The 72,089-nt window shown below is 42.8% G+C and overlaps 2 long non-coding RNA genes across 4 annotated transcripts; one reads left to right on the forward strand and one right to left on the reverse strand.

Moving 5' to 3' along the window:
* Positions 1–2,308: 2,308 nt before the first annotated feature.
* Positions 2,309–20,160, reverse strand: LOC110133626 (uncharacterized). Of its 3 annotated transcripts, XR_011484357.1 has the most exons (6): positions 19,931–20,160; positions 17,219–17,375; positions 7,847–7,984; positions 7,198–7,358; positions 6,396–6,545; positions 2,309–2,694 (listed from the first exon to the last, which is right to left on the reverse strand). It is a non-coding gene; the product is annotated as an uncharacterized lncRNA (long non-coding RNA). The 3 variants fall into 3 exon arrangements; XR_011484358.1 differs by lacking the exon at positions 7,847–7,984; XR_002312824.2 differs by lacking the exons at positions 7,198–7,358; positions 7,847–7,984.
* A 352-nt stretch (positions 20,161–20,512) lies between these two features.
* LOC110133639 (uncharacterized) lies at positions 20,513–42,031 on the forward strand. Its single transcript, XR_002312832.2, has 2 exons — positions 20,513–20,601; positions 41,718–42,031. It is a non-coding gene; the product is annotated as an uncharacterized lncRNA (long non-coding RNA).
* The last annotated feature ends 30,058 nt before the right edge of the window (positions 42,032–72,089 follow it).

Below are 72,089 nucleotides of genomic sequence, written 5' to 3' on the forward strand. Positions count from 1 at the left end.
TACAAATGTCAAGGCAAAATTTGAAAACTTTCAGAAGAACTAGTGAGTATCTTAATAACATTGGGATAGGAATTTCTTAGTCAAGACACAAACATTTCTAGTTATACAAGAAAAGATACATAAGTTTGACTATATTTTTACTGAGAATTTCTGTTTGTCCAAAGAGTCTCCAATGGAAGGGAACCCTCCTACACTGTGGATGGGAATGTAAACTGGTATAGTTATTATGGAGAACAGTATGGAGGTTCCTTAAAGAACTAAATATAGAGCTACCATATAACCCTGCAATCCCACCCTTGGCATGTATAGGGAGAAAAACATGATCTGAAACGATACATGCACTCCAATGTTCACTGCAGCACTATTTACAATAGCCAAGACATGGAAGCAACCTAAATGCCCATCAACAAAGGTAAGATGTGGTACATATATACAATGGAAGATTACTCAGCCAATAGAAAGAATGAAATAATGCCATTTGCAGCAACATGGATGGACCTAGAGAATGTCATACTGAGTGAAGTGAGTCAGAAAGAGAAGGCGATATATTGTGTGACATCCCTTACATGTGTAATCTAAAAAGATATACAAATGAACTTACAAAATAGAAAGAGACTCGCAGACTTAGAAAATGAACTTATGGTTGCTGGGGGGAAGGAATAGTTAGGGAGTTTGGGAAGATCAGGTACACACTGCTATATTCAAAATGGATAACCAACAAGGACCTATTTTACAGCACATGGAACTCTTAATCAATGTTATGTGGCAGCCTGGATGGGAGGGGTTTAGGGGGAGAGTGGATACATGTATCTGTATAGCTGAGTCCCTTTGCTGTTCATATGAAACTACCACAACACCATTAATTGGCTATCAGTTCAGCTCAGTCGTTCAGTCATGTCCAACTCTTTGCGACCCCATGGACTGCAGCATGCCAGGCCTCCCTGTCCATGACCAACTCCCGGAGTCTACCCAAACTCACGTCCATTGAATTGGTGATGCCATCTAACCATCTCATCCTCTGTCGTCCCCTTCTCCTCCTGACCCCAATCCCTCCCAGCATCAGGGTCTTTTCCAATGAGTCAGTTTTACACATCAGGTGGCCAAAGTATTGGAGTTTCAGCTTTCAGCATCAGTCCTTCCAATGAATATTCAGGACTGATTTCCTTCAGGATGGATTGGTTGGATCTCCTTGCTGTCCAAGGGACTCTCAAGAGTCTTCTCCAACACCACAGTTCAAAAGCATCAATTCTTCGGTGCTCAGCTTTCTTTATAGTCCAACTCTCACACCCGTACATGACTACTGGAAAAACCATAGCTTCGACTAGATGGACCTTTGCTGCAAAGTAATGTCTCTGTTTTTTAATATGGGTCTAGGTTGGTCATAACTTTTCTTCCAAGGAGCAAGTGTCTTTTAATTTTATGGCTGCAGTTACCATCTGCAGTGATTTTGGAGCCCCCCAAAACAAAGTCTGTCACTGTTTCCATTGTTTCCCCATCTATTTGCCATGAAGTGATGGGACCAGATGCCATGATCTTAGTTTACTGAATATTGAGTTTTAAGCCAACTTTTCACTCTCTTCTTTCACTTTCATCAAAAGCCTCTTTATTTAGTTCTTCTTTACTTTCTGCCATAAGGGTTGTGTCATCTGCATATTTGAAGTTACTGATATTTCTCCCAACAATCTTGATTCCAGCTTGTGCTTCATCCAGTCCAGCATTTCTCATAATGTACTCTGTATATAAGTTAAATAAGCAGGGTGACAACATACAGTTTTGATGTACTCCTTTCTGGATTTGGAACCAGTCTGTTGTTCCATGTCCAGTTCTAGCTGTTGCTTCTTGACTTGCATACAGATTTCTCAGGAGGCAAGTCAGGTGATCTGGTATTCCTATCTCTTGAAGAATTTTCCACAGTTTGTTGTGATCCACACTGTCAAAGGCTTTGGCATAGTCAATAAAGCAGAAGTAGATGTTTTTCTAATTGGCTATACCTCCAAACAAAATAAAAAGTTTAAAATTTGAAAAAAAAGTTAAAAAAATTAAAAGAGAGTCTTCAATGAAAGTACAAATATAAGCTACAAACTTGAAGAAAATATCTGAAACATATACATCCAACAGAAAATCAGTTTCAAAAATATATAAAGTACTCCTACAAATAAGAAAAACCTCAGCTCAGCATAAAAATGGGTAGAAACCATAAAGAAGCATCTAATAGAACAAGAATATGTATGGAACCAATCAATGCAGCCTCTAGACAGGGAGGAGCTAATGAAATATAATTAGGCAATATTTGAAGGTTTGCTTCAAGTTTTAACTAAAAGTTGTTTCATATTTATTTTTAAAAAAGAAACACATGATCAACAAAGAGACGCTCATCTCACCAATAATCAGGAAGAGATGGATGACATTTTTTCCCCATGAAACACTGGTTTACATCTATTTTATTGACAAATTTAAGAAGTTTGACAATACCAAGGTGTTGGATGTGGAGAAGGTCTCATACACATAGCTGGTAGAAACTGAAAAACCATGTAATGTTATCTTGGAAAGCTGAATGCCTGCATACCCAGCAAGTCTAATCAGTATATATTCAATTTCTGTGGGGCTTCTCAGGTGATGCAGTAGTGAAGAATCTGCCTGCCGATGCAGGAGACACAGGAAACACATGTTCGATCCTTGGGTGGAGAAGATCCCCTGGAAGAGAAAATGGCAACACACTCCAGTATTCCTGCCTGAAAAATTCCATGGACAGAGGAGCCTGGTGGGCTACTGTCCAAGAGGTTGCAAAGAGTCGGACGTGACTGAACAGCTGAGCACCCACACACACCAATTTCTGTAAGGACATACCTAAGAGAAAATTTAGCATGCACAAAGGAGACAATATACAAACAATAATAACAGTTGAACATACTATATTAGCAAAACACTGGAAACAATCTCAAAACCCACTGAAAGAAGAGTGCATAAATAAATCATAGTGTATGCAGAACATGAAACACTCTATGACATGAAAACAAAAGAGCCACAGAGGCACTCCTCTGCATGGATGAATCCATGTTGAATGAAAAATCCAAGTCCCAGAAGACCACATAAAACTTGATAGACTTTTTTTTATAAAGTTCAAAGACTATGGAGAATTAAAGCTAAAACTAAGCTAGCTAAATATGCCATTGAGGCATGCATATTGCTATTTTTTTTTTAAAGGCAAGGGAATGGTAAGCACAGTATTCAGAGTGCGTGCTAAGTCACTTTAGTTGTGTCCAACTCCGTGTGACCCTATAGACTGTAGTTCACCAGGTATTCTGTCAATGGGATTCTTCAGGCAAGAATACTGGAGTGGGTTGGGTTCTCATCTCCTCCTCCAGGGAATCTTGTGTACCTAGGGACTGAACCCTTGTCTCCTGCATTGCAGGCAGATGTCTTTACTGCTGAGCCATCAGGTAAGACCCACAGAATTCAGGTTAGTGCTTATCTCTGGGGAGGAGTCAGGGATGTGAAAGAAGAGAACAAAAAGGGAGCTGGATGTTGTTCAGTTCAGTTCAGGTCAGTCGTTCAGTCATGTCCGACTCTTTGTGACCCCATGAATCGCAGCACACCAGGCCTCCCTGTCCATCACCAACTCCCGGAGTTACTCAAACTCATGCCCATCGAGTCGGTGATGCCATCCAGACATCTCATCCTCTGTCATCCCCTTCTCCTCCAGCCCCCAATCCCTCCCAGCATCAGGGTCTTTTCCAATGAGTCAACTCTTTGCATGAGGTGGCCAAAGCACCAGAGTTTCAGCTTCAGCATCAGTCCTTCCAATGAACACCCAGGACTGATCTCCTTTAGGATGGATTGGTTGGATCTCCTTGCAGTCCAAGGGACTCTCAAGAGTCCTCTCCAACACCACAGTTCAAAAGCATCAATTTTTCAGCCCTCAGCTTTCTTCACAGTCCAACTCTCACATCCATACATGACCACTGGAAAAACCATAGCCTTGGCTAGATGGACCTTTGTTGGCAAAGTAATGTCTCTACTTTTTAACATGCTATCTAGGTTGGTCATCACTTTCCTTTCAAGAAGTAAGCATCTTTTAATTTCATGGCTGCAATCACCATCTGCAGTGATTTTGGAGCCCCCCAAAATAAAGTCTGTCACTGTTCCCACTGTTTCCCCATCTATTTGCCATGAAGTGATGGGACCAGCTGCCATGATCTTGGTTTTCTGAATGTTGAGCTTTAAGCCAACTTTCCCACTCTCCTCTTTCACTTTCATCAGGAGGCTTTTTAGTTCCTCTTCACTTTCTGCCATAAGGGTTGGATGTTGTTGGTGACATTCTAAACTTGCTGTGGGGTGGGTGGTATCAGACGTATTTATTGTATTATTCAGCATGCATACATGCATAAAATAAAGTAGAATAAAAGATGGCCTTCAGTGGATCAAAGAGGATTATGTACCATGAACCAAAGATTATGATTAATCCAATTTTGTGAAACTAAGATCCAGTCAATCAATCAATAGGAAATCCTGGGTCCATTACATACTACTTATATGGGCCAGATGAAGTTGCTTTAATACATTTTAATCTCAGTCTTCTCGACTGTGGAATAAAACCATGAGCTCTTATAAAGATTAACTGAGCAATAAATGGGTACTAATATATTTTTTATAACAGCTTTACTGAAACATAACTCACATCCCATACGATCCACCCATTTGAAGTTGACAATTTAGTGGGGTTTAGTGGATTCAGAGCTGTGTAACCATCACCACAATCAATTTAAGAAGCTTTCCATCACTCCAAAAAGACACCCTGTACCTATTAGCAGTCACTTTCCCTCATGACTTCTCATGCCCTGCTACCCAGCCCCGGGCAATCACGAATCCACTTTCTGTCTCTGTGGATTTGTCTGTTCAGGACATCTCACATACAGGTAAATACAGCCATATAATATGTGGTCTTTTGCGATGGGAACCAATTTTTTTCTTTTCCAAGAGCAGAAATTCTTAACAATGGAGCTGTGTGAATCCCTGTTGGCTGTTTGTGTTCATATCAGCTGTAATCAGGACCATCTAACATAGTTTTCTTTTAAACAACTGACTACTATCTACCATCAAAACACTGCAATACATTGTCTTATTCATACAAGTCTAACAACAGCCTGTGAAGCAGGCATACAGAAGCCAAGCTACTTAGTCACATGAGCAGTTACTGGTTTAAAGCAGTAATCCATACACAGCTCTAATTCTAGAGTCCAGGATTTTAATCACTACCTGATTTGTTGTGTTATTCAGTTGCTAAGGGCTTCCCTGGTGGTTCAGAGGGTAAAGCATCTGCCTGTGATGCGGGAGACCCAGGTTTGACCCCTGGGTTGGGAAGATCCCCTGGAGAAGGAAATGGCAACCCACTCCAGTATTCTTGCTTGGAGAATCCCATGGACAGAGGAGCCTGGTGGGCTACAGTCCACAGGGTCAGCAAATAGTCGGACACGACTGAGCGACTACACACTTTCAGTTGCTAAGCCGTGTGTAACTCCTTTTCGATCCCTTGGACTGCAGCACACTAGGTTTCTCTGTTCTCCACTGTCTCCCAGAGTTTGCTCAAACTCATGTCTACTGAGTCAATGATGTTATCCAACCATCTCATCCTCTGTCACCTCCTTCTCCTCTGCCCTCAATCTCTCCCAGTGTCAGAGTCTTTTCCAACAAGTCCACTCTCCACATCAGGTGGCCAAAGTATTGGAGCTTCAGCTTCAGCATCAGTCCTTCCAATGAGTGTTCAGGGTTGATTTCCTTTAGGACTGACTGGTTGGATCTCCTTGCAGTCCAAGAGACTCTCAAGAGACTTCTCCAGCATCACAACTCAAAAGCATCAGTTCTTCAGCGTTCAGCCTTCTTTATGGTCCAACTCTCACATCCACATGATGACTGGAAAAAGCATTGCTTTGACTATGCTGTGACATACACTTTGACATAGCTATGACCACCTGATAATGCCTCTGTATATGATGAAATACTTTTTCTTTTTTTTTTTTTTTTTTAGGTAGGAAGGTTGTGTAATCAGTTTCATTTTCATACAATCCCTCTTCTTTTTCCTGGTGAAGCTAATCTGCAGTTTTCACAGGGATGGAGTAGTGGTAAGGGCTTGGGTATTCTTTGCCTGACTAAAATCAATCCAGTATTAACCACAAAGACCTACTGTATAGCACAGGGAACTCTGCTCACATGATGGGGCAGCCTGGATGGGAAGGAGTTTGAGGGAGAATGGATACAAGTATAAGAAAGGCTGAGCCCCTTTGCCGTCCACCTGAAACTATCACAACATTGTTAATTGGCTATACTTCAATTTAAATAAAAAGTTTATTTTTTTAAGTCATCCAATAACGAACCTATTTTTTTCCAGAAAAACTTACCTGTGGGAAGAGTGGCAATTATCACTCAGGAAAACATATGCCAATGGATGAGTAGGAGATTGTTGACTTAAAGAGTTTGTTGGTGAAACAGAGAGCTCGCTAAGTCCTTAATTACTGTTGTTAAGAAGGTACCTTCCTGTTCTGATATTCCTGTGGGTCAGAGAAACAGAAGCTGGTGTTTCATGGGCATTGGGACAGATTTTCTCAGAGTGTCTGGCAGCTATCACTGAGTGGGGGGGGGGGAGGGGCAGATGAAACCTAATTTAACATGTATGTTTAAACTATTATGCATATTGTTACTCTATCAGGCCTTGGAGATTCCACAATTTCTTTTTTTAAAGTTGTTTATTTTTACTTGGAGGATAACTGCTTTACAATACTGTGTTGGTTTCTGCCATGCATCAGCATGAATCAGCCAGAGGTATACACATGTCCCCTCTCTCTTGACCCTGCTTCCCACCTATCCCACCCCGCTAGGTGGTCACAGAGCACCAGGTTTGAGCTTCCTGCCATACAGCCAATCTCCACTGGCTATCTGTTTTACATGTGGTAATGTATGCTTTAATAAAAAGGAGGGCCCATATTTTAGATGGGAGAAGGCACTCAAGAGGGCATTTTGACACTAGTTTTACAAAGCAGGGAACACTGTATTTCCTTTAATTATACACTGATTTCAAGGAAGGGATGCTGCTTTTGGAAGTGTACTTTCCCACAGAAAAACACAAAATTCATGGCCCCTTCTTCCCTCTTTAGCCTCAAGGGAGCTTAACAGAGACTGATTAAGCAAGGAAAGCCATCAAACCTTCAAAGCTCAGAAATCCCTGGGGTTGAGTTGAGTTTTAGGTGAAGGGTTCATGTTGGTGTCAAACCAGTTCCTGCCATCTCGTCACTACACACACTGACAGCCAGGGGACATGCACTCGGGTCTGAGATCCGAGGAGAGAAACACCTGGCTGCAATTACCTACAACTATATGGTTAGCTTTTTTAAAAATTAATTTTTAATGGAGTATAGTTGCTTTACAATATTGCATTAGTTTCTGTTGTAGAGCAAAGTGAATCAGCTACATATATACATATATCCTTTTTTTTTTTTTTAAGGGAGATCAAGATGGCAGAGTAGAAGGACATGAGATCATCTTCTCCTTTGAGAATACCAAAATCACAACTAGCTGTTGGACAACCATCAATAGGAGGATGCTGAAATCTAACAAAAAAAGATACCCCACATCCAAGGACAAAGGAGAAGCCATAACAAGACGGCAGGAGGGGCACAATTGAGGTCACAATAGAGCACTGAGTAGAATTTCCTGTGCTATATAAGTCAGTTCTCATTAGTTATCTATTTTATACATAATGACTGAGTGATTAACAGACACACATACAGTATATATATACGTCAATCCCAATTCATCCCACCCACTCCCCCACTTCTCTTTTTGAGATCCATACGCTTGTTCTCTACATCTGTGTCTCCATTTCTGCTTTGAAAATAAGTTCATCTGTATATTCAGTGGATATTACTCAGCCATAAAAAGGAATGAAACCGTGCCATTTGCAGAGACGTCGATGAACCTAGAGACTGTCATACTGAGTGAAGTAAGTCAGAAAGAGAAAAACAAAATTTATGAATTAACACATAGATGTGGCATCTAGAAAAATGGTATAGATAAACTAAGGATTTTGATGTAGATCTGACTGACTCCAAAGCTCATTATTATTATTATTATTATTATTTTGCTACACTATCAAGACGGAGGGGCTTCCTCAGTGGCTCAGCTGATAAAGAACATGCCTGCCAATGCAGGAGACTCAAAAGATATGGGTTCAATCCCTGGGTCAGGAAGATCCCCTGGTGAAGGAAATGGCAACCCATTCCAGTATTCTTGCCTGGAAAATTCCATGGACAGAGAAGTCTGGCAGGCTACAGTCCATGGGGTGGCAAAGAGTTGGACATGACTAAGCAAGAACGCATGCATGCACCAAGAAGGAAAGGGGAAAGTGATGCCTATTTGTGTGTTGTTATTAAGAAGGAAAACCATGTGCCTTGTCATGAGAAAAAAAAATCATTCCTAATCAGCTCTACCATGAGTCAGCCATTTCCATGTTAATGTTATTATCTATGGTAATAACAAAGTGGGTTACTATTATATTCTTCTAGAAATCATCTCAAGTTTGTAAAACATGATCAGACATCAGTATGGGTTCTCACTATATATAGTGTTAGGTGAAGAGAAGTCTTCTGGTGCCTACTTTCTCATACTTAGAAGAATATTCTGTGTATAAAGGTCAGAAATCTGACCCTTAAAGACTATTTAAATAGTCCATGATGCAACATGCTTATAACATGCTTATTAATTGATTATTGTATAAGAGTATGAACATTATTATGCCTCCTCTAGCAGTGATAAATCACTTCACCATACAACCATCAGGTTATGTTATAATACATGAATCATGCATTATCAATGTATCTGATGATTTATATGGCCAGATGTCAGTTTTCTAGAAAAGAGGTGACATGACATGATAGGTAGGCATCCAATATAAAATGGCAGGTGGTCTCCCTGGTCTGCTAAATACCAGAGAGACTAGACATCTGCACAAGATGTTGATACAAAAACGAACATGTGTATGTGCTAAGTTGCTTCAGTCAGTCCAATTCTTTGCGACACTTTTTGGGCCATAGCCCACCGGGCTCCTCTGTCCTTGGGATTCTTCAGACAAGAATACTGGAGTGGATCCCCTTTCTCCAGGGGATCTTCCCGACCCAGGGATCAAGCACACATCTCTTACATCTCCTGCATTGCAGGTGGGTTATCACTAGGCACCACCTTGGAAGCCCCCAAATGAACATACCCCTCACCATTTAGTGAAAGACAGAGGCAGAACTGGGATGACAGGGCTAATGGGGAAAAGATGAAAATAGCCTTTCTAAATCTCCTCTCCTGGCTCCAAGTTAAGCTCTCAAAAATTCACATCGATGTCCCCTCATAGTTCCTTAGCTAACTAATAAGTTAATTTCATTTTTAAAAAAACCCACCTTAACCTGTATTTTCCTCCATCTCTGATCACCTTCCCAACAAAATTCTTTGAGAATTGTTCATATGAACTTCTTTTCCCCAGTTCTCTTGCAAACCACTGAAACAGTTCTGAGTGTGATCACCAGTGACCTCTGAGCTGCCACATGTAAAGTTCAATCCTGGGTTCTTGACCTCCCAGCTACACCTTACAGTCAGCCATCCTCTCCTCCAAGAAACACTTTCTCCACTTCACTTTTAGAACATAAGCATTACCATTGTACTTGCTGATCTTCTGCAATCTCTGCAGCAACTTCCCAATTCCACTGACCTCTAGAAACTAGAGACCCCCAAGTTTCAGTCTTCGGAGTGCTTTTGTTCTGCAGATGACTTTATCAGTCCTTCCTCTTTAAATACAATCTATGTATCAACAACCCTACATTCATGTCTCCAAGTCTGACCACTCCCTGAATGCCAGACTGACTTACCTTCTGCCCACTCTACATCTCCACTTGAATGCCCAATAGGCAGTTCAAGCCTTACTTGTCCCAAATTCACTCATCATCTTTGCCTCAGGTGATGCAATTCCATTCTGATTGTTCAAACCAAATACCTTAGTGCCATCCTTGACTCTTCCATGTCTCCTATATGTCTCAGGAAATCCTGTTGGCTTTACCATAAAAATGTTTCAAGACACTAAGTGACCCTCAGCATCTCATGGCTGCTGCCCCACTGAAGCCGTGACTATCTTTAGCTTGGATTACTGATGTTGCCTTCTTGCTGATCTACCTGCTTCCTCCCTTGTTCCCTATAGCCTGTCCTCTACTATGGCAGCCAGAACCATCCTATGAAAGCCTGAGTCCAATTATGTCACCCTTCCATTTAAAAATATCCGACAGTACTTTCCTGGTGGTCCAGTGTTTAAGAATCCAGCTGCCAGTGTAGGTGACATGGGTTCAGTCCCTCATCCAGGAAGATTCTGGGACAGTTAAGCCCATGTACCACAACTATTGAGCCCGCACACTAGAGCCCATGCTCCCCAACAAGAGAAGCCACTGCAATGAGAAGCCTCTGCACCACAATGAAGAGTAGCCCCTGCTAGCCCTAGGAAAAGCCCATGTGCAGCAACCAAGACCCAAAACAGCCAAGTAAAAAATTAAAAAAAAATCTGATAACTTCTCAGTGAAAGTCGAGTCCTTACAGGGGTCAAGAAGACTCTATGTGACCTGTCCCCCATCACCCTTCTCAGCTTTTTGCCTCCTACCATCCCTTCCACTCACTCATCTCCAGTTCCACCAGCCTCCTAGCCTCTCCTAAACATGTCATACCCACATCTGCCTCTGAGACTTTGCACTTACTGTTTCTTCTACCTGCAGTGCTCAATATTCACACGGCTCATTCCCTGACTTTATTAAGGTTCCTGTTTACGTGCTGCTGCCTCAGGGAGTCTTCCTGACCAAAGCCCCACTCCTTTGTTCCTTATCCTCTTAATTGGCTTTATTTTTCTTCCTTGCATGTATCACCAGCTGATATTTTCTGTTACCTGTGTGGTCTGTCTGCCCTGGTTTCCCTTCAGTCTCTACGAAGTCTGGAATTTTGAATATTGTGTCCCAAATGCTAGAAGAGTCACTGGTGCCTAGTAAGTGCTTAATACATATTTATTGAATGAATGCTTTACTTCCTGGACAGAGTGAATATTAAAGACCAGGTAAAAATTAACCAGGCAGGTGAGAATGGAAGAGGATTCTAAGCAGAGAAGGTGGCAACTTGAGGCCACAGCAGTCTCAGAGGGTGGCAGAGTAATTTACAAGCAGTTCCAAATAACTCTGTAGGAGCCTCCCCATTAATACTCATGTCTTTTCCATTTAAGGAGTTACCTTAACTGTTTTCAAAATTGTTTTCTTTTTCACATACACATAAGAGTTAACTTTTAAATTTATTAAAAAAATTTCTAAATGATCTTATTCAATCAGTATAGATTTTAGTAAGAAAACATAATGAAACAACAAGAAAGCATTGTATCAGAGTTAATTTGGCAACAATTTTTCTTCTTTAGTTTTACAAAAAATAAGATGCCTCATGATGGCATTTTAGGTTTAATAGGAAGGTACTATTTGAGAAATCATGTTAATATTTACAGTCAGGCAACATGGGTTTGGCTTTAGCCTGGTCATAAAATAGATACAGAGGACCCAGCTATACTGTAATAAACCAAATGGGATATTCTATGTAGAGAGAGCTGGACATTGCAAAAGTATTGCTTATGACAGTGAAAGTCATCTCTTACATTTGATATACTTTGAAGCTTTTAAAATAAAACATAACTTGGCTTTTAAACTCAATAAAAAGATTTCTGTCTCACTGGGAAAAAGAAAAAAATACTCATGTCCTTCCAAGGGTTCCTGCAAAGCAAGCCTGCTTCATCTCAGCATTATCAGGCCAGTGTTCAACTTCTTGAGAGCCCCTGGGACTGCAAGGAGATCAAACCAGTCAATCCTAAGGGAAATCAATCCTGAATATTCACTGGAAAGACTGATGCTCAAACTGAAGCATCAGCATCCAATATGTTGGCTACCTGATGCCGAGTCGACTCATTAGAAAAAACCCTGATGCTGGAAAAGATTGAAATTAGGAGAAAGGGATGACAGAGGACAAGATGGTTGGATGGCATCACTGACTCAATGGACATGAGTTTGAGCAAGTTCTGGGAGATGGCGAAGGACAGGGAAGCCTGATGTGCTGCAGTCCATGGGGTCGCAAACAGTCAGACACGACTAAGAGACTGTACAATAACAACAGCTTCTTCTAGGGAGAATCTTGAAGTCTGAGTTGGCTAATTGCTCCCTGGCTCAAGAGGTCCCACCTGAGGACCAGAAGCTGGGGGTGGTGGCTGATGGAAAGCTAGGAGGTGAAGGTAGAGGAGAAGGAAGGAGCTCTCAGTTTAATCCTGTGAGTTCATTACCCTGGAAAGATGGGTCTAAGTGAGACATGTCTGGCAAGTAACGGGCCTTGCCCGAGTGACTCAACAGCATCAGCTCAGCAACCACACTGAGTCAGTTGGAAGGAAGCAGAGCTCCCCAAGGCCTGATGAGTGAAGCTGAAAAGAGCTCACTGACATGCACTGCGAAGCCATTCACAGTCCCAGCAAGATGTTTCAGAACCAGATGCAGAACTAATCCAAAAAGAGGGCATATGGATCCCTGTTCACAATGCATGTGGGCAAGACACCCAGCACGTGCCAGGAGGCCAAGGTTCCAGACATACTGGGACACTAAGCCCCGCTGAGTGTGCGGTCCATTAGTAGAGGTCCACTGCCTCCCAAAGGGCCTGGGATTTGGATCCTCAGCCTCCGTGCTCATCCCACAGCACTTTCCCAGAGAGGGTTTTTTGTCCCATTTGGCAGATGCGGCTCAGAGAAGCCAAGTCTTGCCTGCAGTCAACCAGCAAGTCATTTCCTGAGGTGGGAACCAAGGCCCAGACCTACCAGCCTCGAGTGGTTACTGGAAAGCATCCTCCTAGAGACTCAGAGGACAGCAGAGGCAAGGGGGTCAGCCCTCCTGCATGGGAACCGAGGCAGACAATGGGGATGGGCAGGTGGGTGTGGAGCACTTCAGACCCACCATCACAACAGGGAGAACAACTCAGAACACATCCTCCTTGTTGGGGGGCGGGCAGAGGGGATGTCGATGACATTTTCTTTATAAATGAACGACATCAGTCCTGAGGTTAGCAGCTGTACAGTCTAAAATGTTGGAGTTGGAAGGGCCCCTGGGAGACATGAATCCAATTTCTTTTTTTATTTCCTGGTTGAGGAAATGGAGATGCGGAAAGACTAACTCTGCTCAAGGTCACACAGCTGGCTCAGGTCAGAGCGAGGACAGGAGCCCGTGTATCATAAGCGTTGACCCTGTTCTTTTTCAATAATGACCTGACCTCTGATGACACCATGAAACAAGGTCAACAGCAGCCAGCTTCTCTCCTCTGCTTTCCTGACATTAGAACTGAAGTGGCGTGGAGGAGCCTGGAGTGAAAGGGTGGCATGCCCTGCTCAGACCTGCAATCTAAGACTCAAAACCCCCTGAATCTTCCACTCATTTGGTCTTGGAGCCAAGATTAACATAGCCATAGGAAGAAAGGCTGGGAGATTGCAAAGAGGTTCTTGGGAGAGCCCGCCCCTGGGAGATGGTGAACTGGGTCTCACCGACGTGGTCAGGCTCACTCTGGGGCAGGGCTCTACGGCAGATGGGTTGGGAACAGTGTTCTCAGGCTTCCTGCCTGGGCCCTCCATGGCACCCAGTGATGAGCATGGCTCGGCAGAGGTGGCTGCTGCCAGCGGGAAGCTCTCCCATCACTCACCCACCAGGTGTTCTTCCCAGCAACCACTGCAGCTTGGCAGGAAAACCACAGTGGGGCTGCGGGGCTGGGCAGAGAGGTGCAGCTCCCTCCGCTGTGCCGTCCAGGTGTCAACAGATGGGTTATGGATCTGCCTCTCCCTTAACAAATAAACAGGACTTTTACAGGCTGACTAATCCCACATGGGTTAAGCCAGACTGTCACTCAGCCAGCTTTCCCAGCCAGGGACTAGCCTCCCTAGGCCCTGTTCCTATAAGGAGAGGTGTTTCCAGAAGGCTGGCCATCCCAGGGCAGGAGCAAGGCTGAATGTCCTTCCCACCCATGGAGTCACAGGGAGCCAGGTAGTCCTGGGAGCCGTCATGTGTCCTTTAAATGTCCCTCCTGGGCAATTGTCCCTGCCAATTCCCACAGTCTGCGTGCTCATGGTTCTATGCAGGTGTGACCCTTCCTCCCATCCAGCCCCAAGAAAGCAGAGAGTGAAAACACGAATGAGATGGCTAAAGGAAGGAAAACTCTCCCTTGTTGAGAGTGGCCTCAGAACCAAACCTCTCCATCCTTCTGACAGCTTTCAAACCTTGGGGAGATGGGCCAGAAGACAGGCTCTTGGGCCATTTTCCTCTTCTGAGTCCTGTCCAATATCTGGCCTCTGAGTAAGAGGGCAGTCTGGCCCAGTCTGGAGGGCTCCCAAGAGCAGGACGAAGATCAGGTAAGGAGCCAAGTCCTGTAGCCCAATGGTCACTGGTGCTGCATATAAGCATGAGAGACCACGGAGTGCTAGATCAGGAATCCGATGTCCTGGGTTCACTTGCTTAAATGTCACTTACTTTCCTGAACCTCAGTTTCTTTATCTGCAAAATGGGGACAGTAATACCTCTCCCTTGCCCCCCTTGCCTAAGTATGAGAATTCAGTGAATCAGAATAAAGGAAAGGTTGAATATGCTGGGAAGGACTCCACTGCAGCTCCTGTGCATGGTCACTTCCAGTCAATGACAAGTCACTTGTCCTCCAGCCCAAAGGAGGTAAAAGAGGTGGCCCTGGGCTTCTCACTTGTCCTCCCTCCTTCCTGTACATGTTCTACCAGCGCCATGCCAGGGACTGTTCAAAGGCGCAGCAGATGAGGCAAAATCCCTAATGTCAAGGGTTAGGAGCGTGGGGGAAGCAGACTAACTCTCTGGTCCAGCCCCTGATGGTGGTGGCCTGATTCAGGTGGGGGATACACTTCAGGACAACACACTCTGTGTCAGCCCTGATTAATAAAAATTAGTAACCACGGGAGAAATTTCTGGATTTTTCTAGCCCAAACAACAGCTGAGCAGCTTGGGGAAACCAGCAGTCCAACTCCCTCCAAGTGGTCACCCACCTCTTCCCACCAGCACACGAGGCTGGTTCTCATTGCGGGGTCACGCTGGGGTGAGCCGTCAATCCGGGCCTGGAGCTGCTCACCTCTGACTTAGTCACAGTCTCCAGGTTTGTTATCTCCCAAGCAATGAATTGGCACTTTTCACCGAGGGATGACTACTGGGCCCTTTAGAGCTTCAGTAAGCTCCATGACTTAATGACTCTCCTGTTTAATGGAAGCCAAAGCTGTTTAAGTGGCCACAGCTGCCAGGAACTGGGGTAAAAGAGTGAAACTTCGAGAGCAGCCGCACTAATCTGGTCGGCACCCCTCCCCAGCCCTGATCGTGGCCTGTTTTGACAACTCCCAGAGCCGGTCCCACTGGGAGCGGCGGGGGCAGCTCCTTTGCCTTTCCGCGCTCTCTCCTCCAGCGCATCGCCTGCCGCAGGGGAGAGGAAGAACAATCAAGCATTGTCTTGTTCTGGCCCGCGTGTCAGGGCCTCCTGGAATAAATATTATTTGCCTGGGAGGGAAACTGGCTGAGAGACAGCTCAGGGTCAGAGCTGCAGAGGACGAGAGGGAAGGCGGTGATGTTTGGGTTTGGTTTTATTGTGAGTTTAATCTCTTTCTCCCCGAGTTCTGCACATTTCCCCCGCCTCCCCACCCCGAACGGGCCATTAAGCAGGAAGCCAGTGCTGGGCGGGGGGCTCTGGCAGGTAGAAACAAAAGGGATTTTCTGCAACGGTGCACCCTGGGTCGCTCTTGGCCCAGCTCCGGGTGAGCAAAGGGCGTGCATTCCGGAGACTCGCGCAGGCTGCAGGCAGAGTGGCCCATCTGGCATGGCATGGCGGCCCCTCGCATGCAGATGCGCTTTACCCTCTGTCCTTTACTCCTTAGCAAGTACTGCCTGGGCCGCAGCCCCCTCTGTGAGTCTGGGGAGACTGGACCCCAGAAACCCCAGGCAGTCAGCACTTACTGAATTCCTACTGTGTACTGCTCACCAGGTGTACTTCCTGTCCCCTAGAAAGCTTCATGGCTCTCCCGAATGAAGAGCTAAAGACCCACCATTGAATAGGAGTCTTGAGGGGCTGCCCCAGAAAGGCCAGCCCCACCGCCTTCTCCCCGCTGTCTCAGGAGAAGGAGTGAGGGGGAAACAAAAGGCCAAGCCGCCTGTGACAGCCACGAGCCCTGGACCACTGAAGGGGCACCTCTGCTGTGCTGTCCAAAGTCCCCCATTCCACTGGGAAAACGAATCTTCCCTTCACCCTTAAAATCCACTCTGGGAACAAGACACCTACCCAACAGCTGAAACAAGAGCTATTGATGATTACATGCTTACTCTGTGTGGGGCACTGTGCTAAGTGCATTATGTATATCATCTCATTTGACAGAAGCATACCTGTTCAGTCCACTTCCATAGATGGGAAATGAAGCTTGAAGAGGGCACAGAACTGGTCCAAGCTTACACAGCTACTAAGAAGGCTTCAAACCCACCTTTATCTGCTTCCAAAGTCTTGACCACTCAGAGGTACTTCCCAGAAGCGGTGATGGGTTTGGAAGCCACCCACCTCTCTGCCACTTCTTTTTGTCAGCCAGGACACACTTTTGCCAAGGAGAATGTGTGCTAGGACGCTGGCTCTTCGGGCTACCCTGACACCCTCACTCACTGGGGATTCTTTGTTCCCAGAGGGCAGAATTCCTCCCTGTGGGCTTTACTTAATTATTTTTGTGTACAAAATAGTTCATTGCTCTGCTCAGTGCCATGTACAATTAGAGAGTTAATACTTGCTTTGTAAGGGTGATAACGATCTCACCGCCCAGCCAGTGAAATAAACGTTGTCCCCCACCCCTCTTCTTGAGAAACAAAGAGCCAGAGAAGGCCAAGCCATCCAAGCACTTGACATGGGGCACAGAGAACATGGGCATGAGTCCGCAGACCTGGCGTCAGGTCCTGGATCAGCCACACACTAGCCAGGTGCCTGCGGCAAGCCAGCTGACCTCATGAGGCCGTGTTTCTTCAAATGTGGGGGCAGGTCACAGCGCAGACACAATAACCTGATGTGTAACTGTGAAGATCTGGTGAGAAAGTGCCCACAAAGCTCTGAGCAGCCTTACCTGGCAGAGTAGGTGTTTAATGTCAGTCTCCTCACTTAAGTGCCTCTTTTTTCTTTCAATGGAGCTCTCATCATCAAAGAATCTTGATTCACTTCTGCCTTGGGAACATTCCCACCACTGCATGCTGCTGGCAGTCTCAGTGCCTCAGTTTCTACATCTGTAAAATGGGAAGGAAAAAATGACTTAACCCACATAAAGTCCTTAGAATGGTACCCAGCACACAGTAGTTGTTCAGTAATTATAGACATTTTATAAACATTGTGATTACTATTATTCCCTCTCAGAGTTTTGTGAGGAATAAACAAGATGATAGATGTGAAAATATGATATCAACTACAAGAATAATACATGCACAGAGGGTAGCAGGGGAAGAGACCTGGCCTCAGACATGCACTTGAACAATCTCAAACCCCCACCTTGACATTAAACACAGAATTCCTCCTTCAAAGAAACATTCACCTTCTGGTGTTTGTTTATTTGTTCTAATTTGAAACTGAAAGTGAAAGTCACTCAGTCATATCCAACTCTTTTCGACCCCATGGACTATACAGTTCATGGAATTCTCCAGGCCAGAATACTGGAGTGGGTAGCCTTTCTCTTCTGTAGGGGATCTTCCCAACCCAGCAATCACACTGGGATCTTCTAGATTGCAAGCGGATTCTTTACCAACTGAGTTATCAGGGAAGCCCCCTGTTTCAATTTAGATCAGATCTTTCATGTCATGAATCTAGACTGTTTGAATTTCATTGACGTATCCTCGATCACTGCATACCAAGGGCATTGTTAAAGAAGCATCTGGTCTAAGCAGTCCTTGGATATCCTGATGTGAACAGAGAATACAATTAAGCTCTGTCTCTCCCTCTCAGGTAATCCAGGTGCAATCTTTCCTGATGGGCGGGAGGAACCAGGCGGGCAAGCCACTCAGTGAGGGGGAGTTGCAGATAGCTGATTAATGGCTGGAAGCCCAGTAATACCACCCCTCAAAGGCTCGCAACAGAAGCTCCTGTGCCCACCTTTGACCAGCTTTACAGTGTATCTGGTCAATCAGCCAAACAAGAGACACAGGGCGTGGGCTTCCCTGGTGCCACAGTGGCAAAGAATCTGCCTGCAATGCAGGAGTCAGGGGTTTGATCCCTGGGTTAGAAAGACCCCCTGGAGGAGGACATGGCAACCCACTCCAGTATTCTTGCCTGGGGAATCACATGGACAGAGGAGACTGCCAGGCTACAGTCCACGGGGTCACAAAGAGTAGGACACAACTGAAGCAACTTAGCTTGCATGCAGGAGACACTGGGTGCAACTTGTTGCCCAGGACCCTGCTGGAAACCATGGGGTATGTAAAGCAAGTGCCTAGGCCACAGTCCCTGCCCTTAGGGAGACCACCCAACTGATGGAATAAGACAGATGAAAATGACAGAATGAGAGAATCAGAAAAGGCAATGAAATAATGAAGGTTAGATTTAATGGCCCGGGCTGTATACACTGGCACATGGAGTAAAGGGAGATGGGTGAGAGCTAGAGGGAGTGGAAAGGCTGGCACAGGAAAGGGTTTCTTAGCTGGGCCCTGACGGCTGTGTAGGAGTTGCACTGGTGGAAGGGAGAGTGGCACTGCAAGCTGGGGAAACTGTGAGAGAGGTCTAGGAGGAAGAAGGACTCACTCTAGGGCAGAGGTGAACTGGGCATGTCTGGAGCAGGAGTGCATCCTAACTGCCAAAACTAGCATTGCTTTAAAGAACCAGGAAAATGAATTCTGATCAGTAATAAAACTAGTTGAAGGTCGTCTAGTTTGTTCTAGTTTGCCTCCCATATTAGTGAACTTCAACAAGGCACTTAACCACCCAAGTGTCGCTCTCTTCTCCTGTGAAATGGGGATGATGATACATGTCTAACTGTCCCTGTAAAAGGTGCTGATTCCAGGGGCAAGGGCTAATAGGCAGGTAATGACGGCAATTCTCCCCCAAACTCCCTGGTAGGTGACTCCAACTCAGGTTCACCAAGTTCTCTTCTCCCTGCAAGGAGGGAGAACCAGGCTCTGTGTGAATCACCTGCTGTTGACCTTGATCCACAGGGGCTGCAGGAGAAGCCTATCTGGGGCCCATTCCCCCGGGAAGCAGGGCTCCCCCTGACCACGTAGGAACAGGATGGGATACCCTCCAACTTGATTGCTTCTGAACCAAGCCAGGGGTCCCAGCCAGGGAGGGGGGGTCCCTCCTCCTGCCCTGCCACTCTTTTCCCTCTCCTCAAGAGGATGGGGAGGAAGGAGTGGCCTGAGGAGAAATTCTCACAAGTGCCGACTGGCCCGAGGAAACAAAGGTGGCCAGGTAAGGAGTCAGATCCGTAGCTCAGAGAGGAGCCCCAGGAAGAAACCAGCGTGTTTGTGAGCAGACGCCGCGGGGACTGACCCAGTGGGAAATTAACCACCGACTCAGACGCCCCTGAAGGAAGCAGCAGCTAATGGATCAGCCGCGAGGGCCAGGCCCGCACCTCCTGACAGTGTCCTCGTCCTGGTTTCAGGGCCCGGAGTCCAAGTTTCTGCCGCGGATCCAGGGCCGAGGCTGTTCCCAAAGCGCTTGATAACTGTTTTTCCCTCGCATCTGGCGCAAACCCGCGGCTCGGGCGCGCGCCTGTCCTCTCCTCCCACCTGGGCACCCAGAGGGAATCGCTGAAAAGGGAGCGGGAGCGGGACCCCGGGACCCTGGGGGCGCTGCCCACCTGCCCGAAGCGTGGAGCCCGACTGTGAGAGCGGAGGGGAACGGCCGGTCGGGAATGACGTTCCCCGGGCTCCGGTCCGCGCCGGCCTCCTTCTGGCCCCGCCCGCACGGTGCAGGGGACCCGCAGAGGCTGCCTCGGGATAAGCGGCCCCTGGGCGCACGCGCGCGTCTACTGCCCGCACCTCCGCGCCGCGCCCTTGGCCCCACAGGGTGGGTGCGTACGCGGGTGTGTGCGCGTGTATCCGTGCGTGTGCGCGTGCATCCGTGCGTGTGCGTAGACCTGTGCGCACGTGATCACAAGAGAGGGCTGCGAGGCAGGGAGCAGGGCGTGTGCGTGTAAACAGGGACAGTAAGGAGGTGCCCTAATAGGGACTTCCTGAAGCCCAAGACTACCTGAAACCACCGCATGGAAACCTCTAGGATGTAGGCTGTTTGAGGGGGGCTTGGTGTTTGATTGTTCACTGCCATATCCCCAGTGCCCGTTACGGTACCTAAAACTTAGGAGGCTCTTAATAAATAGTTGCTGAGCTAATAATGCCTGGATGTCAGGGGTGGAGGGAGGGCATTCTAGAACCAGAGAGAGTGAGTACAAAGCCACATTTCACCCGCTTGGCGATTCTTCCTGGCACCAGCCCTGGCGCTCCCTCAAGGCCAGCCCTTCTCCACATCCAGGTGATGCCAAGTTTTCTTTCCCACTCCCATTCTTCCACGTTCTTCCCTTGACCTTTCTGTTTCCCTGTCTCCTGCCTGTTGGCCTTCCGCTGGCAGAGAGGGACAGAGGGAAACGCAGAGGAGCCGAGCTCTGCCAGTGGAGCAGTGGCCCGGTGAACTCCCCATTCTGGAAGCAAAGGGTGGGAGAAAAAAATTCTGGAACATGCAATGGGTGCTCCAGAAATGTTAGTTCCTTTCCCTGAAGAGTAGACAACATTCTGGGCGTGCCCTGTGTGTGGCTGGGGATTGGTTCTGGTTTGATAATCACCGCCAAAACACCCCTCCTTTTTTTCGTAAAATGCCTTGAGGGGGACTTAATGGTATCTGAAAACTGAGGCAAGCTTCATTTCTAAAACATTCAGAAGTTAATATGCTATGAGTCATGTATTCTGCAGAGGCCTCCTCACACTCAGGAGAAAGGTTTTCCAAGTAATTAAACAATCATGTTGGACCAACCTGAAGTGCCCCAGCTCCCCTTCTCCACTGTGGACCTTCCTCTGCCCACACCAGCTGACTGCACGGCTGCCCTGGTTGAGATTAGTAAATTCTTCCTTCAGCTGTGGGAGACACTGTGTGAAAACCAAATCCTGCAATAACAATTTTCATCACTAAAGGAAGGATCAGATTTCACCCTCCTCAACCTGATTTAAGGACTTAACAGAAATAACAACCTTCATGGGATAATTAGGAAATTATCCTCTTACAAATTGGTAGATGTCTCCTTTCTTTTCCGTGGGATGAGATGGGAAGGGTATTATTTTTCTTTTTCCATGGTGAAGTGCCTGTGATTAACCATGCCACCCGGGTAATTGTTCCCTTGTGTGTAAGCTGATAGCCTGCCGTTCCGGGGTGTACCTGCCAACGCACTCCAGAATAACATATTACAGCCTCTATGCCCTTCCTGATGAAAGGAAAACTTCAGTCATGTTTAGTTAAAGGAGCTCTTTCAACCTGCCCAGTCAATACCCTAGTATGCTATGCCAAGTTGCTTCAGTCGTGTTTGACTCTTTGAGACCCTATGGACTGTAGCTATCAGGTTCCTCTCTCCATGGGATTCTCCAGGCAAGAATGCTGGAGTGGGTTGCCATGCCCCACTCTAGGAGATCTTCTTGACCCAGGGATTGAACCCATGTCTCCTGCATTTCCTGCATTGGGAGGTGGGTTCTTTACCTCTAGTGCCACCTGGGAAGCCCCAATACCTTAGAGGTGGAGAATTACACCAAGGGTAAGCAAAGGTTGCCTCCAACTAGCTAGACACTCATTTGTTAAAAGTGTGGGTGCATCCAGTCTGAGCCTTATCAATACTGCCTATTTCTGGGCTTATGGAGAACAGTGCTAAAAGTTCAGAGAACCCAGGAAGTCCCTAAGTGTCCCAGGAAAGATTTTTATTTGACAGGAGGGAGAAATTCCTAGCTGAAGATTCCTAAATCCAGATCTGTTTCAATTTATAGATCTTCTAAGATGTTATCAGAAACTAGACCAGAACTCAAAGATAAAAATGGAATTAACATTGGCCTCCTTTTCCCACTCTATCTATTCTACTCTATCTCACTTCTGTGTCTTGAGGTCTCTCTCTCTCCTTCACATGCACACACATGTACACACATACATGCACACACCCACACACGCAGAGTAACCATACAACAGGTTTGACAGATCTCTTGGAGTCGTTAAGGGATTTAGGGAGCTTTCAGTAGCTAAAAGAAGTACTAAAAGATACACATGTGTCTGTGTGTGTGTACATAAACATTTTTCACCAACTGTCTTGTTGTTCAGTCGCTAAGTCGTGTCTGACTCTGTGGTCCCATGGACTGCAGCACTCCAAGCTTCCCTGTCTTTCACCATCTCTCGGATCTTACTCAAACTCATGTCCACTGAGTCAGTGATGCCATTCAACCATCTTGTTCTCTGTCATCCCCTTCTTTTCCTGCCTTCTGTCTTTCCCAGCTTAGGGTCTTTTCCAATGAGTCGGCTCTTCACATCAGGTGGCCTAAGTATGAGCAACTGTCTAGCACTTGATATATTCCAAGAGCTCACACACATTCTTTTGCTTAATGCAGCTGGCAGACAAAAGGCTGCCAGGCAGCGTCCACATCCCCAGTCCCACCAAGGAGGAAACTGAGACTAGGACGCAGGGAGGTGACGTGACTTGGGTAGCATCATGCTATCAGGATAAGATGCAGCTGAACCCATCTTCCCTCCCAGGTCATCTGCCATAGCTGAGAGCTTATTAGAGATGCCAGTTCTCAGGCCCCACCTCAGAACAGGGGAAGAGCCCAGCAATCTGTGTTAACTAGCCTTCCAGGTAATGCCGGTGTGCACTCAAGTTTGAGAACCACTGCACTAGAGCCTACCAGAAAATACCCAGACAGGCCTTCAAGATTAACTGACCCTCCTCATCAGTTCCTTATAAGTCTAACTGCATCCACCTGACACTCACTGTTCCCTAAACATTTCTTTTTCATGTTTTTAATACCATGCTCCTGTTACTTTGAATGATTACTCTGTTCTTCTCTACCTGGCAAACTCCTGCTAATCATTTAAAACCCAATTCAAAGACCTCCCCCGTCTCAAGATTTCACCCATCTTCTCCAGCAGTCCACTTACCTTCTTCACTGTCCCCCTACAGTCCCAGGACATACCTCCACAGCATCATCATGCCCTGGGCTTCAGTTTCTCAGCATCACCTTCCTAATGGACTGTGATAAGATCGGCAGCTTAAGTCTTATTGCCTCTCGGTACTCTCAGTAGTTAGCCCTGTGCCAGGAATACAGTAGGTGCTTAATAAATATGTATTGAATTAATGAATAAGTGAATGCATGAGCCGAAGCATCATTACAAGTGTGTTGAGTAATGGAGACAGGTGACTGGCCTGGGCACACAGCTGGCTGCTCCAGAGCCTGGCGTGACCCCCAGGCATCCTGACACCCAGCCCAAAATAGTAATTGTCTAATTTCTTTCACCTTGACTCCAGTCTTTAGGTAATGTAATTGTTAAACAAGAGAGTCATTTTTGGCTACTTTGTGACAGATAATTATGACAAACACACTGAACAGGTAAAATTCTCCCCTTTAGGCTATAGCTGTGACTTGACGAGGTCATAGCCTGTCAGTTATCTCTGTGTTTGTATTTATATATGGCACCTATTGCAATGGTATCTAGACCAACTATTAAACCATTTAGAATGCCCAGGAACCAATTTGTGGCAGCCAGCAATTAGCTCCATTCATGTTTTAAGTTTTTCTCCCTTTGAAGTTTAATAGATAGTTATTATGATGTAGTCGTTACTGCCTCCAAGTTTGCAGGCTGCTCAAAGGCTAAATCTGCAGCAAGAGGAGGTTAGACTTGAGAGAGAGCGTGCACATAACCTAAAGTGACTTTTCGATTTCTGCTCCTAAGTCTGCTAATTTGCCTGGGTCTTCTTCCTCCGTGAGGAGATTCAGGATGAAAAGGGGTAAGGAACATGCCTATGTATTCACTCATTCATAAAAGCACACAATTAGTGAGCCCAACTTTGTGTTAGGGTGCTGGGGATCCCCAGGGAGCAAGATGTGGTACCTACCTTCACAGAGCTCCTAGCCTGGTGGGAGAAGGAAGGGTTGTGGGTGGGAATTCACCATCTATTATGATCGATGTTACATAGAGGCACAAGGAGGGAAGGTTGCCTATGCCGAGAGCTTGAGCATGCACAGCAGCTAGCCAGGTAACAGGGAGGGGAAACTTGGGGGTAAGAAAGAGGAAGGCATTTCGGAAGGGGTGAAAGTAGTTCCCAGGGCTGTATTCAGGCTAGATATCGGTCTGCATCTTCAGTGGTATGCTTGAAATCCAGGTGGGAACTCACAAGAGGCCCAGGCTGGGAAGGATGGAGGTCAGTGAGAGTCTGGTAGGAGAACAGGAGGAGGCAGTCAGAGTGGGCATAATTTCTCAGCAGTGCTTCCTTGTGGGTGTCAGGCACAGCCAAAAGTTTGACCCCAGTTTGTTTTGAGTCAAAGGGAACTTCTCTTTCTTCAAGTCTCTTGTGACTTTGGGGAGTAAGGACATTGCAGAAGACAGGGAGTTGTGAATAAAAGATCAGAATTCATCATGATGGTCAACTTTTCCTTCCTAAAGGCTCTTTCCCTAAGACTTATAAAAACATACTTAAAAGTCTCTTTCAGGGACTTCCCTGGTGGTCCAGTGGCTATGACTCACTTCTCCCAGTGCAGGGGGTGTGCGTTCAATTCCTGGTCAGAGAACTAGATCCCACATGCTGCAACTAAGAGTTCACATGCCATAACTAAAGGTTTCACATGCCACAATGAAGATAGAAGATCCTGTGTGCTACAACTAAGACCCAGCACAGCCAAATAAGTATTTTTTTTTTTAAGAAATCTCTTTTATCCTTAACAAAATGATCTAGCTAAATACAAGTCCTCCTTCACCCTGTGATACTGGCAAGCTCTCCCTTTAACTCCTTCCTTCCTTTGTTAACCAAGTTCCTCCACAAAATGCACTCACCCTTTCCTTTCATTCACTTTCCATCCATAGCTGCCAGGCTTGTGTCTCTACACCCACAGAAACACTAGGATAAAGGTGGTCAATGGCCTTCAATGGCCATGTGATGGACTCATTCATCGATCCAGTCAACAAAGCTTTGTTCTGTGTGTTTTCTGAATCAGGTGCTGTTCCTGGCCTGCAGATACAGCAATGTAAAGGCTTTCTCAGAGTTTACCTTTTGATGAGCTCCTTTTAGTTCTTAGGTCTCTGCAGCATTTGTCATCATTGAACTCTGCCTTCTGGGACCACTCTCTTGCTTTCCATTCACCAGTCTCCTGTGATTCTTCTATCTTCTTTATCATTCCTTCTCTATTGATTCGTTAGGGCTTGCCTGGTGACTCAGTCAGTAAAAAATCCACCTGCAACACTGGATACTCAGGTTCGATCCTTGGGTTGGGAAGATCCCATGGATAAAGAAGTGGCAACCCACTCCACTATTCTTGCCTGGGAAATCTCAAGGACAGAGGAGACTGGCGGGCTACAGTCCATGGGGTCACAAGGACTCAGACACAACTTAACAGCTAAACCACCACAACCACCATCTATTCATTAAAGCCTTACTTTAAGTAGGTTGTGTTCTAGGCTCTACACTTATCCTCCAAGGTTTTATCCTTCTCTTTGATTTTATTTGTCAGATATGTATCTCAATACCTGTATAATTAGCTCGCTCCATACATCTCCACGTGAACACCACCTGGTGTCCACAGCTGGATTCTAGCAACTGTGTGCCCACTCTGCTCCTCCTCCTGTGTTTCACAGTTCAGTGAATCCTGCTATGCGATTGTGGACACTGAGTCACCCTGGACCTGTGATTTTTCTCTTTTACCTCTTAGAAAATTTGTATATCTTAGAACATGTTTACTCGTAAGACTTATATATATATATATAAAATTTGGGGGGAGTGCACACCATGCAGCATGCAGGATCTTAGTTATCCAACCAGGGATCAGACCATGCGCCCTGCAGTGAAAATGTAGAGTCTTACCCACTGGACCAGCAAGGAAATCCCTGTAAGATATTTTTAAATGTGCTCTCAGATGAAAATCTATGTTGTGCGATGTACCGAATAAGGTGTCTGGACAAGAAAAAAAAGCACAGCCCCAGCAGTCGCCTTGTGATTTGACCAACTGTATAGAGATGGCAAAGCAGCCTAACTACCCTGCTCATCACTCTCACATTTGGACCTGGACTTTTCTTATCCCTGTGCTCCCAAAGCCGACAGCCTCTGTCTTAGGCAGGACCCCCATCATCACTTCTGCAACACTGCCACAGTCTCCTTGCCTCCAGACTGATTTCATCCAACTCTTCATTCTGCTAGCAGAGTAACTTCCCCAAATTGCAAAATTGACCATGTTCCTCCCCAATATTCTCATCTCCTCCAGCAGCAGTTCTCAATATGAAACCCCAAGACACTTTCAGGAAGTCCACAAGTCAGATTTATTACATAATAATAGTAAAGCATTACTTACCCTTTTCATCGTGCTGACATTTGCACTGATGGGGCAAAAGCCTTGGTGGGTAAAATAGTGGGTGACTCAGCATAGGTTATAGCCACAGAACCAAATGGTACTATGAACTAGTAGTTACTATAGTCTTAACACTGTGAACTCTCAGAAAGAAAAGCTGGTTTCATTTAATGAAATGAATGTCCCTGAAGAAGTAGAAAAAATATTAATTTTATTCACCTCAGCCCTGGAATGAGCATCTTTTTAATATTCTGTGACAACATGCAAAGTACCCATAAGGCAATTATGTACCAAAGTGTGATGGTCGTCTCAGAGAAGAACACTAGTGTGATCATTTGAGTTGCAAGCTAAACTAGTCTTGTTTCCCCTCACCTAACACCATTTTTATTTGAAAGTGTGACTGACAGACTGTGCTTATTCAGACATAGGTATTTGGCAGGCACATTCTTAAAGATTAATGAAGTGACTTGTCACTTTAAGGAAAATACCTGACAATGTTTGCTGCCAGTGGAAAAATTTGGATCTTACAAGCAAACATTAGAATTTTGGAAAATGCATCTGCCACTATGAGCATGGCAGCTTCCCAATACTTAACAACTTTGCTGATGAGATTGATAGTGATGTTAACAAATATGTGAAGTTTCTCTTGGATCTTGTATCATGAGATGTGTTAACATTCAGATGAGTTACATGACTCTGTGAGTCAATATTTTCCAAATGGCCAATGATTGATGTTACAAAATCATGCATAAGGAGAAAAAGATCTGTTCTAGTGTGAGACAGACCAATGGGTTTTAATGTAACATTTTGAAATATTCATTAATACAGCTTCAAATTCCACATTGCAACTCACCTTTAAGAAACTGCCTGTTATCAAATTTTAGTGTAGTATCAAAGAATATTCAAAACTATCTTAAAAGGCTATTAAAATACTACTTTCTTTTCCAACTACATATGAGAAAAGCAAGAGTTGCTTCATATACTTTTGACCAAAACATTATACTGTAAAAAATTGGGTGCAGATATGACAATCCAGCTATCTTGCATTAAAGCAGACACTTCTTGCAAATTTTTGTTTCAGACAATACAAATGTATTATATGTTATTTTTAAAATTATTTACAAAATAGTGTGTGTATGTGTGTGTGTGTTCAATCATGTCCAATTCTTCATGACCCCATGAACTATAGCCCTCCAGGCTCCTCTGTCCGTGGGATTTTCCAGACAAGAATCCTGGAGTGGGTTGCCATTTCCTCCAGGGGATCCTCCCGACCCATGGATCAAACCCATCACTCTGTGTCTCTTACATCGGCAGGCAGATTCTTTACCACTGTACCACCTGGGAAGCCCTATTAAACATTCTTAATTTCAATTTTGAATAATAATATGTGATAGTAACTATCAATATGTGTAATTCACATAAACATAAAATACTTTGAATCCTAAACAATTTTTAAAAGTGTAAAGGAGTGTTAAAGCCAAAATATTTGAGAATAGCTGACCTAGAGGATTAAGGTCCCAATTTTTTCTAGGTAGTTTATTTTTACAGAATAATTTGACTCAATGTTCAAGGTTGAAATACTGATGGCTGATAAGTATCAGTAGTTTTTATTTTTTTGGCTGTACCACACAGTATGTAGGGTATTAGTTCCTCAAACAGAGATTAAACCCTCAACCCTGCTGTTGGAAATGCAAAGTCTTAACCACTGGACCACCAGGGGAGTCCTGTTTCTCTCAGATGGGGCAGTGGTAAAGAATTCACCTGCCAATATAGGAGATGTAGGAGACACAAGTTCGATCTCTGGGTGGGGAAGATCCCCTGGAGAAGGAAATGGCAACCCATTCCAATATTGTTGCCTGGGAAATCTCATGGATAGAGGAGCCTGGTGGGCTACAGTCCACGGGATGACAGAGTCAGAAACAGCTGAATGACTGAGCACTCACACAAGCCTATACTAAGATTCACCAGCTGTTAAATTCTTACCAAGTTTGTTCCTCCCACCTTTCTCCCCCTCCTACATATAATTATATATATATATATATATATATATTTTTTTTTTTTAAATCTTCTGAAAATTGGCTATATAGGACACTTCACTATTCAGGACACTTCACTCCCAAATATTTCAACACATTCCCAAAGAACAATAACATTTTTTATAGAGCAGCATCACCATTACCACTCCTAGGAAAATCAACATTAATTCAATAATATCTTGTGATATTCAAATTTTCCCAGTTGTGCCAAGTATATGCTTTCTAGCTGTTTTCCCCTTTGATTTAGGAACTACTCAAAATATGTGTACTGCAACAGCTCAATATCAAAAAGACAAAGAACTCAATCCAAAAATGAGTAGAAAATCTAAATAGGCATTTCTCAGAAGAAGACATATAGATGGCCAACAGGTACATAATAAAATGCTTGGCATCACTATTTGTTAGAGAAATGCAAATCAAACAACAACGAGGTATCATCTCACACCAATCAGAATGGCTATCATCAAAATTTCTATAAACAATAAATGCTGGAGAGAGACAGTGGAGAGAAAGGAACCCTCCTACACTGTTTGTGGAAATGCAAACTGGTGCAGTCACTACGGAGAACAGTATGGAGATTCCTTAAAAACCTAAAAATAGAGTTACTATATGATTCAGCAATCCCAATCCTGGGCATATATTCAGAGAAAAGCCTAGTTCAAACAGGTACATTCACCCCAGTGTTCATTGCAGCACTATTTACAATAGGCAGGACATGGTGGCAGCCTAAATGTCCATCAACAGAGGATGGATAAAGAATATGTGGTACATTTATATAATTTTAAAAATTAATTTATATTTTTATTAAAGGATAATTGCTTTACAGAATTTTGTTGTTTTCTGCCAAACCTCAACATGAATCAGCCATTGGTATACCTATATTTCCTTCCTTTTGAACTTCTCTCCCACCTCCCTCCCCATCCCACCCCTCTAGGTTGATACAGAGCCCCTGTCTGAGATTCCTGAGCCATACAGCAAATTCCCATTGGCTATCTATTTTACATATGGTAATGTAAGTTTCCATGTTACTCTTTCCATATATTGCACCCTCTCCTCCCCTCTCTCCATGTTCACAAGTCTATTCTCTATGTCTGTTTCTCCATTGCTGCCCTATAAATAAATTCTTCAGTACCATTTTTCTAGATTTTTTATATATGTGTTAGAATATGATATTTATCTTTCTCTTTCTGACTTGACTTCACTCTGTATAATAGGTTCTAGTTTCAACCATCTCATTAGAACTGACTCAAAGACATTCCTTTTTATGGCTGAGTAATATTCCACTGTGTATATGTAACACAACTTCTTTATCCATTCATCTGTTGAAGGACATCTAGGTTGCTTCCATGTTCTAGATATTGTAAATAGTGCTGCAATGAACAATGGGATATATGTGTCTTTGGTTTCGTCAGGGTACATGCCTAGGAGTGGGATTCCTGATTCATATGGTGATTTTATTCCTAGTTTTTTAATGAATCTCCATACTATCTTCCATAGGGGCTGTATCAATTTACATTCCCACCAACAGTGCAAGACCATTCCCTTTTCTCCACACCCTCTCCAGCATCTATTTTTTTGTAGACTTTTAATGATGGCCATTCTGATCAGTGTGAGGTGATATCTCATTGTAGTTTTGATTTGCAGTTCTCTAATAATGAGCGATGTTGAGCATCTTTTTGTGTGTTTGTCAGCCATCCATATGTCTTCTTTGGAGAAATGTTTGTTTAGGTCTTTTCCCCACTTATTGATTGGGTTGTTTGTTTTCCTGGTATTGAGCTGTATGAACTGCTTCTATATTTTGGAAATTAATCCTTTGTCAGTTGTTTCATTTGCTATTATTTTCTCCCATTCTGAGAGTTGTCTTTTCACCTTGCTTATAGTTTCCTTTGCTGTGCAAAAGCTTTTAAGTTTAATCAGATCCCACTTGTTTACATTTGTTTTTATTTCCATTACTCTAGGAGGTGAGTCATAGAGGATATTGCTTTGATTTATGCCATTGAGTGTTCTGCCTATGTTTTCCTCTAAGAGTTTTATATTTTCTGGTCTTACATTTAGGTCTTTAATCAATTTTGAGTTTATCTTTGTGTAGGGTGTTAGGAAGTGTTCTAATTTCATTCTTTTACATGTAGCTGTCCAGTTTTCCCAGCACCATTGATTGAAGAGGCTGTCTTTATCCCATTGTATGTTCTTGCCTCCTTTGTCAAAAATAAGGTACCCAGAGATGCATGGGTTTATTTCTGGGCTTTCCATCTTGTTCCATTGGTCTGTATTTCTGTTTTTGTGCCAGTACCATACTGTCTTGATGACTGTAGCTTTGAAGTATAGTCTGAAGTCAGGAAGGTTGATTCCTCCAGCTCCATTCTTCTTTCCCAAGACTGCTTTGGCTATTTGGGGTCTTTTGTGTTTCCATATGAATTGTGAAATTGTTTGTTCTAGTTCTGTGAAAAATGTCATGGTAATTTTATAGAGATCTCACTGAATCTGTAGATTGCATTTGGTAGAATAATCATTTTCACAATAATTGATTCTTCCTATCCAGGAACATGGAATATCTCTCCATCTGTTTACATTTGTTTTTATTTCCATTACTCTAGGAGGTGAGTCATAGAGGATATTGCTATCCTTTGACTCCTTTCATCAATGTCTTATAATTTTCTGTGTATAGTTATTTTGTCTCCTTAGGTAAGTTTATTTCTAGATATTTAATTCTTTTTGTTGCAATGGTGAATGAGATTGAGTCCTTAATTTCTCTTTCTGATTTTTCATTGTTAGTATATAGAAATGCAAGTGATTTCTGTGTATTGATTTTGTATCCTGCAACTTTGCTAAATTCACTGATTAGCTCTAGTAATTTTCTGATACTATCTGTAGGGTTTTCTGTGTACAGTATCATGTCATCTGCAAACAGTGAGAGCTTTACTTCTTCTTTTCTGATCTGAATTCCTTTTATTTCTTTTTCCTCTCTGATTGCTGTAGCTAGGACTTCCAGAACTATGTCGAATATTAGTTGTGAAAGTGAACACCCTTGCCTTGTTCCTGATCTTAGGGGGAATGCTTTCAATTTTTCACCATTAAGAATAATGTTTTCTGTAGGCTTATCATATATGGCCTTTACTATGTTGAGGTAGGCTCATTCTATGCCCATTTTTTGAAGAGTTTTAATCATAAATGGATGCTGAATTTTGTCAAAGGTTTCTTCTGCATCTATTGAGATTATCATATGGTTTTATCTTTCAATTTGTTAATATGGTGTATCACATTGATTAATTTGCATGTACTGATGACTCCTTGCATCCCTGGAATAAATCCAACTTGATCATGGTGTATGAGCTTTTTGATGTGTTGCTGAATTCTATTTGCTAAAATTTTGTTGAGGATTTTTGCATCTATGTTCATCAATGATATTGGCCTTTGGTTTTCTTTTTTTGTGGTTTCTTTGTCTGGTTTTGGTATCAGGGTGATGGTGGCCTCATAGAATGAGTTTGGAAGTGTTCCTTCCTCTGTAATTTTTTGAAAGAGTTTTAGAAGGATAGGCATTAACTTTTCTCTAAATGTTTGATAGAATTCTCCTGTGAAGTGATCTGGTTCTGGGTTTCTGTATTTTGGGAGAGTTTTGATCAGTTTCAATTTCAGTGCTTATAATTGGGTTGTTCATTGTGTTTCTTCCTTGTTTAGCCTTGGAAGATTGAACTTTTCTAAGAATCTGTCCATTTCTTCCAGGTTATCCATTTTATTGCCATATAGTTGTTCATTATAGTCTCTTATAATCTTTTGTATTTCTGCATTGTCTGTTGTAACCTCTCCCTTTTCATTTCTAATTTTGTTGATTTGATTCTTCTCTTTTTTTCCTTGATGAGTCTGGCCAAAGATTTGTCAATTTTGTTTATCTTCTCAAAGAACCAGCTTTTAGTTTTATTAATCTTTACTATTGTTTCTTTCTTTTTCATTTATTTCTGCTCAGATTTTTATTATTTTTTTCCTTCTTCTAATTTTGGGGTTTTTTTGTTCTTCTTTTTCCAGTTGTTTTAGGTGTAAAGTTAGATTGTCTATTGAATGTTTTTCTTGTTTCTTGAGGTAGGATTGTATTGCTATAAACTTCCCTCTTAGGACTGCTTTTGCTGCATCCCATAGGTTTTGAGTTGTGTTTTCACTGTCATTTGTTTCTAGAATTTTTTTTTATTTCCCTTTTGATTTCTTCAGTAACCTGTTGGTTATTTAGAATTGTATTGTTTAATCTCCATGTTTTTGTGTTTCTTAGAGTTTTTTCTTGTAATTGGTGTCTAGTCTCATAGCGTTGTGGTCAGAGAAGATGTTTGATACATTTTCAATTTTCTTAAATTTACTGAGGTTTGATTTGTGACCCAAGATGTGGTCTGTCCTGGAGAATGTTCCATGTGCACTTGAGAAGGTGTATTCTTCTGCATTTGGATGGAATATCCTGAAGATATAAATGAGGTCCATCTTATCTAATGTATCATTTAAGACTTGTGTTTCCTTATTAATTTTCTGTTTTGACGATCTGTCCATTGATGTGAGTGGGGTGTTAAAGTCTCCTACTATTATTGTGCTACTGTCAACTTCTCCTTTCAAGTCTGTTAGTGTTTGTCTTATGCATTGAGGTGCGCCTATGTTGGGTGCATAGATATTTATAATTGTTATGTCTTCCTCTTGGATTTATCCCTTGATCATTATGTAGTGTCCTTCCTTATCTTCTTTATTTTAGGGTCTATTTTGTCTGATATGAGGATTGCTACTCCAGCTTTCTTTTGCTTCCCATTTGCATGGAATATATTTTTCCATCCTCACACTTTCAGTGTAAATGTGTCTTTAGGTCTGAAGTGGGTTTCTTGTAGACAGAATATATATGGGTCTTATTTTTGTATCCATTCAGCCAGTCTGTGTCTTTTGGTTGAAGCACTTACTCTATTTATATTTAAAATAACTTTTGATATGTGTGTTCCTATTGCCATTTGCTTAATTGTTTGGGGTTGATTTTGTAGATCTTTTTCCTTCTCTTGTATTTCTTGACTATATAAGTTGCTTTAACATTGTTGTAAAGCTGGTTTGGTGGTACTGAATTCTCTTAACTTTTGCTTGTTTGAAAAGCTTTTTATTTCTTCATCAGTTTTGAATGAGATCCTTGCCAGGTACTTGCCAGTAATCTTGGTTGTAGATTTTCCCCTTTCAGTACTTTAAATATTTCCTGCCATTCCCTTCTGGCCAGCAGAGTTTCTGCTGAAAGATCAGCTGTTAAACATATGGGGTGTCCCTTGTATGTTACTTGTTGCTTTTCCCTTGCTGCTTTTAATAGTCTTTCTTTGTTTAGTCTGTGTTAGTTTGATTAGTATGTGACTTGGCATGTGCCTCCTTGGGTTTATCCTGTATGGGACTCTTTGTACTTCTTGAAATTGATTGACTATTTCCTTTTCCATGTTGGGGAAATTTTCAACTATTATTTCTTCAAAAAATTTCTCATACCCTTTCTTTTTCTCTTTTTCTTCTGGACCCCCTATAATTTGAATGTTGGTGCATATGATATTGTCCCAGAGGTCTCTGAGACTATCCTAAGTTCTTTTCATTCTTTTTACTTTGTTCTGCTCTTCAGAAGTTATTTTCACAATTCTATCTTCCAGTTGACCAATTTGTCCTTCTGCTGCAGATATTGCTATTGATTCCTTCTAGAGTATTTTTAATTTCAGTAATTGTGTTGTTTGTCTCTGTATGCTTATTCTTATTTCTTCTAAGTCCTTGTTAATTGATTCTTGCATTTTCTCCATTTTGTTTTCAAGGTTTTTGATCAACTTTACTAATATTATTCTGAATTCTTTTTCAAGTAGTTTGCCTATTTCCTCTTCATTTATTTGGATTTCTGTGTTTCTAGTTTGTTCCTTCATTTATATAGTATTTCTCTGCCTTTTCATTACCTTTTAAAAAAATTATTGTGTTTGAGGTCTCCTTTTCCCAAGCTTCAAGGTTGAATTCTTTCTTCCTTTTGGTTTCTGCCCTCTAAGGTTGGTCCAGTGGTTTGTGTAAGCTTCTTATAGGGTTAGATTTGTGCTGAGTTTTTGTTTGTTTGTTTGTTTTTCCTCTGATGGGCAAGGCTGAGTGAGGTGGTAATCTGTTTGCTGAGGTTTGGGTTTGTATTTTTGTTCTGTTTGTTGTTTAGATGAGGTGTCCTGCACAGGGTGCTACTGGTGGTTGGGTGATGCTGGGTCTTGTATTCAAGTGGTTTCCTTTGTGTGAGTTCTCACTATTTGATACTCCCTAGGGTTCAATGGCAGCCCACTCCAGTATTCTTGCCTGGAAAATCCCATGGACAGAGGAGCCTTGTAGGCTACAGTCCATGGGGTTGCAAAGAGTCAGACACGACTGAGCGACCTCACTTCACTTCACTTCAGGGTTAGTTCTCTGGTAGTCTAGGGTCTTGGAGTCAGCGATCCCACTCCAAAGGCTCAGGGCTTGATCTCTGGTTAGGAATGAAGATTCCACAAATGGTTTGTTATGGCATTAAGGGAGATTAAAACAAATACTCCAAAATGAGAAACTAAAGAGGAACCCCAGACAAATGGCAGTTACAAAATCAGGCAAATAATAATTAAAATAATGGAATATACACATATACATATACACCTATAAGCAAAGTCAAAACAGTCCAACAGAAATAAAGTACAGCAGATTGATCCAGCCAACTAAGGAAATAAAAAATTATATTTACCAGTTAAGAACAAAACTAACTAAAGCACAAACCAGAAAACAAAAGTAAAGCAAGGTGCCAAGTGGGGAATAAAGCAATGAAAATAAAACTAACAAATAATTTGAGAGGAAAGGAAAAAAGAAAAGAAAGAAAAAAATAGATATGCAAAGTTAAATAGAGGTAGATGAAGATTTATATACATTAAAGGTTAACTGCAAGGGGAAAAGAACAGTAGGAAAAGCAAACAAGGGAATAAATGTTGAAAAATAATAATAAAACTAAAAAATAAATAAAATAAACAAATATTAATAAAAATAATAATCATATTTTTATGTTTTAAAAACTAAAAATTAAAATTAAATAAAGAGAAAAAAAAAGGGAAACTCCACAGAACTGCAAAAGCCCAATGTAGAGGCAGAGGTTTATAACAAAAATAAAAAATGTGACTGAGAAAAAGAAAACATTTAAATGCTTAATTAGATTTCATAGTGCCAATAAAATCCACAACTTCAACAGAGGGAGGAAAAAGAAAAGAAAAAACAATCCAAAAGAATCTACAGGACAAGTCAAAACACAAGAAAAATAAATGTTTCTCTTGAGTCACTGCTGTCAGGATCCTTTCCCTCGCTGGGAGTCACAGTCCACCTCACCTCCCTAGGATGCCCTGTAACATTGCCATTGGACTTATTGTCGGGGCAGCTCAGGTTCTAATTTTGGTCCTACTGTGTGTGGTCTTGCCTCCCATGTCCACAGCTCTCAGAACTAGTGCGTTTTCTTTTGAGGGAGCTCTCAGTGACCTTTATATATTCCATAGACACAGGGTCTGCCTAGTTGATCGCGTGGATTTAATCTGCAGCTTGTACAGCTGGTGGGAAGGTTTTGGGTCTTCTTCCTTAGCCACACTGCCACTGGGTTTCAACTGTGATTTTATTTCCACCTTTGCATATGGGTCACACACTGGGGTTTGTTCCCGAGGCTGCCCTGGAGGGCTTGGGTTTACCCCTGTGAGGGCCAGGTGTGGAGGTGGTGCAGCTGCTTGAGTCACAGGGGTTCTGGCAGCACCACGTACTCAGGGGAGTTGGTGGCTAGGGAAGCAGGAAATGTAGTGGTCTAGAAGGGTATTGCAACTAGTATTGGCCAATATGCTACAGTATTCTTGCCTGCAGAAACCCCCAACAGAGAAGCCTGGGAGGCCACAGTCTATAGGGTCACAAAGAGTTGGACGTGACCAATGCAACCCAGTGTGCATAGATGCAAGATTCCCCGCCCCCCCCCCCCGTGGCAGCTCTGCCCCAGTGAGAGTTGAGCATGAAGGTGATGCAGCTGCTTGGCTTGTGGGGACCCGGGTGGCGCAAAGTGTGCAGGGACACAGACTGCTTCCACCCCAGGAGTTATGGCCTATCAGAGTCTTTTCAAGCCTCTTGCAGCTGGCGATCAGAAGGCCTCTTTGACCAGTCTTTCTCCATAGCTCTGCCCCTTCAGGCACTTAGAGGGCTCCCTTACCTGGGGTCCTTCTCTGTGGTTCCGCGCATCAGGCACATGGAGGGGCTGTCCTGGCTGGGGTCCTACTCTGTAGATGGGTGCGTGAGGCACATAAAGGGGCACCCTGGGTGGGCTCCTGCTCTGTACTCCACTGGGTCAGGCTCTTGATGGGCAAGCCTCTTTATTCTTCAGCTGCCTATGCTGGCGTGTGGGGACAGAGAGGCTATGGTGATGGCTCTACCCTCTAGGTGTGACTCAGCAGTATCGCCTTGCTTTCATGGCTGCCCAGCATTCCTCCACAAGCATTTTTCATACCAATCTCCTCCCTCCCATCCCCTCAATCCGTCTCTCCACAGTCAACAGCAGCCCTCGACCTGGGATTGCTCCACAATCCCTAAACTCCTGCTCCCAGCCACTGCGCCTTCCACGGGACTTGGGTCCCTGTCCAGGGTATGTATGGCTGTGGCAAGGACTGTCTGATTCTCATTCCATTGAGGCTGCCGCAGATTAGCTGCTTGACTCTCAGCCTTAAATGTTTCTCCTCTGACTCAGACAATTGCCCTGATGTGGGGATCAGACCCCTGCTTCAGTTCCCCCACCCACTGAGGGCAGGTCCAGTCCTACTAACACTCCTGTTTTTCCCCCTAGTTCCTTAGTCCTACCGAGTTTTGTGTGGTTCTATATATTCTTTTCCGCTGGCCAGGTACTCCTGTCAGCTCCCAGCTGGTGTCCTGCATGCACTTCTGTGTCTGAAGGTGTATTCCTGCTGTGTCCATGGAGAGAGATGTACTCTACATCTACCTACTCCTCCGCCATGTTGTTCTCCAATACATACAATTGAATGTTACTTAGCTATAGAATGGAATGAAATAGAATGGAATCATACACTAGACACTTTTTTGCCTGTATTATTTCATTTAGCACAATGATTTTGAGATTCATTCATATTCCTTTTTGTGACTATTATTCTATTGCATGAATATACCACAAATTTATGTATCCAAATAAGCATTTGGATTGTTTCCAGTTTGGAGCTAAATTCTGAGCCTAAAAAAAAACATGAATCATAATCAGTTGAGAAATCAGAAAAATGAGAGAAAATATTATAATTTCCCAGTAAGAATTAGAGCTTAATTATTAACATAGGGACATTACTGGCTCAAAGGAATCGACTCAACATCAAGGCAAGGGCTAGAGCCAGGAACAGTGGGCTTCAGAGCTAAACATTAAATTTGGTGTCCCTGGGAACCAGGGGAGGAACATCAGGAAAGAGACAAGCACTCAGCCTTGATCTGGCTAGTGGCACTGGTGTAAATGTTTTCATGGTCCTGTCTGCTAATCATAATGTCATTCTTGCCAATAAAATAAATACTAATATGCTTATACATATTGCTTACTTTATACAGATTCTGTATGTGTGTACTAAGAAACAAGTTTTGGAAGCCAAAATAAGTCTCTACATGGGCAATTTTGGCAAATAATTCTGTGAAGTTCTGTTCACCTTATTAGAGGATATGAATCTTACTAAATGTTCATTGGTGTTTCTAGTGTTTAAACACCCAAAGCCACAGTTCTTTGCAAATATTTTGACAAAATACATACAATGAGAAAAGCAGATTAAGGCTGCTATTTAATGACCTAAGAGATCAGAGTCTGATCTAAAATTTGAATTTAAAAAATCAATGGCCATTTCAATGGCGAAACAAAAACCAGGGCAAACAGACAAAATATTCTTGTTACTGAAAAAGGAAATGATCTGATTTGAAGCAACATACTCACTAATCATTCAATTTGAAGGTGCTTTTGAACACACCCTCAACCAACCAATTCCATGAACCTCACAAAAGATGAAAGACATTTTTCTGCATCTGGAGTGCTTATCTTGAAACTAAGATTTCACTGTTGGACTGCAAGACTCATGCTTATGTGATTTGTAATTTTAAGAGTAATTTTTAAGTCTTAAATATTTGTGATATTATCTTTGGATTTTTAAAATGGTTTTTTACTTGAAATTTATTTTGTGTTAATGTTCTCTTTTAATTTTATCTTCTGTGTGTCTATGCTTAGTCACTCAGTCATGTTCAATTCTTTGCAACCCTTTGGCCTTTAGCCTGCCAGGCTCCTCTGTCCATGGGATTTTCCAGGCAAGAGTACTTGCCTTTCCTTCCTCCAGGGGATCTTCCCAATCCAGGGATCTCTCCTGTATTGCAGGCAGATTCTTTACCCACTGAGCCATTGAGGAAACCCTTAATTTTATCTTCTCATCAAATGTCCATATTAGGTAGATGTAATTTTTACATGTTACTGAAACAAATAATTTTGTTCCAGTATTTTGGATCACATAGTAATAGCCTGATGCTGCGAGAGACTGAGGGCAGTAGAAGAGGGCATCAGAGGATGAGATGGCTGGATGGCATCACCAATGCAATGGACATGAACTTGGGAAAGCTTCAGGAGATGGTGAGGGACAGGGAGGCCTGGCGTACTGTAGTCCATGGGGTCGCAAAGAGTGGGACATGACTGGGCGAATGAACAACAACAGCAAATAGTAATAGTCAACAACTTATTATATATTTTCTTCTTTACAGAAAACTTTTCAAATATCTAGTATAACCCTACCACAGAAAAGCTGTTCATTGTTCATTATTGTGGCCAATTTTTATTATTTAAAAACATGTAACTAAAGTGTTATGGAAAAATACAGAATAAATTATGATTTGGGGAATACCTAGGAATTCCAATTTCTTGTTTCTGCCTCACAAAAATTATTATCTGTCAGGAATTTGGAAATGCTGTCCTGTATTAAGGCAGACACAGTGAAAGTAGAGAGGAAAAGAAAAAATAAAAGGATATTTAAGAGGTAAATCATCAGATTTAGTGGCTGATTTAACGTGAGAAATAGGGAAGAAGTGAGTCCAGAATAACTTCTGGAGTGTCTGGTTTTGTGGACATGGGTGGTGAAGATTTTGGGAAGAGAAGTTGTTTGGGACAGCTAGATTGTTGGAACACAGAACTTTTGAGGAGCCTGAGTCATTCGACTGAGAGTATTTCCTCTATTTGGGGCTCAGCAAAGAGGTCTGTTCTAGAAACAGAGGTCCAAGACTCAGTAACAAATAGGAGTCAGAACTCTGGGCAAGTTGGTATTTGCTTCCAACTATTTGGGACTTGTTTAAGACATTGACAGTATAACAGCAGAGGTGGGCGTCTGGGAGCAGGATGGGATAATTATTTTAGTGCTTTCCCAACCTTACACATTATCTTAGTCATTTTGGCAAGCAAACAAACCATAACGACAACCGGTTATGGTTTTTAGCCTCTTGAACTTCCGAAGTTACAGATTTATGTACTTTAAAACAATGAAATAGAAATACCTTTTGGTTTTCCTTTAGTTGAAACCACAATTTAAGTGAGAAGGAGAAATATTTCCCCATTCTTTTTCTTTTAATTGCAACATTGTAAAACACAGAGGAAAAACTTATGAAAATAAGGTAAATCAACTAGGAAGTCGTAGAGAAAAGGAGATGAAGAGAACCTGGCATTATCTCACGTGTAACCCGGCATTTAGCCCATATGCTACCTTTAACCTTATGGGCCACAAGGTCCTCATTCTAATTATTTTTTAAAAATTGACCATCTGTGACTGTGTTCTTATTTGTATGCTATAGAGCTCTTAGTTAAGCAAGAGCTCCAGAGTCAGAAAAATTAAGGTCTGAATCCTGACTCCACTGCTTCCAGCTATGTGACCTGAGGTGAGCTGTATAATCCTTCTAAGCTTCAGTTTCCGTAGATGCAAAATGAGTCATCCTTGACTTCTCCCATTCTCTAACCCGTCCAGGCATCTACTAAACATTTCTTGTCTCTGCCACCAGCTCTCTGTCCCCGCTGCCAGTTCCCAGCTCCAAGGTATGGACATCTCGTGTATGAACCCTTAAAGCCAGCCACCTATAACTTTCCCTACATTTAATCTTGCTCTCTTGAATTTCCATTCTTGACCCCACAGCCAGAGTGATCATCTGAAATCATAAACTCTACAATTAAAAATCCTGTAGTATCTCTCTACTGCTCTTAGCTTTCACCACCTATCGCCACCCCCAACATTCTTTGAGGCCCTTCTGGCCTTAGGGTCTTTGCACAAATATAAGATAACCTCCGTCTCCCCAACCTTGTGCACTTTGACTACCTAATCCATTTTTATCTGGCAAGTCTCAGCTTGGAGGCCATTTTCTCAAGAAGTCTCTCTCCCCAATCCCCAGTTCTGGATTAGATTCCCTTTAGAGGTGTTCCTATACACAATATACTTCTCTCATCCATTCTGCATTCTGTTTTCCCTAACTTTGTATTAAATGTTTTTAATAACTACATATTGTATTAGTGAAGTGAAGTTGGCTCAGTTTGACTGTTTGACTCTTTGCAACTCTATGGACTGTAGCCTGGCAGGCTCCTCCATCCATGGGATTTTCCAGGCAAGAATACTGGAGTGGGTTGCCATTTTCTTCTCCAACTTATTGTATTAGTCATGGTTTTATTAGGAAAAGAGAAACCACTCTCTATGCCCCACAAGTATTAATAGTTTTAAGAAAGTAAGGCTTACGCAACCACTGGGATAGCAAAGATCAAGAAGGTCATCATAAGCATTCTCAACCTATGACATTGAAACATGTGATCTCCAAGAGCTGACCTGGGAAACTACAAAACTTATGAATCTCTGAGATACTTCCACCAGCCATCTCAGCCTGTAGCATAACATAGGTGATTCTCAAAAAATCTACCTAATGCAGTTTGAACCTGCATTTCTCTATGTATCTGCTTCCATCTGCCTCTGGGGAATAATAATTCCTTCTTCTGCTCCCCTTTCCTCCTAAGTGCCTTTCATAGGATGTTGCCTCCTGGAGCCAGGCAGAGAAGAGGTGCCTGGAAATGCAGCTACCAGCTTCTCTTCTTCATGGCAGGAAGACCTCAGAAGGGGATTTCAATGATGTCCAGTTTATAACCCACTATTCAGCACATCTATCCTATGACAACGGGAAACATTTATGCTAATGACATTAATGGTATATTGAACTTTATAGACATTCTGCTTGTTCACTGGGCACCAAGGCCTAGGTTCCTCTTAAGTCACAAGAACTGCCTGGCAATGCACCTTCAATCTGGTCTGAACAATGAATGTTATGACTGAAGCTGAGTTGCTCGTGTACTTTTATGACTCCTAAGTGGATAGATGAGTCACATCCTTGGGTCCTACACACAGTCCATTAAAAACAACAAGTCTCTACTGACCCGGGAAGAAACAGTGCAGTCTTGCTCTCACTAATTTCATTCCTGGCAAGGTTGCCATAAGTCAAACTGTTGGATGGTGAATCAGATTTCCTAGCAAAAACTAAGCCACTTGCATTACCAACAGCTGAGTGACCAACTTTGTCTAGAAAATGACACAAATGCCATCATCAACTGAATGCAAATTATATATCTGTACACAAGTCAGTATAAAGCTTTATGAAATGTATAAATACCAAACAGGGAGATAGAAAAGTCAACCACTGTTATACAATAATCAATTAAACCTTTAATATCTTAGCATGATTTTTGTTATACTTACCACAATGAGTAGAAAGTGAAACTGCACTTTCCTAAGCAATTTTTGGATGTGTTCTGATAAGATTCTTTAAATAGAACTTTGAGGAGACAAGGGTTTGTGATGACTTGGAGGAAATAAATCCCATGAGGCATGCACCTGCTGCCAAGTTGTTAGTGCAAATTTTCTTGAAGCTGGCAAATATACAAAGCAACATGTAATTGGTCATTAGCATTTGAATTCTGTTTTGCTTTCTGAACTGCTACTCCATAAGCACTAACTACTACCTTTATCCTATCTTGTGGTAGGCATACTTCTTAAAGAATTTTTTGCTTTTAGGATGCACGACCTAACCTTTGTTTGCACTGAAATTTCCATCACTTCATCTCCTATTATGTTGTTTTTGAGTATCAAGAATGCTCCCTTCCTGGCCTGAAATTATAACCAGGCTAACCAGTATACATCATTAGTTTGGTCTCGAGTCCAGAAAAGATTATTGTGCAGCTATAGTTGAATTGAATCTTCTAGTGGAGAAATGTACTTTCCACTAAAAAAGGAAAAAAGACTCAAAAAAAAAAAAAAAGAGTGAGGGTTTCTCTGGTGGCTCAGTGGTAAAGAATCTGCCTGCCACTGCAGAAGATAAAGGTTCGATCCCTGGTCTGGGAAGATCCCATGTGCCACAGAGCAATTAAGCCACAGGCATTGAGCCTGTGCTCTAGAGCCCGGGAACTGCGACTAGTAAAGCCCATGCACCCTAGAGTCCATGTTCTGCAACAGAAGCCACCACATTGAGAAACCTACACAGCACAGCTAGAGAGTGGTCCCTGCTCATTGCAACCGTGCGGGTCCACAGAAACAAATATCCCTCCAGCAAAGCCAAAAATAAATAAAAAATTATTTTTAAAAGGGAGCTAAAAGTTAGAATACTTTTAAGTACTAAAATAGTCACTTCTTTTCTGCATAAGCACGTTGGAACATACAGTAGTCTTCAGAAGTGACTGCCTTGGGCTAAACATCTCTGGAGTTCTTTATGAACTGGTATAATCAACATGGTCAGTCTTACCCGCTTTACGTTCACAAGAAAATTATCCTTTGTCTGCGGCCTTTTCTTTTCTCCCCCCGTCTCTCTCCTCATCTCCACTTTGTACTGAATTCCAGTTTTCCCTTCTACTCTGTGACCTTCATGCTAGAGCTTAACAGGAGTCTTTGAGTGCGGAGGTGAGTACCAGAGGATGGGGGTGGTGGAGGAGGCTTCCCATGACAGGGAAGGGAAGCTGATATGGGGCGCACTGGGAAGACAGGCCCAAGGCCATACACCACCAGCACTACACGGACACATACGACATTTGTGTTCCCAAGGTCACTGACAAGGCAAGTTTTCCAAAGTCTCTGGTAACTTGAGTGTTGGCATCTGTGAAATGAGTGGGCTGCAGTAGCTAACCCTTCTTCCTGCTCTAACATTCTATGGACAGACAATGCATGTTGTCTGCCTCTTGAAAGGACACAATGGGTACAATTCACTAAGCCACAGAAGTGTAGATCCGTGCCAGAGGCCAGTGTGAATTTAGGTAGAGAGCACTCAAACATCCATCTGAATTCTAACACTGTAAGTTGATGATGGATATCCGGAATCCAGTGGGCTGCATCCCGGAAAGGCACAGTGGAGGAAGTGGGATTTCTAGAGACTTCTGCATAATGAGAGACAGCGAGTCAACTTAGCAGCTTCTCAGTTCAAGCGACCACATGCTTTAAGGCTCTAGAAAATGCGGTCCTCATTAAATGAGCTCATTCACTCTTCCTTCAACTTCTTCTGGGCACCACCTTGGCTCCTGAGTTTCCAGGTCAACCTGTTGAATTTCTAGCATTCCCACTAAGAGAGTCAGTTCCTAGGTAGGTTGATAAGAAGTCCCGAGTCCCCGAGGAGAGAAGGGTTCAGGGCTCTCAAAGCCGAGATAGGGGTCTGGAATTCTCAAGGAGGAGGAAAGGACAAACGTCTTTTTTTTTTTTTTTCTCTACATTCCTTAGTCTGTCACATAAAACATTTTTTTTTTCTTTAAGCCTGGAACTGATGGTTACACAACAAACAACTCAGTTTAAACTCTGCACTAGGGACTATATAACAACAATGTATCCTGCTTGAGGAGTTTCTCCTTTCTGAAAACCTTATGACTAATTCTGATATCTTAGATTTTTTTGTATATTAGTATACTATGTATATTATATACTATGTATATATACATACATATATATATGTATATAGTATACCTTAGTATTATATGGGAGTGGGTCTGGTAGGATCTTTCTATTGTCAAGTTCTAATCCTGTTATCCTAAAATGTAAATTATGGGAGTGGGTCTAGTAAGATCTTTACAACCTTGAGATAGTCTTTTGATTTATTGTAATAACTAATTTAAAAAAGTATGTAATTCCCTTGCTAAAGACTAATGAGGGGGGAACTCTCCATCCCCCTTCTGATGTCTATGTCAGAAGCTTTCTCTGTCCCTTTTTATACTTTAATAAAACTCTGCTATACAAAATCTCTTGAGTGATCAAGCCTGGTCCCTGGTCCTGATGCTAAATCTTAGGAGATCACAAATCCGACATCATTCACTGTAAGCTATTTCCACTAGCCAGGCAATGTCCCTGACTGACTTATAGGACATTATGACTTTCCTGGAGAGAGCAAAGCCCCATGTCAAATCACAGCACTCACCCCACTCCAAACACATCAAAAGCCAGATAATCAATATTGACTGTGGATTCAATGCTCTTTAAGGTTGTCCAGATTTACTTCCCCATTGGGAGTTTATGCTGTTTAATTTAGATCATAAACTCTTAGAGGGAAGGTGCCACCTCTGTTTATTTCATCTGGTTTGGCTCGGAATTTGTGGGTTTACCAGATTCTCTTTGGATTAACTATTGAAGGAAAAGGTGGCTTCCAGCCTAATGAAGATGGATCACAGCTTATATCATCCTCCAAAATTATAGTTGTTGAGACGATCTTGGCAGACCTTCCTGCTCCAATAGTGTAAATGTGAGAGTGACCAAGATCCCATGGGGAGGGTGGGTGGAGCCCGCTGCCACTGCTGTGGGCCAGCTGGTCTGGAGTGGTCCCATGTTTGAGCTTCTCTTTCATTTTCCTTCTCCCAAGAAAGGAAATGTCCGTCTGTGCTTGTGTGTGGCTTTCTCCCTATTCAGCTCTGCTCTGGAGATTCTTCAGGAAAGACGGGCCAATCACCTTTCCTGCCTGAGATGCTGAGACTCCTTGCCAATCCTTGTGGCCAGTGTAAGTGTCTCTACTTCACGGTTAGAGGACATGAGGTTGGAGAGACTCAAAAGAACTCAACCTGGGATTATAATCAATAGATGGGAGAGATGAAAATAACCTGAGTAATAGGCCCCATCACTTGATCTGCTGAGGACGAAAGGGTGGTTAGCTAGAGCTAGCTGAAAAGGACCTTAGTCAGCTAAGCCAACATCTTCATTTTATAGAAAGCGGAAATCCAGAGAGGAATAGTGACTTGCTCTCTTATGAGATTGAAAAGTCTCCCTTTTTTTGGATTCAATCTGATCCTTTGTGCTTTTACTAGAGATGTAGTCAGGCTAATTCTAAACAACAGCATTCATTTCAGGACCCCAAGGAGCCAAGGAACAGTGGCAGGGCCAAACCTACCTACCCTACACCTTTGCCCAAAGACCCAACAAATTAAGTCAGCAAATACATACAAAAATTTCAGCTAATCACAAGGTATGTCTTATTTAAACTCTCAGCCAATGAGGTCACAGGATAATCTAGAAGGAAGAAATGAAGCAAAAGCAAATGATACAAAATACAACTAGGATAACTGATTGATGGTAAGAAAGAAAAAATAAATCCCAGATTTCAAGTCCACAAAACCCAAGGGAGTATCTCACTGATATAAACAAATATATTTTTTTTCATGAGTCATGCTTTTATGTTTGTTTCTTTTCTGATGGTCCATGAAAACCGAGGTTTGAGACAAATTCCTCAGCTTCCATCTTCAATATCAAGGCATCTAGGGCCCTCTTATATAGAAATTCTGGAGGGAAGACTGTAAGGGAAGCCAGTCATACACTGCAGTGCTCCAGGGAAGTGAGGTAGAACTTTGCTCCCTAGGCAGAAGGTCTAAAAACAGTCTGTAGGAACTCAGTTGTCTGTGTTGTTAGGGCCAGGCTGTGACAACTGGAGCTATCTCTCCAAGCTCCTATCATTAAACAACACACTCCGGTCCCAGTGGAAGACCCCTGGAAGCTGAGTGGCAGAGAGATGGGAGCTTGCAGGAAATTCCCCTGGTGAACTTGAGATTTATGCCTTGAAGAACTCAGCAACTGACTGGGTTATTCATCCAACCCCCCTAATGGCATCCCAAGAGAAGAAATGTTTTTTCTGTGCTGCTCCTTTTGGAAATTTACTCTAGGGTGCTAGGCAGAGGTGGGGCACAGGACCAGCTCACATGGTTTACAAGCACTTTGGAGCTCCAGCTTACAACATCTGATATCCTCCCAGGACAGAGGAGGACTCTGTAAATCAAGCCCTTCTCGATTCATCAACCCTGGGTCTGCAGAGTCCTCACGTCAAAGGCAAGTTGGAACAGTGTGGAGACTTTGGCAAAAGAAGGTCCCCTTTCTCCAGCTCTTCTTTTTAATGAAACAATTCTAGGGTGAGGTTACTTCTCTGACTCATATTCCCTTTGGTCTTTTTCACACGCTCCTCTGAAGCAAAAGCTCAGAGCACCTCATAGCCCTGGGCACGGATGGGGCCTGTGGGGTGGGGGCAGAGATGTACCGGGGCCCACTCAGAGCAGTACCAGGGCCCACTCTACTGCCAACTTAGATGGCAAACGGAGAGAGGCGTTTCTCCCAAGGCAATTTCTGTCAGCACCCCAAGCTAGCTGGGGACACCATTGCCACACAACTCATAAAGAAGCCTCCAACTGGTTCTAGCTCTCAAATAAGCAGACAGAAATCAGCCTGCTTAAGATCCCTACCAACTGATAGAGTTAGGATAAGCAGTAGGGAGGCAGTGGGTCTGACCTCTGCCCTTCCTGTTGAGTCAGGAGTAAGGGGGACACGGGTCTTCAGAGATATAGGCTAACTTGGAAGACACAGACCCTGGCCCGGTAAAGCTGCTGGGCTGTCTGAGCACCTCCTGTCCCAAGCTTCCCATTTCATACTCTGATTTAACTCTGCTACTCTGCTAGCACTATTACACACACACACACACACACACATACTGATATATATATATATACAGTATATATATATACACACACACAGATATATATATATACGTATATATATATATATATATATATCAGTACAATTTTAAACAACAAACCTGCCTGTGTTCACTTGGGCTTTCTTCCTTATTTCATCTATACCTAACTGTAGAGATGTTTAGCTAAACAAATGAAACAAAGAGAACTCAAATCCCAGGACAATGGAAAGTGGGAGCTAATACCATGATGGCCCAACAGGTTTATTAAGGTTGCATATATGGCTGTGGACTGATTTTCATGTTTTACTGGCATGGTGTAACTGGTCTTAGACATGCATACATTTGGAAACTGTAATTGAATCCTCTTTGCAAATACCATATGATGTCACTTATTTGGGCTGCCCTAGTGGTTCAGATGGTAAAGAATCTGTCTGCAATGTGGGAGACCTGGGTTCAATCCCTAGGTTGGGAAGATTCCCTGGAGGAGGGCATGGCAACCCACTCTAGTATTCTTGCCTGGAGAATCCCCATGGACAGAGGAGCCTGGCAGATTACAGGCTGGGGTCACAAAGAGTCAGACACAACTGAGTGACTAAGCACATCGGTTATTTACAAAGTCTAAAAAAAATGATACAAATGAACATATTTACAAAACAGAAACAGACTGACAGGCATAATAAACAACCTTATGGTTACCAAGGGGGATGGGATTGGATAAATTAGGAATTTGGGGTTAACAAATACACACTACTATTGTTTTGTTTAACTATATATAAAATAGAGAAACAACAAGGACCTCCTGTTTAGCACAAGAAACTATATATAATATCTTATAATAACTTATAATGGAAAAGAATCAGAGAAAGAACATGTATGAAACTGAATCACTTTACCATACACATGAAACTAACACACGATTATAAATCAGCTGTACATCAATTTAAAAAAATTTTCTTAACTAATTTTTCTCCTGTTTCGCTTTGCTTTTTTAATGAGACTACTAGAAAATTTTAACTTATTAATATGCTCACTTTATATTTCTGTTAGACAGTATTGCTCTCTAGAGTATCAAATTTAATACCTTTTAGTGATAATAATAAATCTATTTATAAAGAGGAACATCTGTAATTGGACACTCATTACTTATTATGTAACTTCAGTGACTATAGTGAGTTTTTTTTCACCCTTCTCTCTCATGGAATTTTTCAAAAATCAATGGATCAAGACCAAATGAATGAATCTTTTGATACTTTTCTCTTTTTTCTAGCAAATCCTTGGAGATCTTTGGGGAGGCTAGTGATAGCACCACACTGGGTGTGTTAACAAAGAGGGAGCCTAAAGGTAGGTCTGGATCTGTTTGTTATCCAGGACTGGGACAGTTGTTCATTTAGCAAATGAATTGCCAAAGCACTTGTCCACACCAATAGCTTCCCCACCTGCACTTTGCTGAAATTAAACACACCCACACACACATTTAATTGACGGGGTTATATATCAGTGTTAGGCAATTTTCCTCCTGGCTGTTTTTCCTTTCTTATCATCATCACTGGTATTGTTTCTCTTTCACTTTCTGTGTCTTGCAAATCTGCAAACCAGACACTTGTTTCTCTCGAAGCAGCTCCTTCAGAAAAAGAGTTTATAATCTAGATTTTCACGTTGAAGTGTTTTGAGTATTGACTGTGTGGGAAGTTAAAAGGTGAAAGGGAGGGCTCTAGGGGATACCAGTAGGAAGAACAGTTTCTAATTCTCTGATAAGGAAGTGTTTGGGCTAGGAGGGCTTCTCTTTCCGGAAAGAATTCTTAGAATGAGAAGTGTTAGCTGTCTTTCATTTTGTCCAGGAGCACCGCCTTGGGTGAACATAAACCCTCTGGGGAGATGTCTGAATCCTGGGAGCAGGGAAAGGCAATAGCACTCAGTTAGCTGGCTCCATCTTCTCCTCTATGCCCCCATGGGACACTGTTCACTACTCCATCACAAACTTCCAGGATAAAGCAGGTGTGGGCTCTTGCCATCTGATACTTGATGGTTGAAACTCCAAAGGAGACAGTAAACAATGAAAAAGAGGTGGAATTTTTAATATACACTTGCTGAAAATTGGGAAATTAAATTATACAATAAAGAGTCTTAGCTGGTAAACCAACAAAGAATATATTGTGGAATCATAAAAAATGATCCACAAGAAGATGGAAAATAAAGGGAAAAGAAAATAAGAAACAGATGGGTAGGTAAAAGACAGATAACAATGTGACACATTTAAACCAACCCAGATCAATAAATATATTAAGTGTAAGTAGTCTAAATAACCCAACGGAAAAACTGTTAATTATAACAATTAGAGATTGTCACATTGAACAAAAAAAGGAACTATATGCTGCCCACAATAAACCTACTTTAAACATAAAAGTACAAGTAAGTCAAAAGGAAATAAGTAACAAAAGATACAAATACTAGTAAAAATAAAGGTGAAGTAGTTATATTTATATCAGACAAAATAGGTTTCAGGGGAAAGAATATTACCAGAGATAATAAAGGTCATTTCACAATGGTAAAGGAGTTAATTCATTAAATCCTAAATGTTTATTCCCCTAATAATAAAACTTTAAACACAGAGAAAAAACTGATTGAGTTGCAAGAGAAGCAAACACATCTACAATTACACTTGGAGATTTCAATGCCCCTCTCTCAATAACTGATAGAACAAGTAGAAAATCAGGGAGACGGTAGAAGATTTGAATGACACGCTCAGCTATCGGGATCTAAGTGACATTTGTAAAGCACACCATCCAACACACATTCTTCTCAACAACATAGACCATGTGGTATCATATTCGGAACCGTCAACAAATTCGAAGTTATTCAAATCATGAAAAGTATGTTGTTTGACCACAATGAAATTAAATTGGAAATTCATAATGGAAAGTTCTCTGGGAAGTCCCCCAGTATTTGGAAACTAACTAATGGACTCCTATATAACCTATGGGCTTCCTTGGTGGCTCAGTGGTGAGGAACCCACCTGCCAAGCAGAAGATGCGGGTTCTACCTCTGGGTCGGGAAGATCCACTGGAGAAGGAAATAGCAACCCATTCCAGTATTCTTGTCTGGGAAATCCCATAGACACAAGAACCTGGCAGGTTACAGTCCAAGGGGTCACAAAATGTTGTGCATGACTTAGCGACTAAACAATGACATATAATCTGTAGGGTAAAATAAAACAAAAAGGAATGAAAGTTAAAAATATATGTCTAAAGAGTGGATACAGCTAAAGCATACTTATAAGGAAATATATAGTACTAAATGTCTATATTAGGAAAGAGAAACATTTCTAATCAACGACTTCAGCTTCTAACCTAAGAAAATGGAACAGTAAAGCAAATAAAACCCAAAGTAAGCATATCAGAGCAGAAATTAATGAAATAAAGATAGAAGACAATAGAAAAAAGTCAATGAAACCAAAAGTTGGTTCTTTGAGATCAATAAAGTTAGTAAACCACTAGCTAGACTGGTCAAGAAAAAAAATACATAGCAAATTACCAATATTCAGAATTAAAGTGATAATTTCACTACAGATTGTTTAGATTTCAAATAGATTATAAGGGAATATTATGATAAAGTTTTTGCCAACACATTTGCAATTTAAATGGATGGGAAAATTCCTTGAAAGAAACAAATTACCAAAAACTCACTCAAGAAGAAATAGATAACCTAAGTAACCATACATTTCCATGGAAAAAACTGAGTTTTTAACTTAAAACTTTATCTCAAAGAAAACTATGAGCTCAGCTGGTTTCACTGGTTGATTTTTATTAAATATTTAAAAAAGAAATCACACAAATGTACAAACTACTATATTTAAAATAGATAACCAACAAGGACCTAATGTATAGCACAGGAAATGCTGCTCAATATTCTGTAATAACCTAAATGGGGAAAAAAGTGGAAAAAGAATAGATTCATCTATATGTATAACCGAATCACTTGGCTGTATACCTGAAACTAACACAGCATTGTTAATCAACCATGCTCCAATATAAAATAAAAATTTTAAAAATCAATGTCATTTACTATATTAATGGATAGTTTTAAAAACCATATGATCTGATTCACTTTGTTGTACAGTGGAAAGTAATACAACTATATTAAAGCAACTATAATCCAATACAATTTTTTGGAAAGAAAAAACTACTTCACAATCCAGCAAAAGGAAAAAAAAAAATATGATCATTTCAATATAGGCAGAAAAAGAATTCCTGATGGGTGACAATCTATCTGATGTGCTGAAGGAACAGCGAGGTCAGTGGGGCTGGTATGGAAGGACTGGGGGGAGAGTAGGCAGAGGTAAGATCAGAGAGGCGGCTGGGGAAGGTCACAGAGAATGTTGTGAAGACTCAGGCATTTTCTTTCTCTTGGTGACTTGAAATGCCACAGGGGTGGTTTAAGAAGGAGCATGACACTGTTTTAAGTGTTAATCAGGTCACACTTACATGGCTGTATTAAGATTTAGAGGGGGTGAGGACAGAAACAGAGGCTCCACTGGGGACGCATTTCCAGTGAGGTATGTAATAGACAGCAGCGGTCTGGACAAGGAGAGTGGTAGAGATGGTGATGGAGATGTTAGGCTTCTGGATTCTATTTTGAAGGACTGAAATGACCATAAGGTATCAAAGGCATGAGTCAAAGATGATCCCCACATTTTTGCCCTGAGCAGATGAAGGTGCTCTCTTTGCATTCACTAGGATCATTCGTTGTTGTTATAGTTGTTCTCTGTCACCCCATGGACTGCAGCACTCCAGGTTTCCCTGTCCTTCACCATCCCCTGGAGCTTGCTCAAACTCATGTCCATTGTAATGGTGATGCCACGCAACCGTCTCACCCTCTGTCGTCCCCTTCTCCTCCTGCCTTCAATCTTTCCTAATATCAGGGTCTTTTCCAATGAGTCGGCTCTTCGCATCAGGTTGCCAAAGTACTAGAGCTTCAGCCTCAGCATCAGTTCTTCCAATGAACATTCAGGACTGCTTTCCTTTAGGATTGACTGGTTTGATATCCTTGCTGCCCAAGGGACTCTCAAGAGTCTTCTCCAACACCACAGTTCGAAGGCACTGTGTTAATGAAGACCACCAGAGGAGTGGGTTCAAGGGAGGAGGGGCACTGGGGATGAGGAGTTTGATTCTGTGCAAACTATTATGAGATGGCTATTAGAAGCTTAAGTGGAAACGTTATGCAGAGAAGCCCAGAGAAAGAAGTCCAAGGTGAAAACAGAAATTTGAAAGTCATCAGCTTATGAGTGATATTAACACCCAGTAGAGGGTGAGATCACCAAGGAGGTGAGTGGTGATAAGAAGACTCAGTACCTGGGGGCCCAACGCTTAGAAGTTGGAGAGATGAAAGAACCCCGCCCCCCTTGGAATATCAGCCCTTGGTGTATGCCAGGCACTGTTGCCAGCAATCAACGCTTTATAGCTCCTTTAATGCTCAATGTGTCAATTAAGCACTGTTATTACTTGTACTGTAGATTGATGAAACTGTGAGGCAGAAAGTTGAAGTAACTTGCCGAGGACAAGAAATATTCTAAGAACAGAAACAAACATTATTGAAGAGAAAACAGCAGGACTCAGACATACTGAGATGAAGACCAAGTAAAAATGACTCATACTATATACAGGCAAATGGGATGTATTCAAAGAGCTGATTATGTTAAATTTTTTCAAGAATGAAATTCATGGAGACTGTGCAAAGATACCAAAGCATCAAAGCAAAAATAGAAAGGAAGAAACATAGTGTAAGTGGACAGTGAAAGATCCATTCTGTAAGATAACAGAACACCAAGAAACAGTAAAAAAAAAAAAAATCCAAGTGTTTTAGATTTAGGGGAAAAAATTAGAAAAACAAATTCAGTGAAACAAATATAAGTGATCAGACAGACAATAAAATGAGATGAAAAATGGTCATTATAGAGCTAAGCAAAAACTGAGGAACAAAATAATAATTACAGAGTTAATTTTGAAACAGCAAAAAATGAAGTGAATATAACTAAATATTAAATTTATCACATTCAGGAAAACGAGGTAATTCACAGTACATGCACAGGGAAAAGACAAAGTGGAAGTGATTAGGAGGAAGATAAAGGTATGGAGGATAGAAAATGACCTGACATATGGGTCCTTCTGTCCCCAAAGGAAATACTACAGCACATGAAATGGAAAAAAAAAAAATTACTAATACAAAAGGAAAGGAAGAAAGGACTATAATAAGAAATTGAAAGGGCACCTTCAGTTCAAAAAAAGTGATACCAAGTGTTTAACCCTCAGACAAATTTTGATGAATTTGCCACACTTCAAACTAAGAAAAGGATCTTACAAAAGTGATTCATATAATGCAGGTGAATCAGGCAGCATTTAAAGCAAGAAGATGGTAAAACAATATCCATAAAGCTCTGAAGAAAAGAAAGTAGGACCCAAGACTTTTCGACCAAATAAGTTATTGTATTACAGAAACAATTGACAATGTTGAACATATAAAAACTCAGGGAACATAATATCCATAAACTCTTCTTGTAAATAAATAGGAAACACACTCCACCAAGAGATGAATCGAAAGAGTTCAGAAATGGACTAGTTCTGGCATCAGAATTCTTCTAATAGAGGGAATTTTCCTTAGGAAAAGATACTTTGATAAGGTTAAGGGGGTAGTACAGTATTTCCCGCCTTCACAGACTTTTCCTTATCTGTGTAACATCTCCATGGTTTTTTACTTAATAAGTTTCTTTAAAATAAGTCAGTTTTTAATGTAGATTGTTTAAAAAAGAAACCTGTTATTATAAGCCTAAAAGAGAAATTGGGATCGCTGACAAGAAATAGAAGATAGCCAGGCATAAAAGTAAATTCAATGAAACCAAAACAATGTTATTAATATCGAGCCAGATACTCTCGCCAGCTTTTAAAGAGCTGAACCTGAAGCCTGCTTTTGCTTTGATAAAAAGGGAGATTGGTATTAAATATTACATACCTATTCCCACCATGCTCACACTTTCTCTCTGACTATTGAGTCTTACTAATAAACAGTGTAATGTCTCATCATGTAAGAATCTCTCACTTTGGGAAACACAGGTAGAGGAGGATGAGATCCTGTGATCACAGCAAATGGAAAACCATCCTGCCTGGGACAATGAGAGGAAACTGTTCTTGTTCCTCTTAAGAAACAGATGAGAAGACATATAGGAAAAGAATAATGTTTGTGTTAGTCTCCTAGGATTGTCATAACAAATTACTACAGACTTCTAGGTTAAAACAACAGAAAGCTGTTTTTTTTCACAGATCAGAAGGCTAGAAGTCCAAAATCAAACGGTTGGCAGAGCCTTGTCCCCTCCGAAGTCTCTAAAGAAGATTCTTTCCTGGCCTCTTTCAGCTTCTGGTGGCTCCAAGCTTTCCTTGGCTTTTGACCACACAACTCCGTCTTCATGTAACCATCTTTTCCCTCTTCCTATGTGTCTCTCTTCTGTATATCTCTTATCAGGACCCTTGTCATTGGATCAGAGCCACCCTACGTCCAGGACCTCATCTGATCCTTAACTTAATTATATCCGCAACACAATCACATCTTAAACATGCTTTTTTTTCCAAGTAAGATCAATCTCACAGGTTCCAGAGAGGTTGGAACATATCTTTCGGGCATCATCATATTACAGGAAGATAAAACCTCAGTGCCTTGCTTTTAAGTTGGAATTTATTTGGATGAAATCCCTGGTGGCTAGTCAGCAAAACAATGATTTGAACATGGGGATATCAAATGTTCCATTAGAAATTATTTACATTGGTATAAGGGGCTTCCCAGGTGGTGCTAGTAGAAAAGAATCTGCCTGCCAATGTAGGAGACGCAAGAAACATGGGTTTGATCCCTTGGTCATGAAGCTCCCCTGGAGTAAGAAATGGCAACCCACGGCAGTGTTCTTCCCTGGAAAATTCCATGTGCAGAGGAGCCTGGTGGGTTATAGTCCATGGAATCATAAAGAATTGGACACAACTGAGCAACCAAGCACTAGAGCACTAAATTTCTATAATGTGAAACCCTTCTCTCTCTTTCCCTAAATTTTCAGTTAGGCTGTTACAAACACACACCCATACACACATACTCCCTCACACACACTTTTCTAAACTCTTCTGTATGTAGGTATGTATATTTTTATCCAAAAAGATTATAAAAGAGTACTACAAACTGTTGTTTACCAACAAATTGGAAAACCTAGATTAAATGGATAAAGTTCTAGAAACACTACCAGGACTGAATCACAAAGAGGAAAAAAAAGTCTAAATAGAACTATAACTAGTAAGGAGATTGAGTCAATAATCAAAAACCTCCCAACAAAGAAAAGCTCTAGAGGACTTAATTGGTGAAATCTACCAAGCATTTTAAGAACTAACACCTGTCCTTCTCCAACTTGTCCAAAAAATTGAAAAGAAGAGACACTTGCTAACTTATTCTATGAAGTCAGCATTACCAAGGTAGATAAAGGCAACACAAGAAAAGAAAGCTGCAGACCAATATTCCTTAACATATAGATGCAAAAAGCTTTCCCAAAATAATATCAAACCAAATCCAGCAGCATATTAAAAAGATGATTCACCATAAACAACGTAGATAATTTGGAGTTCACTGAATTTTTTTTAAATTTGTGCATCAAAAGATACTATCAAGAGCATAAAAAGACAACCCAGAGAAAGGGAGAGAATATTTGCATATCACATGTCTGATAAGTTTCCTATCCAGAACATATAAAGAATTCCTACAGTTGAACAGCAAAATGAAAATGCAATTCAAACATGAACAACAAAATTAAGCATTTCTCCAAAGAAAATATACAAATTTCAAATAAACCCATGAAAAGATGCTCAACATTAAAGTCATTAGAATGTAATCAAAATCATGGGTTACCACTTTGCATCTACTAGGATGGCCATAGAAAAAAAAGAGAGAAAATAACACGTGCTGGCAAGGATGCAGAGAACTATTAAGCATTACTGGTGGGAATGTTAACTGGTGCAGTCACTGTGGAAAAAATCTGGCAATTACTCATGAAGCTAAACACAGAATTACCATATGACCTGGCAATTTCATTCCTAGGTATATACTGAAAAAATAAAGAAGGAAAAGAGAAATCCAAATACTTGTTTGCTAATGTTCATAACAGGATTTTTCACAATAGCTAAAAGATAGAAATGATCCAAATGTCCATCAACTTATAAACTGATGAGCAAAATGTGGTATATTCATACCATAGAGTACTACTCAACCATAAAAAGGCATGAAATTCTGATACATGTTGCCACTTGGATGAACCCTGAAGGCCTGCTAAGCAAAATAAGCAAGACACAAAGGGCTAAATTGTACATGGTTTCACTTACATAAATACGTAGAATAGGGAAATTGATAGAGACAGAAAGCAGACAGAGGTTTTCAGCAGCTATGGGAAAGGGGAATGGGGAGTTATTACTCAGTGTGTACAGAGTTTCCATTTAGGATGATAAAGAGTTTTAGAAACGTTTACGGTCTTCTCTGGTGGTGCAGTGGATAAGAATCTGTCTGCCAATACAGGGGACATGGGCTTGATTCCTGGTCTGGGAAGATCCTACTGAGTCCTCACTCTAGAGCCCATTCTCCACAACAAGAGAAGCCACTGCAAAGAGAAGCCCTCCCAACACAGTGAAGACCCTCCCCGACGCACAGCAACTAGAGAAATCCCCTGGGAAGCAATGAAGACCCAGTGCAGCCAAAAACAAACAAACAAAAAGGCTGAAATAGAGAGAGCTATTTAAAACAAACAAACACTTAGAAATAGTGGTGAAGGTTGCACATCATGTGATTATAATCAATGCCACTGAATTGCCCTTAAAAACAGTTTGAAAGGTAAATTGTACGTTATATTACCACAGTAAAAAAATTTACAGTGTGATTGCCCTGCACAGAAATGATAAGAAGGAATTACTGGCACACAAAGCAGTCTGAATGAGTTTCAAAAACAATGTGAACTGAAAGGAGACAGATAGAAGGACATATGGAAAAAAGAGAGAGTATGATTCAACGTGATTCAGGAAAAATATTCCTCGCAGAGGTTGTAGGTAGGCAGGGACTGAAGACAAAAGGGCATAATGGAGCTTTGAGGGTGAGGAAAATGTTCTATATTTTGTTTAGGGTAGGGGTTGCATGACTTTTTACATTGGTCAAAACTCCCTTGAACCACACGCCTAAAAAAATTCATTTTGCTCTATGTCAATTACACTTCAATAACTTATTTTTAAAATACTTCTCACAGAGATGCTGGCCTATGCTGATGGAAAATCACAAGCGCACTGGTCCAATCTCAGCAGTTAACCTCTTCTTGTTACTTGAATCTCTTCTCATACAGCCCCTTAGCCATGCCCACTGATGGCTGTGCATTTGAAAGCTTTTGACAAGATGACATTTTTTAATTCCCAGGAAGTCTCTAGGTTGGGGACGTTTCCAGTTCTGGAAACTCGGTGAATGGGGACCACTAGCTAGTGACGGAGGAGACAAGGAGGTGATGCTTGGTTGGAGGGTGGAGGCCGTGGAACCAAAGGCAGAGTGGGGCAGGAGATAGAAGAGGAGAAGGGGCCCCGAGTTCCCAATTCTTTCTTGTCCGGCTGAAAAAGGAGAAATTCCTCCTTTCTAAGGCAGGATTGAAAGTGAAAGTGAAAGTGAAGTCGCTCAGTCGTGTCCGACTCTTTGCGACCCCATGGACTGTAGCCTACCAGGCTCCTCTGTCCATGGGATTCTCCAGGCAAGAATACTGGAGTGGGTTGCCATTTCCTTCTCCAAAGGCAGGATTACCTGCCTCAAAATTGGCAGTTGCTCCCTGAAATCGGTCTCTCCTCGCTGAGATGCTGGTCTCTCACACCTTTGAAGTGAAATAGATGCACTTCTGGTGGCCGGCACTGATGCTGCGTCCCATCTTGCCACACTCTTCAGGAATGGTCACTGCCTGCTCTCCTGCCAGAGGGGCGCGCACAGGCCCGTCACTTGCTTCCTCTCCTCTCCTAATCCTCCTAGCCCAGTAGAGGTTGTTGGGGCCAGGCCAGGGGCTTGCCTCGCCATGGGAAGCTGCTCTCCTGCTGGTCCCAGCCAGGAAAGGCAAGGGCCTTGAAGGAGTGGTACTCAGCTCCCTCGGGCATGGCAGGAAACCCGGCCGCCTCTCCCAGCCCCCTGGCTCTGCTTCCAGATGCACCTGGAGAGCCGCAGTGCCTGAGGGCCAACTGGAGGAGGAGAGGGAGGGCAGTGAGCCGGAGCCAGGGAGCCCGGGCTTACTGTGGTGAGCAGAGAGACCGACGAAGAGTTTGCTTGACTTGGTCTGCATCTAACACCACTGGAGTATAGGAGAGACCTTGGAAATGACCCTATGGGCTTCACTGGTAGCTCAAACAGTAAAGAATCTGTCTACAATGCAGGAGCCGTGGGTTCTATCTCTGGATTGAGAAGATTCCATGGAGAAGGGAATGGCAACTCACTCCAGTATCCTTCCCTGGAGAATTCCATGGACAAAGGAGCCTGGAGGGCTACAGTCCATGAGGTCACAGAGTTGGATACGACTGAGTGACTAACACACACACACATACACACACACACACACACACACACCCTCATCCATGGCATCTTACTGCTGAGGCAAGTACACCCTGGAGGGTGAGCTGATCGGCCCAAAGCTGTTGCCTGGCACTACCAGCACTGAAATGAGTTTTCCTGGCAGACCCTGTCTTACCTCAAAACCGCTGGTGGCTCCTTTCTTCTCCCAGAGTAAAAGCTGAGGTCCTGATGGTAGTCTCTAATAGACACCCCACGGCCTGCCTCCCTTGTCTTGTTCCCTTCACCCACCCCCTCCCCACCCAGGTTGGCCCTGAGCATAGCAGCTGAGCTCCAATCTACATCACACCCCCAACATCAGCATCACTTGCCCCCACCTCCTTCAAGTCTTGGCTGAACCTCACCTTTTCAATGAGGCTTCTCCCAACACCCTGTTAAACAGTTCAGCCCATCCCCCTTACTTCTCCGGGGTCTGATACCCTCATTCAACTCTACTTTTTCTTCTTTCTCAATACTCCCCACTCCAAACACACTGTCTTCATTTATGATGTTCCCTGTTCTTGTCTGCCTCTACCGCTGAGTGCCAGCTCCACAAGCCAGTGTGCGTCTGTTTCATTCACTACTGTGACCTTGATCTCGATCAGGGTTTCCCTGCCCTAATCAATCGAAACTGATCAGAGGCCAGACAAGAAATTCAGGCAAGACCTTACCGGGGACCCTAGGGCTTCCCAGGTGGCACTGGTGTTAAAGAACCCACCTGCCAATGCAGGAGACTTGAGATACTGGTTCGATCCTGATTTGGGAAGATCCCCTGGAGGAGGAAATGGCAACCCACTCCATTACTTTCGTCTGGAGAATCCCCATGGACAGAGGATGCTGGTGGGCTACAGTCCATAGGGTAGCAAAGAGTCAGATATGACTAAAGTGATTGAGCACATGCATACACACACACTACTTCAAAGAGGTGAGCGAGAACAAACAGCAGGTTCGCTTGCTCACTCGCTCCATCGGGGAGGTGAGCTGGTTCCTTACAGGGGGTGAGGGTAGGGGTGTGTCCATGAGTGGGGCTGTAGGGGTGGCTTAGGTGTTCTGCCCAACTGCTACGTGGTATTGTGTGCTGAGGGCATGCATAGTACCCTCATTTTGCTCCAGACACCCTGTTTTTACTCCAGGCTCTTCAAAAGTGGTAGTTGATTTTTTGGTCTCTTTGTATCTTTTGTCCAGAATTTCCTGCAACTGTGCATGCATATAGTTATTTTTAATCCCATGTAGTTTCTGGATATTTTGTTGCTGGAAGAGAGGTGTGTCCAGGTGCAAGCACCGCAGCAAAGGGTTCCAGGTCCCAGCCTGTCTCAACCCCAGCATGTACAGAAGTACCTAACTCAACAAGTGTTTGTTGAATTGATGATTAAATGGACTTTTCCAAGTGTCCATGTGCTATATATTTATTCTCTTTCTAACTTCCCCTAGAGGCTTAGTAACAAACTTACCAAATGCTTCTCTTGCTTTTTAAGTTTACCCCCAAAAGAGGGATGTCAAAAACTGAAACTCTGATTATCCCTGCCTGAGACCTTGGTTGGATGAACAGGTGCTGTATTTTTGAGCTAGAAAGGGCTGGCTCTTGACAGCTGTGGTGTTGGTGGGCACAGGACGAAACACCTCATTGGGCAACAAGGTACCCAGGCACTGAGCCCCAGTGGCCATGGAATTGGGAATGCATCCCACATTTACTTGTTTTGGAGGACATGTTGGTGGCCCACATATATATTCAGCCAGCTGTTGTCAGGCCAGGGTTTATGGGGGGAGGTCCCAGGATCCCATTAAAATACATGGGATTAGACTTCCCTGGTGGTTCAGTGGTTAAGTATCTGCCTGCCAATGCAGGGGACACGAGTTTCATGCCTGGTTTGGAAAGATCCCACACACCATGGAACAACAAAGCCTGTGCACCGAAACTACTGAACCTGTGCTCTAGAGCCTGGGAGCCACAACTATGGGGTCTACGCACTCTAGAGCCTGTGCTCTGCAACAGGAGAAGCCACCGCAGTCAGGAGCTTGTGTCCTGCAGCTCGAGAGTAGCCCACGAACCAGTGAAGACCCACTGCGGCCAACAAAGAGATAAATAAAAATTTTAAAAATGAAATAAAACGCACGGGGTTTTGTTTTGCTTTGATTTCTGGAGGATCAGCCCAGGGGGTCCTCATCATCCCACTGCTGCTTGCTGCTTGGTGAGTTTATCTGATTGACAGTAAGTGGGCTGCAGATGGGGTTACGTTTATTGAGCACCTGGCCTTGATTTTCGCACACAGTACCACCCATCATCCTAACAATCCTGAAATGTAGGTGTCATCTCCATCTTCTATTTTAGGAAACTAAACCTCAGAGACGGCAAAAGCCTTGCCTAAAAGCACAAGCTGGAATCAAGACTACCAGGAGAAACAGCAATAACCTCAGATATGCAGATGACCACCACCCTTATGGCAGAGAGTGAAGAGGAACTAAAAAGCCTCTTGATGAAAGTGAAAGAGGAGAGTGAAAAAGTTGGCTTAAAGCTCAACATCCAGAAAACTAAGATCATGGCATCTGGTCCCATCACTTCATGGGAAATAGATGGGGAAACAGTGGAAACAGTGTCAGACTTCATTTTTGGGGGCTCCAAAATCACTGCAGATGGTGATTGCAGCCATGAAATTAAAAGACGCTTACTCTTTGGAAGGAAAGTGATGACCAACCTAGATAGCATATTAAAAAGCAGAGACATTACTTCGCCAACAAAGGTCCATCTAGTCAAAGCTATGGTTTTTCCAGTGGTCATGTATGGATGTGAGAGTTGGACTGTGAAGAAAGCTGAGTGCCAAAGAATTGATGCTTTTGAACTGTGGTGTTGGAGAAGACTTTGAGAGTCCCTTGGACTACAAGGAGATCCAACCAGTCCATCCTAAAGGAGATCAGTCCTGGGTGTTCATTGGAAGGACTGATGCTGAAGCTGAAACTCCAATACTTTGGCCACCTGATGCGAAAAGTTGACTCATTGGCAAAGACCCTGACGCTGGGAGGGATTGGGGGCAGGAGGAGAAGGGGACGACAGAGGATGAGGTGGCTGTATGGCATCACTAACTCGATGGACATGAGTTTGAGTAAACTCCAGGAGTTGGTGATGGACAGGGAGGCCTGGCGTGCTGTGATTCATGGGGGCACAAAGAGTCGGACAAGCCTGAACGACTGGACTGAAAATCATTGTTAATAGGGGAAAAGCAAAAGAGGCAAAGTCATGTTCTTTCTAATAGTCCAAGCTGCCTTCTGCAGGGCACTCAATAAATATTTATTCCAAGAATAAATAATTGAAGGCACGAGAATCAAAAGGACTGAAGCAGAGAATAGGTCGTTTTGAAGAGAGAGGAGGAGTAAAGAAAAGACCAGAGCGACAAGAACAGTCTCCTGTTTGGGACACACTGAGGGCCCTGGTCGAAGATGCTGACCCGGAGCAGGTGCAGAAGGAAGAAGTGGAGGCGTGGTTGTAGCCCCCCTGTCTGCTTGGTTATTCTGCTTGCCTCTTCCCTAAGCATTGCTGCATCACATCTCACACACCCACACCACCTTTCATGGCTCTTAAACGTTTTCTGTGCATTTTCTCATTACAGCCTCAGAACAATCCTTTAGGTTGGTACTGACGTTCTCATTTCACAGATTAGAAAGGTGAGGCTCAGACAGACCAAATAATTTGCTCAAGACAACTGGGCCAAGTTAGTGGTAGATCTGGTGGTCTGTTCAAGTCTTATGATCCCCCAAGCACAGTGTTCTTACCTAAACAAAGAAAATCATATCTCATTGTAACAATAAGTAGCAGCCACACTCAGAGGCAGAGGGGTCCAGGAAGAGATATCGCTAGCCATCAGGGAAACACATGTCAAAATCACATGACATATCACCTCATACCTGTCAGAATGGCCATTATCCAAAAGGCAAGAAATAACAAGTGCTGAAGGGGATGTGCACAAAAGGGAACTCTTGTGCACTATTGGTGAAAATGTAAATTGATGCAGCCACTACAGAAAATAGTATGGAAGTTCTTTAAAAAATTAAAAATAGAATTATCATCAGTTCACTTGAGTCACTCAGTTGTGTCTGACTCTTTGTGACCCCATGGACTGCAACACACCAGGCCTCCCTGTCCATCACCAAACCCTGCTCAAACTTATGTCCATCAAGCTGGTGATGCCATCCAACCATCTCATCCTCTGTTGTCCCATTCTCCTCCTGCCTTCATTATTTCCCAGCATCAGGGTCTTTTCCAATGAGTCAGCTCTTCACAACAGATGGCCAAATTACTGCAATTTCAGCTTCAGCATCAGTCCTTCCAATGAATATTCAGAACTGATTTCCTTCAGATTGACTGGTTGGGTCTCCTTGCAGTCCAAGGGACTCTCAAGAGTCTTCTCCAACACCACAGTTCAAAAGCATCAAATTTTCGGTGCTCAGCTTTCTTTATGGTCCAGCTCTCACATCCATACATGACTATTGGTAAAAGCATAGCTTTGACTAGACAGACCTTTGTCGGCAAAGTAATGTCTGCTTTTTAATATGCTGTCTAGGTTGGTAATAGCTTTTCTTCCAAGGAGAAAGCGTCTTATAATTTCGTGGCTGCAGTCACCATCTGCAGTGATTTTGAAGCCCAAGAAAATAAAGTCTCTCACTGTTTCCACATCTGTTTGCCATGAAGTGATGGGACTAGATGTCATGATCTTAGTTTTTTGAGTACTGAGTTTTAAGCCAGCTTTTTCACTCTCCTCTTTCACTTTCATCAAGAGGCTCTTCAGTTCCTCTTCACTTTCCGCCACCATAAGGGTGTTGTCATCTGCGTATCTGAGGTTATTGATATTTCTCCCGGCAATCTTGATTCTAGTTTGTTCTTCATCTAGCTTGGCATTTCACATGATGTACTCTGCATACAAGTTAAATAAGCAGAGTGACAATATACAGCCTTGATGTACTCTTTCCCCTATTTGGTAACAGTCTGTTGTTCCATGTCCAGTTCTAACTGTTGCTTCTTGACCTGTATACAGATTTCTCAGGAGTCAGGTCATATCATACCAGAGCTACCATATCATTCAGCATTTCCACTTCTGAGTATTTATCTGAAGAAAATGGAAACACTAATTGGAAAGATACATGCACCCTGATGCTCATTATAGCATTATTTACAATAGCCAAGTGATGATGGCCATTGTAAATAGCCAACATCCAATGATGGATGAATGGATAAAGAAGATATGTGTGTGTACACACACAATGAAGTATTACTCAGCCATAAAAAAATAATTTAATCTTGCCCTTTGCAACAACATGGTTAGAATTTGAGGGCATTATGCTAAGTGAAATGTCAGACAAACAAATAGCATATAATCTTTCTTATATGTGGAATCTAAACAAACAAGCAAAAACCAACAAAAACAAACCCTAAAGCTCATAGACGCAGAGAACAGACTGGTGGTTGTCAGAGATGGAGGATGGGGTGGGAGAAATGCATCCAGGGAGTTAAAAGGTATAATTTTCCAGTTATAAAATAATTTGATCATTAGGATATAATGTATAGCATGAGGACTATAGTTAATAATACTATATTGCATAGTTGAAAGTTGCTAAGAAAGTAGATCTTAAAAATCCTTATCACAAGAAAAAAATTTTTGTAACTATTTGTGGTGACAAATGTTACCTAAACTTATTATGATGATCATTTCAAATATATACAAATATAGAATCATTATGTTGTACACCTAGTACTAATATAATGTTATATGCCAATTATATCTCTTTTCCGTGAGCCAAGGATTTTATATCAAACCAAGTTATTGTTCAACTGCTAAAATAACAAACTTATTAAATATACAATAACTCAGAGAAAATTATATTCACAACCCCTTTCTGAAGAAGCATCTTGAAGATTTACCCATTGACAATTTTAATGAAGACACTTCTGCAAAACAATTGATGGGGAACATTTACAACATTAAATTGTAACAATAAAACCATAACAAAGGTATGGACATAGGTAGCAGTATACCGTATTTACGATACAGGTTCACACAAAGGAGAACTATAAAATCTAAGAGAAAAGAATAAGCTAATTCATTGGAAAATGAGTGAAAAAGTGCAAGGAAATTATTTAAGGGGGCAAAACAATTATTAGAATCTTAAGAAGAAAAGGGACTAAGAATGATATAAAAATATCAATATAAAGGAAAGTCATATATAAAAATTACATATCTTCTGAATATCAAAAACATACAAAACATAATTGAAATATTTTTAAAAGAGCATTAAATATCACAGAAAATAGTATGACAGAGTTGAGACTCAACATTTTTTTTTGAAAAGAAGATAATGGGTCTTGGTACTCGCTACTCCGTGTAGGCAGAAAAGAGGCCTGGGGGCTGGAGCATTCCAGACGGGTGGGGTGCTGGGGCACCTTATATTCTACAGAACAGCAAAGAAAGGTTAGCTCTTATTAGTAATTTTTAAAGCATACCTTGAGGGCTTCCCAGGAGGTGCTAGTGGTAAAGAACCCACTTGCCAATGCAGGAGACACAAGAGATGTGGATTCGATCCCTGGGTTGGGAAGATCCCCTGGAGAAGAGAATGGCAACCTGCTCCAGTATTCTTGCCTGGGACATCCCATGGACAGAGAATCTGGGCAGGCTACAGCCCGTGTGGTCATAGAATTGGACACAACTGAGGAAATGAGCACAGTACACGTGGTGGTGAGGTGAGGGCACTGCCTGACCTGAAACAATTAATTTCCAGCCAGGAGCCTCGAACAACTCAGATGTCTTCCTCCCTTGGGTGCAGGAAGGAGGTGCCCACAGCAGTCCGAAAGGAAGGTGGACTTCATCACAGGGATGCAAGCTGGAAGCAGAGCCCCAAATAGTGTCAGTTACTCCAGATATGAATTCTCTATCCCACTCTGCACCTTCAGAGCCAGCCTAAATGTTGGGAAAACTGTGTTAAAGAGGCTCCCTGTGACCTGAGGAGACAATGGGGTTACATGCAGAAGTCCCAGGGCAGGTAGGGTCTCCCCACCAAGAGTTCAGACATCAGGACTGGCCCAACTAGAAAAGCTCCACACCCAGCCTCCCTGAGTGAAGGGACCAGGCACTATGAATGCTCAAGGTGGCCTGGGCCACTGGAGGAAAATGGCACCTGCAGGCACCAGCAGAAAGGCAGCCACTTGGCAAGGTATTTTTTTGCTGGGCCTTGCTGGTGCCAGGCCAGTCTCAACCAGGCCCCCTGGTGGTCAGAGGTTTATATGCAGGATGGGTGGGTTCAAGAAAAGAACAAAGTTCCTGCCCACACGGGAGCTGAATCCACGACCAAAAGGACATCAAGTTGCCTTAATGTTGCTCCCTTGGAAAGCCCGTTCTGGCTTGACCTTGTTGGGCCTTTTCTATTTCAAGATAGCATAGTACGGTTCCTCTGACAAAGAAGGATAGCACAGAAATCCTAGTGTAAACTACAGTGTCTCATCTCTTTGGTAGTAATATTGTAGACAGCATGTTAGAGGCAGGCTTTCAGTATATCAATTCTTGAGTGAATGAACGAATTCTTCACCAACTATCCTAAGACAGCCTCTGCCTAACAAGTTTGTCCTTAATTCCTCCCTGCCCCTGCTCTGAGCCCATGTGCCCTGGGCTTGCTGGCTGCCCCGACTCACCTGCAATATGCAGGTGTTTGTCTAAACTTGCCTCTTTTGGAGGTCAGAACTTCAGACCTGGGGTGGAGGTCAGGTTCTAGAGCTTGCTCTGTCTGCACAGGGATTGGAAAAATTGAAAGATAGAAAGGTGAAAACCCCTAGATTTCTTTTCATAAAATGTTTATTTATATTTATATTTTATTTGGCTACACCAGGTCTTAGTTGCCGCATGTGGGAATCTTCGATCTCTGTGGCAGCATGTGGAAACTTTAGTTGTGGCATATGAACTCTTAGTGTCGGCATGTAGGATCCAGTTCCCTGATTAGGGACTGAACCTGAGCTCCCTGCATTGGGAGTGCGGAGTCTTAGCCACTGGACCACCAGGAAAGTTCAACCCCCTGATTACTAACCAGATTTTTTTTTTTTTTTTGACAACCCTGAAAGAGATTGCTACAGTGACTCTGTACTTCCTGAGTGATCTCATTCCATGGGCTGGAGATGATTCCATGACCTCCAAGAAAAGGTAATCCAGAGCTGAGATTATTGAAGAGATTAATTTCCCCATACAGGGCAATTTTTCCTCCTATTTTTTGCATAGGCAGCAGTTCAATAAATAATTAATGCTTGTTCATCTTTTAGCTATTTCTCCTGCTGTAAAAAAATTAATTGGCCTTCCATCATCTATTGCATTGTAACCTAGAGGTATTTGGCCCCCATCCGCCACCTGCTGAAACCTGCTCCTCCTGAGGCTCACTGGTGCGGTGACATCGGCGTCCTGCCCAGCCCCCAGGTTCAGGGCATGAATGGGAGTGCTTGAGCCTCCACCAACACTGCCTCTTTCTTCCAGAAACTCGGCAAGTTTGCAGGCACTTTTTCTCACATCTCCTCCCTAGGTGCTGAGACTCCCATTTTGCAAAAGAGGTTGAGCAAGATTAGCGATGGGGTGAGAGAGCAGCAGCATCTCCCTCCAGGTCTCAGAGTAGGGATGTCAAATATCCTGGGATCTCTTTCTGAATTTGAAGACAGCCTACTAGCGGCAAGACGGGGAGAGTTAGAAGGGAGGGAAGACTCCCTGGACGGCCTTGTTCCCCCAGCCTCAACCACCACATTTTTCCTCTTTTAAATCATAAATCGTGCCACCACATTGTTCTTTTACAAACATTCATAGCTTTTATCTTTATATTAATCTAGAATGGGCTTCTTAGGGATTTGGGGATGTTGATTGGGATTGCATTAAATAGATAGATTAATTAGAAGAGAGAATTTATACTTTTAAAATACTGGAACATTCTTGTGGGGAACTAGGTATGTCTCTCCAATTAGTAAGATACTCTTTTATATTCTTAAAAAAAAAAAAAAATCCTAAATCCACTGTGCCACCTCCTCTAGGAAGTTCTCCTAGTTTAAAGCAGTCTGACCACCCCCACCCAATGTCTGACTTGCCCTTCCCCCTCAGTGCTCTTTGGTGATTACCCTAATGACAAAGTCTGTCAATGGCTAGTTTGTCTTCTTTGTTTTCTTGTATTAAGATTTAAGCCCCGACAGGGCAGTGTGTCAGATACACCGGGCACTTGTGTGGCTGCAAAGAAGAGCTGGGGTGTCCGTTGGAATGGCCAAGGAGAAGGTCAGTGAAAGCAGTTGAAATTGTCCCTCTGGGAAAAGCCATGCAGCTAGTGCATGGTTCAAGGGACGAACACACTCAGAGCCTCACTCAGGGTCCCAGCCCTACTCCTTCTGCTGCCTCTGAGTGAGGTCACTTCTCCTCTCCCAGCCCCAGAACCTCATCTGAAAAAAATGCCTCCCTTGTAAGGCTGTTGTTGGAATTCAATGAGAGGATGAACACAGACAATGTTTGTAAGCTATGGAGCACTAACCGTGTATGAGAGTTCATTGTTATCATCATCTGTGCGGTCCTCTTACTCTGATACCCAGACCTAGAACCATCTTCAGAGACACCATTCTGCACCCATATTGGAAGCATCCTGAAATCCGATGTGCTGGTTCACCATCATGCCCTTAGGTTTCTTAAGGTAGGTTAGGGCTAGGATGCTATAATGTCTGAGATAGAGAGATCCCTGCAGGTCTATGAGCTCCTCATTTCACAGGCAGGAGAACTGAGGTCCAAAAGGGCTGATGTACCTGAGGTGAGCTTGCACACTCCTCGGGGCAGCCCTGTCCAGACCCTGTGGCCCCATCTCGAGGGTGCTGGGCAGGGGATGCCTTAGGAAGAGCATCTCTTTTGAGTACTCATCTTGGGCCAGGCTCTCTGCTAAGCCCTTTACATGAATTATCTAATCTGATGCTCATACAACTCTGTGCCATTAATATAATTATCTGCATTGTACTAGACAACATAACTGAAGCTTTAAAGATCATCAACTTAAAGTATTAAAGCAAGATTCTAAGCAATTACAGAGCTTTTGCTCCTAACTTACTATTCTCTGCTGCTTCTAGACACTATCCTGTTAGAGCTCTTCTCTCTGTCTAAATTCCTTCTCCATCAACCACTGCATCCCAGTATGAGTTGGGCATTTCCCCAAATGGCAAGATGACCCCAGGCCAGAGTACAGAATCATTTCTTTTCAGTGTGGTAAAAGTGGAGTGAACAATTCAAAAAATCTTGTATGGCCTTTGCAAGCCTGAAAATCCTTCCACACTATTAGCAGTATTCAACTCTGTCTGTCACGTAAAACATTTGCCCATCCCTAAGAAAGTCACCAACAACTTAGAGCAACTGGAGTCGAATTGGTTGCACCAAAGAGGATGAAACAAGTGGCCTTTGACAAGTGACACCCAAACTTGAATCCATGGCCCCTAGTTGGGTATCCACCACTGGTTGGAAACCATAGTAAGAACTTCAGAATATTCAGAGATGGGATGCTGAGATGGCCTTTATGGCTTACAGAGTTCTCTCATCCTACTCCAAACAAAGAGGACTTTGCAACGAAGGCAAACAGAAGTGCTTGAACAAAGGAATGGGAGAATGGGAAGGAATACCCAGAAAATGACAAAGAGGAAGTCCAAGTCGGCAGAAGAGCAGGGCAGTGCACGAGACCTTCCCAAGCAGCTCTGAGAAAGCAGTGAAGAATGAAGGGGCTGAGGGCCACGTGCATGTCTGTGACGCCGGGAAATCCTTCGAGGTATCACCAGGGCCGGGGCTTCCCTGGTGGTCCAGTGGCTAAGACTCCATGCTCCTAATACCAGGTTTGATCCCTGGTCAGGGAACTAGATCTTACATGCCACAACTAAAGATCCTGAATGCCACAACTAAAAAAAGAAAGAAAGAAAGAAAGGAAAAAACCCTTCGTACAAGAAAGATTGAAGATCCTGCTTGAGGCAGCTAAGACCTAGCACAGCCTAATTAATTAATTACTTTTAAAAAAGGTATCACCAGGGCCAAAGACTTGTGGAATGTGTGATCTCTTATCCCTGCATTTTGCCTCTAATGAGGCCTTTGCTGGAGACAAGGCCTTAACCTAAAACGAGTCCAGGGAGGGAACCTCGGCTCTAGGGCAGGGAAGGGGAGGCACAGGTTATAAGGTAAGGCCGTTAAGGCCCCTCTAGCGCCAGCATGTTCTATCTGCATTCGGGTCAAGAGCTCTGAGTTCCAGCCGTGGCTCTGCACTTGTTTGCCGTGTGCTCGGTGGACAGACTTCATACTTTCTGTGATCCTCGCCTTCCTCCTCTGTAAATTGGAGACGGAGTATCTGTCCTGCTGACCTCACAGGTTTCTGCACATGAGGCAATGAGCATGGTGTTTTGTCAACTGTCTGGCACTACTGTTGGACATGGCCTTCCTCTGCTTCCTGCCTCTTGCCCTCTGCGGGCCATCCACCTCTCCTCTCCCTGGCAGGGGTCCCCAACCCTTCCCAGGATCTAAAGCCTGATGATCTGAGGTGGAGCTCATGTGATAATAATAGAGATAAAGTGCACAATAAACGTAATGGGCTTGAATCATCCCGAAACCATCCCCCTCCCCGTTCCATGGAGAAGTTGTCTTCCAGGAAACTGGTCCTTGGTGCCAGGAAGGTTGGGGACCGCTGCCCTGTGAGAGGCTCTGGGAGTCAGAGGTGGTCTCTGTCCACTGTGATGTCTGCTCATGGGCCCCTCTACCTGAGTCAACTGTGAGAAGGCATCTGTGACCCTCACTGGGGGGCCCCAGAACCCTTGAATCTTACACCCCTTAAGACACCACGTCTCCTGCGGGAAACATCACCGTCATATCCTAAGTATTTTCCTCTCACCCCAAACCACAGAGCCAACCAAACTATAATAGGAATAAAGACCTTCTTGGTGAATTTGGGTTTTGCCATCCTTTTGTTAGTGTTTGGCGCCACAGCTACCGTTGTGCTATTGTTTATCCAGCCCACTAAGGTTCTATTTTCTGTAAGACAGTTTTTCTTGTATTCCATCCAGAATGGACTTGCGCAGAGTCCAGGACTGCTAAGCCCACGGGGCCAAGCCAAGGACCTCCTAGTGTTTGCTCGAGGAAAGCCCACGTCACGGGAGAACCTTGAGATACCTCCGTGCTGAAAGAGAACCAAGTCCGTTCTTGTCCATCTCCCCACTCGGGCCCCCATGACCAACTTTTCTCTACCTCTCCCAAGGAGGAGATCATGGATTGTGAAATGCCTTAATGGAAAAAACAGCCGCAGGGCACAGCTTAATGGGATTGTATCCAAAATCATTATGTCATGAAAAGTTTCTTTCCCCAAGTATACACAGGCTGTTTTTCAGCACTTATCCCAAATCACTTTTTATGGGGAGATGGGGCTGAGGAGGCGGGTTTGGGAGTGTCTTATGCACAATCTCCCCATTCATCCCTTCTGGCTCTGGATCCTCTCCCAATAATACAGGGCTTTTCCCCAACCCTGGGACACTGCTCTCTCCTTCTCTATCCCTCTGCCATCACCCCTTTTTTCTCATTTAAAGGAACTTTGCACATAAAATTTACTAAGCTCACATTTGCTTTTGCCCTATTTCACAAAGCCCTGCATAGAGCAAGCCCTCTAAAGTTGGGAATGAAAACTCTCCCCTCTCTCTATAGTATCAGCCAGAGGCTGGGTACCCCAGGAGGGGGTAAGTGAGCAGGAGAGGATGGTGTGAAGGTGTGGAATGAACACTGGACTGGGAGCTCTGGGTCCCGGTCAT

The sequence above is a fragment of the Odocoileus virginianus genome, chromosome 28 (genome assembly GCF_023699985.2).
Source record: "Odocoileus virginianus isolate 20LAN1187 ecotype Illinois chromosome 28, Ovbor_1.2, whole genome shotgun sequence".
Lineage (NCBI taxonomy): Eukaryota > Metazoa > Chordata > Mammalia > Artiodactyla > Cervidae > Odocoileus > Odocoileus virginianus.